The sequence below is a fragment of the Erigeron canadensis genome, chromosome 7 (genome assembly GCF_010389155.1).
Source record: "Erigeron canadensis isolate Cc75 chromosome 7, C_canadensis_v1, whole genome shotgun sequence".
Classification (NCBI taxonomy): domain Eukaryota; kingdom Viridiplantae; phylum Streptophyta; class Magnoliopsida; order Asterales; family Asteraceae; genus Erigeron; species Erigeron canadensis.
In genome coordinates, this window is record NC_057767.1 from 22,546,718 (window position 1) to 22,611,523 (window position 64,806).

The 64,806-nt window shown below is 32.3% G+C and overlaps 4 protein-coding genes and 1 long non-coding RNA gene across 5 annotated transcripts; 3 read left to right on the forward strand and 2 right to left on the reverse strand.

Moving 5' to 3' along the window:
* Positions 1-3,959: 3,959 nt before the first annotated feature.
* On the forward strand, positions 3,960-14,159 carry LOC122607354 (golgin subfamily B member 1-like). Its single transcript, XM_043780310.1, has 10 exons — positions 3,960-4,118; positions 4,686-4,736; positions 5,429-5,563; positions 5,970-6,170; positions 6,499-6,621; positions 6,878-6,915; positions 8,527-8,647; positions 9,281-12,616; positions 12,713-12,855; positions 13,606-14,159. The coding sequence occupies exons 3-10, from the start codon at positions 5,486-5,488 to the stop codon at positions 13,886-13,888; spliced, it is 4,323 nt and encodes a 1,440-aa protein (XP_043636245.1). The 5' UTR covers positions 3,960-4,118; positions 4,686-4,736; positions 5,429-5,485; the 3' UTR covers positions 13,889-14,159.
* A 4,781-nt stretch (positions 14,160-18,940) lies between these two features.
* LOC122606525 lies at positions 18,941-19,608 on the forward strand. Its single transcript, XR_006324930.1, has 2 exons — positions 18,941-19,095; positions 19,286-19,608. It is a non-coding gene; the product is annotated as an uncharacterized LOC122606525 (long non-coding RNA).
* An 11,613-nt stretch (positions 19,609-31,221) lies between these two features.
* On the forward strand, positions 31,222-32,533 carry LOC122609102. The gene is made up of 3 exons (XM_043782163.1): positions 31,222-31,396; positions 31,523-32,240; positions 32,323-32,533. Exons 1-3 carry the CDS (start codon positions 31,222-31,224, stop codon positions 32,531-32,533), a joined length of 1,104 nt encoding a protein of 367 aa, XP_043638098.1.
* A 2,805-nt stretch (positions 32,534-35,338) lies between these two features.
* LOC122608215 (membrane-anchored ubiquitin-fold protein 3-like) lies at positions 35,339-38,178 on the reverse strand. Its single transcript, XM_043781302.1, has 3 exons — positions 37,718-38,178; positions 36,356-36,526; positions 35,339-35,658 (listed from the first exon to the last, which is right to left on the reverse strand). The coding sequence occupies exons 1-3, from the start codon at positions 37,845-37,847 to the stop codon at positions 35,603-35,605; spliced, it is 357 nt and encodes a 118-aa protein (XP_043637237.1). The 5' UTR covers positions 37,848-38,178; the 3' UTR covers positions 35,339-35,602.
* A 3,278-nt stretch (positions 38,179-41,456) lies between these two features.
* Positions 41,457-47,660, reverse strand: LOC122608657 (histidine-containing phosphotransfer protein 1-like). The gene is made up of 7 exons (XM_043781748.1): positions 47,559-47,660; positions 45,862-45,974; positions 45,637-45,767; positions 45,466-45,534; positions 45,224-45,295; positions 41,990-42,062; positions 41,457-41,846 (listed from the first exon to the last, which is right to left on the reverse strand). Exons 2-7 carry the CDS (start codon positions 45,922-45,924, stop codon positions 41,796-41,798), a joined length of 459 nt encoding a protein of 152 aa, XP_043637683.1. The 5' UTR covers positions 45,925-45,974; positions 47,559-47,660; the 3' UTR covers positions 41,457-41,795.
* Between the last annotated feature and the right edge of the window lie 17,146 nt (positions 47,661-64,806).

The following is a 64,806-nucleotide window of genomic DNA, read 5'->3' on the forward strand; positions in this document are numbered from 1 at the left end:
CTTAACCTTCATTGTTGTGTACAAATGGTTATTTACTAATTTACATTTGAAAACAAAGATCTTACACATGTGTAGGTACACAAGTACAAGGGGAAAAAATCAAAAATTAAAAAGTCGTCAAAAGTATATCGAATTGCATCTCTAATGAAAGAGGACAAAATTTTAAGACTACCCATACTTTTTTTTCATCCAACGATTTACGGTTTGTGAGATAAAGCATTCTGAATAATTTGGATAAATTTTTTTATTTAATTGAAAAGAGAGAAAGGTAGGGAAAATATATGGTCCAGATTTGTTCTCGCATTTTTTTCTTTGTGAGTTCTTAAATAACCCTTCCTCTTGCACGAAATACTGATCACAAGGTGAAGCTTTATAGACCTTGCTGAGCCATGCGAATGTACAAGTTACCCATTTTAAATGTAACTAGACTTTAACTCGGGCATTGTCCCGGAAGGTGTAAGATTACGTAAAACCTGTAACATGTAAAAGCTCGACGATACAGATGAACGTACATTACTAAAGCGTATGTGGTATTCGGTTAAATACAATAGTGGTGTTTGATTAACCACGATGGTCGAAACATTTTGTCATATCTAAATTTTGTTAACAAATAATTTAACAGTTGTTTAAAATACATTTTATCTGGACAAAAAAAATTAATAGTTAAAATTAGAGAAATTATCACAAATTGTCCCTGTGATTTGCTCGATTCGCATTTTCGTCCCTCGACTTTTTTTATCATTAATTATACCTGCGCTTTTCCATTTCATTACTAGACGTCCCTGACACTAACAGTCATCAAAAAAACTCCGTTAAATCCCTCACGTGCCATGCACGTGAGGGTATAATCGTCTAACCACTTTAAAACAAAACCACAGGGACAAATCTCATCTTATTTATCCTTCCAAAAAATTGTTTTATCCCATAACACTTTATTCCAAAAACCTAACTAAATTAAATCTTCATCTTCTTTCTTTTTAACTAATGTCTTTCTTTCTTTCTAACTCAAACAACCATCAATGGTTTATTGTTCTTGTGGTAAGCCATCAATGGTTTATGATTTGTGATAATTTCAATAATGAACTAGATCTGGCGATTTCGGAGATCATGGCGATCTGAGATTCCCCAGATCAGCCAATTCCAAAAATTATAATAATAATGAACATCTTTGTGATAAATCTGTTAATGATTTCATCACACACTCACATAATATTATCAACCGTCATAGCTTCTCCCCACCTCTAATCGTATTATATTTATATATATTTCAGTTTGTTTTTGTTTTTCAACAACCTGATTCATTTTGCTTACATATACCTCCACAAATTATAAACTATTCATATGTGGTTTCAATTCCCGATCGCTTAGATTCACTCATATTTTATAATAATAATAATATTAGTTGATGTTGTCAAAGAAAATTGAATGAAAAAGGTTCTACCTTTTTCTTCCTATTAGTTGTCATAGTCAACAACAAAAGTGAAACTCCTTTTTTGGTTTCTTGGGTCGACTTCATTAAAGAGTAAACAAAAAGGGTTTTGAGTTCGTAATCGGGTATTTGATGATGTGTATGAAAAGTTGGATTAGGGTTAAATTGTATTTGATGATGTGTATCGATTTGGTAATGATGTTTTATGATGATGATGTTTGATGTATATAGTAACAGGTGTGTATCGATTTGATGATGATGTTTTATGATTATTGAGGAAGATATTTGATTTGAAACTTTTATAGACATGAAAAGATGAAAAGAAAAAAAAATCATGTTTGGTGAATATATGTTGATGATGGATTCTGAAAAAAAGAATGAAGAACAAAGAGGAGGAGCAGGTGCAAGAGAAGAGATTTTTGTCTAAGTATGATTTTTTTTACATATAGCCTTGTGTTTACGAAATAGATGATTATACCCTCGTGTGGTATGCACATGAGGGGTTTAACGGAGTAAAAATGACGACTGTTAGTGTCAAGGACGTCTGGTAATAAAATGGAAAAGTCTAGGGACAATTAGTAATAAAAAAAACGTCGAGGGACGAAAATGCGAATCGAGCAAACCACAGGGAGGATTTGTGACAATTTCTCTTAAAATTACTTCTTTTATTGGAAAAGTGTGTATCATTTGCTCAGAATGGGGATTTAGCTTACGTTGTCTTAATCGGGTCCGCGCTAGAGAGTACACTTAAAGGTTGTTGCATCGGTGATGGTTGTTCGACATAACGGTGTTATCAGATTTGGCGCCGTCGTTAAGTGGGGTGGTTGCTCGCGATGGTTTTCGAAGAATTGTTAATGTCCTTGTGTGTATACTTTGTGCGTTAGAAATAGTATGTAGGTAGGGCGTATGTCTAAATGCTTTAGAAATTGTACTTTGTGCGTCAAAAATTGTACACGTAGCCAATCGAGCCGGTTATTGTACAAATCAAGTCGGTCACTGTACAAACTGACCCGCAACTGTAGCTATGTTGTTTTGGATTAATTATGAAAGTGTCATATTATGTAAGACAAATTAGACACAACTTTCTTTGAGGGTCCCACATAAATACATTAAAATAAAAATGAATGTGAGAAAACACAAAAACCGAGCAACGTTTATCCAAATAGAAAAATGATTAGTGTGCCTAAAATATAAGCCTAAAAGTATGCCTAATGAGGAGGGATTAACATATGATTTCTTTCATTTTATCCATCCTCCCAATCCGAAGTTAAAATCTCAAGTTTCCATTGTAAATGTGCATTTTCATAAGGTGCTAACGGATTGCAGATATTACGAGAAAACTCGAAAAAACTCTATTAAATGGAATTTTTAAGAGTTTTATTTTAATATTGAGGTAAATTTTTATAAATGATGAAGTGGGAATACTTGAAAGAGGTAAGGAGAATTTTAAAATTAGAAAATGCTTTGAAATTGGTTCTTCACAATAAATAAACAGTTTTATATGACAATTTGATAAAAAAAAATTCCTTATTTAATAATATTTATTTATGCACGTTAAGCAAAAATGTGTGAGGCTGTAAGCAATACTAGATGGATAACCGTGCAATTCAACAAAGATAATAGTAACGACGATGGTGGCGTCAGTGGTGGTGGTGGCGACAGAAAGTTGTGTATGTTATTAATGTTTAAATTATCCTAAATGTTTAGAGTAAAACTTAAAATTGTTTGATACATCAACCTAATAATCAACTTAATACCTTTATTACATGACTAGTGTAATTCACTAATTGTCTCTCAATCTCTTCTTTTAATTATACCAAGTGTCATCACCATGTACTTAGGTTGATTATTAGGTTGTTTTTTTAGGTTGATCAATCATTTTTCTTTTTTAAATGTAGGATGAAGATTCTCTCAAATTACTATTTTAACTTGAATCAAGTTAGGTCGTTGGGGAAATCTTGTCCCAACGAATGAATTAAGATACCACAAGATGTTTAGTTTAAAAAGTTTGATAAAATTTAAAAGAAAAGTTTGAAATTTCTTGATGTTAATTTAATATAATAAGAGAGATGGAAATATAAAGTTATCTAACTTAAATATAAAATTTTTTCAATTTTAACATTTAAATCAATAAAAATATAAATTTCAATTATTTATGCATTATAATAGATTAAAAGATTAATATGCGAGAGTAGCTATACCACACATTCACTTTTGTCGTATAACAAATATAGGAATTCAATGTTTTTTATTAATTTTTTTTAACGTTAATTGAATTTGAATCAAACGGCCTATGTAATTCTATACATACACTACCTCCATTGACCGACGAGTGTACAATAATCACAGAACATTCAATCTTTTATGACCACATTCATTCGGTGCATAAATAATCAAGGCTTTTTTGGCACTATCCCATACCCTTTTCCTTATTTCTTTTCACTTTCCAAACTTAAAAAAAAATAAAATAAAAAATACAACTCATTTTATCACTTACTCACACTACTAGTAGCTCTTGCCCATTTTGCCTTTCCAGTAGCAAATGACTAAAAAACAACAGACATAAAAAAAAAACCCAGTTTTTGTAGCCTTACTGTAGTTTCACTCAATCTCTGTCAGATTCCCATTTTCTAATATTGCTTCTGTTACAAGCTCCCCCAACTCATATAGATCTTGCATTCTTCTACAGGTTATAATTTCATTTATATTATATATATATATATATGAATATCAATGTCATGTTTTATACTACTTGAACAAAAAAGTACACATTATTGAGTCTGTCAATCATTTCTCAACTGCTTTAAAAAAAAAATCATTTCTCAACTGAAGTGTCTTCAAGTTTTATATATCAAGTGTTTATAGTATATTATTTGTAAAATTTTCAATTTTTTTTTGTGACATCTTTTGTATTTTTTTATACAGTATTGTCAATACATCCCAAGATGGGTTTCTTCAGTTTTTATAGAAGTGGTGCTTTTTTAAGTAATTTTTAGAACAGGGGTTTCTTCAATTTTGTTAAATTTGTTTGTAAAAAAAAAAAAGTTTAATTAATTTTTCAAGTGGGATAATTTTTTTCTTTTTAGAGTATTTGATCAAGTTTGACATTAAATGGCTAAATAGTTTTACATTATCTTTTTTTTCTACTTTCAGTGTAATTTGCACATTTTGGGTTTCTTTCTTTTTGGGTGTTTTAAGATTATTATTTTTCAATATTTTAACATAAATTTTATTTACCTGTTTACTATGTGGTCAGTTTTTAGGATTTTGGACTAGTGTGGACTTCATCACTAAAGTTGTAGAATTGGTAAGAATTCACTTTGGTCCAAGCTCAAGTTGAACTATATTTAAATTAAATTTGTCATATTATAAATGACAATATTATTCATAGATTTTTGTGGGATTATTTTGTTTTGTATAGGTTGATTACTAAATTTTAGTATTTATGTGATTAGTTATGTTGGCTTTTTACTTTTTGTCTAATGCTGTCAAACAATTGTGTTATGCATGTTAAGGTTCTGTGGTTTAATGATTAGGTGGAACATATGAGCATGAGGCATGATTAATTAAAAAAAAAATAGATAAGATTTTTCTCTATTATTGATGGCACATGAAAGTTGAAATCATTTTTTGTTTTTAGCATAATTTAAATTTAAATTTACCAAATGGCATCTCTTCATGAATACAAAGTATCAACATTAGCGAGTTTTATTCAACAAATTGTCAAATTCCCCCTTTTTTTGTCAACTTTAAAAGGGTATTTTAGATATTTGCGTAACTGTTAAACACTTCTTATTCTATATTGTGATGTTTTTTCTTTTGCAATGGGTTATGATTTTCCTTTTGAATAGGCATGGGGCCATGGACGAAGAAAAGAATCACAGTATGTGTTGTGTTTTAAAAGTGGTGTTTGATTAGAAATGGATTTCATGTTCTTTTCATTAATTGGAACTGTTTTTGAAATATTTCTGTTGATGATGCTGTATTTTGTTTCTGCAGGATTCTTAATTAAAATCTTGTAGAACTCAGCATTTTGTGGTTCATGGTTGGATAGTAATGTTGAGGAATACCAAATGGAAGGTTGACAGGCCTAAAGTAAAAGTTGTATTTCGCCTGCAATTTCATGCCACAAATGTAAGCTTTTTTCCTTTTTCCTTTCTTTTCAATCATTAACCATGCCCCTACTAACACAGTAGCTTATAAATGAGATTTTATGTTTCCAACTAAGAAACTAACATGTTCCTAGAGATCATTGGTGTCCCCTTCACAAAAAGAATATTAAAAGAAATAAAACTTTTTGAGCTTCTCATTTGGTGTTTATTATCTGGTTCGTAGTATGAACATATGTTACTAAATATAATGTCTTGAAAAATTAGTGACAAACGAACTTCATGTTCCTTTACTATACGATGTATATCGATCATACAATCATCTAAAACTTTCATTCACTTGCATTATATCTCCATTCTCCATCATAGTTGAAACGACTTATGCACCCCTTATTTATTTTCTTTTCTCTTAAATGGTTGCAATTTATCAGATTCCATCGAGTGGATGGGAAAAGTTATTTGTCTGTTTCATACCTGTTGAATCTGGAAAGATCATTGCAAAGACTAGCAAAGCAAATGTCAGAAACGGGACATGTAAATGGGCAGATCCGATCTACGAAACTACAAGACTGTTTATAGATTCTAGAAACAAGCGATATGATGATAAACTATACAACCTCATTGTGGGGATGGTATGTTTCCATTTTTCAATTCCAATTAGCCATTCTGCAAAATGCATATCTTGATCCATAGTTATTGTTTGACCATCTCACTTGTTTAGTGAAATTCAGTAATTTTGTCTTTTATTAGAAAGACAACCATTATACATCCGCCGTTCTGAAAAAATGAAAATAGTTACGCATCCACACGAATTCCACACAATATAGTCCACCTTGGGAGTGTGGGACTAGAACCAACAACCCATTAGTTGATAGAGCAACTCAAATACCACTACAACCAAAGCCCTGGGTTTCTATTGTCTTTCAAGTTATATTTATCATCATTTGTTTGATTTATCAGGGCACTTCACATGCTAGTATCCTCGGCGAGACTACCATTAATCTTGCAGAGTATGCGGACGCATCGGAACCTTATGTTGTTGCTTTGCCTCTTCATGGATCAGACAATGGAACCATATTACATGTGAGCAACTCTTGATTTCTTTGAATAAGTATTCTTGGGGGACCGAGTCTAATTGTTTTGGGGTATTGAGAGTATTTTTTAAATGTAAATTACCAAAAATCCAGACAAAAATAATTTCATGAAAAACACAAATTTCATAGTATTATTATCAAATATGTTTTCCTGACTGTTTCAATTAATTTATTTTTCCTGTCACTACAACACTTAATTTACCTTACTTTTACCAGGGTGATTGACTTGATCCTTTTTGTGCCAGGTTACAGTTCAGTTGTTGACGGCTAAAACTGGATTCAGGTATAGTATTTTGAAATATTAATACTATTAATTTTGATCAACAAGCTTCCTTTATTTATTTCTTTATTGAAGGGCATTTTAGGATAGCCCTGCATTTTCATTGGATGAAACGGTCTGCAGAGAGTATAAAACTTTTAGAGTAATTTCATTTACATTATTGAACTATAAATCCCCAATAAAAGCCTCTCAACACAATCAGAATATTGTATACCAAGAAAATGTATATGCATGCTTTAAGCCTTTGGTTATGGACTTAGAATATAAATTTTAAGAACACCGAAAGTACTCATATATCCCCTGAACAATTATCAATATGGTGAGTTGATTAGTATGTAACAAAATAAACATTCACTAATTTCATCACAATAAACACACAATAGTCAAGCAAATGTTGCTAGTCTACTGATTGATGCATCCCTGGTATTACCCATACCCACAGGTCATGGGTTTGATTTCTTGCAGTGATAAGTCTGTGGGGTTTTCCCCCTGAAATGCCTGCCCTACTTTTGAACCCTATGGGAAGGAGTGGAATTGGTAGGGCCTACCCTTGTATGGTGAGATGTTTTCTGATGTCCTTGGTTTTAAAAGGCGATAGGCGCACAAAAGCGATAGGGTACATTTCAGAAGCGCAAAAGCGGCGAGCTTTTCGTACGCAAGGCGCACACTTATGAAGAAATTTTATAAATTATTTATAGAGTATTTGTAACACATAAATTACAAAAACAACATCAGTAAGATACTCGTTTAAGTCCGGCTTCGATTAAATTTGGTATTTATAAAAAAATTCTCAAAAGATTGTTGTTCTCGTTGAGGAAAAAGAAAGAAGAGATCAATCTTGTTGTGACAGAAGAAGTAAGAAAAAAAAATTACTTACTTTTATAAAAAAATCCTCTTGTGTACAAAAAGCTCACGCTTTTTAGTGCTTTTTAGCGCCTAGGCTCACAAAAAAAGCCCAAAAGCGCGCGCTTTCTGTTTACCCTACGCCTTGAGTACCAAAAAGCTCTAAGGCTTGCGCCTAGCGCTTAGGCGCGCTTTTTAAAACCAAGCTGATGTCCCTACTCGACTAACCGTTCAAAAAAAATCTCTTCAATAATCAAATTTAACACTTAAGACTCCTTTTAAATCACCACTGACTACCAACCCGACAGACACCCTTATCATGTTTCTACACTGAAACTACCCGCCTCCGCATTGGGTGGGTAGTGGGTACAGTCTTAGTCATCATTACTCGCATACAGTCTGCTCATATGGTGCAATGAAAAAGTAAATTGACCATTGTACCCTTTTAATTTAATCTTGAGGTTTAAAATAAATTAAAAGAAAGTTCTTTATTAATTTGTTTTGATTTTTTTATTTGTGCTTTGGAAGGTTATATTATACAACCCAATGCATTATTAACTTGGATTTTACATGTTGACAACTCGTAACCTGCCACTGCATTACCACACCCATCCGTCCCCACTGGTCATCTAACTAGCAGTTGGTATCAGTAACCTGCCATGTTTGTATTATTATCTTCTAGGATTATGCTCAGTGGCTCACAGTAGCTTTGTGGAATCAAATTATTGGAATAGATTACTTCACTCTTATTGACCTTTAACTCTGGTGCAGAGAGTTTGAACAACAGTTTGATAGGGGCTTGCAAAGCAGCAGCAATCTAAACCGAGAAGGGGAACCTACCATTGCCACATCGTCTTCCGAATTACAGATCTCTGATGATCACGGAGATAAGGTTTGATTATCTATTGAGCTATCTTTGAATATTCAAAAAACCTGTGAGTGGTAACAAAACTGAGAATCATGTGACCAAATGGATACCGCCAATGATTTGTGAATATTGCAACTTTTATGTGGGGAGTATAAGTACTATAAATACGATTCCTCTCGCTAGAGATACTTAAAGGGTTCTTTGGCCTTTGGGGGGGGGGGGGGGGGGGGGGGGTTCAATTTGAAAGCAATTATCTACTTGGTCGAAGTAATTAGTTTCTGATGTTAGGATGGATTACCAATTCTTTATTTTCTCAGTTTTCCAATTATCTACTTGGTCGAAGTAATTAGTTTCTGATGTTAGGATGGATTACCAATTCTTTATTTTCTCAGTTTTCCAAACAATCTAAACCATCAAAAGTGCTTATAACAAGTTCAAGCTACCAAATCACATCCAAACGCCATTTCATGCAGTATATTTGTTCGAACTTATTATTTCATTATGTTTATCCAGTATCACCTAATCATTTATATAACCCACATGCAAACACTCCCTTAATTACTAGTCAGATGCATTATAATTTTGGCCTTAGGATCACTAACATGAAAAAGATAAAATTCGAGATTATCACGTGCCCTTTTGTCTTATTTTAAATAGGTTAATAATAGAATACATTTTGGATCGGAAGCTGAAAAGTTAATATCAGCTGTGGAAGAAACGGGCATCCATCAAGATTTTTCATATCCGGCACTTGAATATAGTGGTTCGTGCAACGCCGCTGAAAGTTACTATGCTGATAAGCATGATTTATCTGGCATCCATGAATCCCGGGATTCAAACGGGACAGTGCATAGTCAAAAACTGCCAGCTGAGGAGGCAGAGAGGCGTGATCAACAAAGGTGGATTTCAGATCACTCAGTAAATAATGACTTAGCAATTGCTCATGAAGAGAATCATAAACTCAAAGGAAGCTTGGAAATTGCTGAAGCTTTCATTTCCGAGCTTAAGCAAGAACTAAACGTACTGTATAGCCGTGCTAATGAGATGGGTATGGAAACACATAGGATTGCAGATCATCTAACAAATGAGATTTCCTCAGGCCTTAAACTCGAAAGAGAGATTAGGATGCTTAGATCAGAATGTTTGAAGTTCAAAGATGAGCTAGAACAGTTGAAAGAAATAAAAGTAAGGTCACAATTTATAGATACAGCACATGATCAGCGTGTAAATGGACATTTCCTTGTGAGGGATCGAATAAAGAAGCTGCAAGAAAAATGTTATATTGGTATCCGTGAATCTGATTTGGGCTTTGTACACTCGGAATTAGAAGTGCTTCTTGGCATTTTGCAGAATCTTGAAGTGGGAACTGGATTTACAAGAGGTTATGATTTGGGAGAAAATCAAAGTGTGGAACTTTTAAGTCAACTAAATGAAGCAAGATCTGAAAAAGGAAGTCTTATAAAAAAGATGAATGAAATGGAGTGTTACTATGAAACATTAGTGCAGGAGCTCGAGGAGAACCGGGACCGGATTCTTGGAGAGTTTCAGAAGCTCAGATATGAGCATTCATCTTGTGTTTACAGTATTTCAACCTGCAAAGCCGAGACTGAATCAATTCGACATTGTATGAAAGATCAAATCCTGAAATTTGACAAAGAAAGATATGATTTGGGCTCTGTTATTGAGGATCTCAATAACAGGGTAATGGTTGCTGAAGCACTGGTGCAAGAACTTGATGAAAGCCGAGAACAAATTCTGGGAGAGTTTAAGAGCCTAAAACAGGAGCATTCGACATGTGCTGGCACTATTTCAGCCTGCACATCCAAGATGGAAGCAATACACCATGATATGAACAATCAAAGCTTAAAGTTTGCTAAAGAAAGACATGATTTGGGACAGGTTAATGAGGAACTCCAGAAAAGGGTTACGGCTGCTGAATCGCTTGTGCAAGAGCTCAAAGAAAACCAGGAAAAGGTTACAGGAGCATTTCAGCGTTTTAAAGATGAACATTCAACCTGTGCTGATATAATTTCGACTTGCCAAACCAAGACTGAGTTGATTAGCCGTGATATGAGCGTTCAAAGTTTAAAGTTCGCTAAAGAAAAACATGATCTGAGTTGTGCTAAAGAAGAGCTTGAGAAAAGGGTTTCAGACCTCGAGAAAAACCGAAAACAGATTCTAGGAGAGTTTCAGATCCTAAAAACCGAGCATTTAACATGTGCTGACATTGTTTCAGCCTACAAAACAGAGATTGAATCGATACGCTATGAAATGAACAATCAAAGCTTAAAATTTGCAACTGAAAGACATGATTTGGGCTGTATTATTGAGGAGCTCGAAAGAAACCAGAAACAGCTTGTCGAAGACTTGCAGAGCCTTAAACACGAGCATTCGGCTTGTGTCGATACTATTTCAACGTGTGAAACCGAGACTGAATCACTACAACAAGATATGAAAGATCAAATCTTGAAAGTTACTGCAGAAAGGGATGATTTCAGGTGTGTGAATGAGGAACTCAAGAAAAGAATTTTGGAGCTGGAGGAAAGCCGGGAACAGATCGTGAGAGAGTTTCAGAGCCTTAAAAACGAGCATTCGGAATGTGTCGATACGATTTTGACCTGCAAAACCGAAACTGAATCAATGCACCATGATATGAAAGATCAAATCATGCAAATAATTAAAGAAAGAGATGTTCTGAGTTGTCAGAATGAGGAACTCAAGAAAAGAATTTTGAATCTGGAGGAAAGCCGGGAACAGATTGTGGGAGAGTTTCAGATCCTACGAGATGAGCATTTTTCTTGTCACGACAAAATTTTGGCCTGCAAAACTGAGACTGAATTGATAGGTCATGACATGAAAGAACAAATTGTAACATTTACTAAAGAAAATCATGCTATAAGTTGTGTTAATGAGGAACTCGAGAAAAAGGTTACAGAGCTTAAGAATAACAGTGAACATATTTTGGCCGAGTTGGAGAGCCTTAAATGTGAGCATGCGACATGTGGGGACACTATTTTGATCTGCAAATCCGAAACGGAATTAATATGCCAGGATTTGAATGATCAAATGTTAAAGTTGGCAAAAGAAAGAGATGATTTGGGTTGTGTTAACAAGGAGCTCGAGAAAAAGGTTATGACTCTAGAAACAGCACTGGAAAGGGCTCGTTTGAATTACTCTGTTGCAGTGATGCAATTGCAAAAGAATCTTGACATGCTATCGTCTCAAGTTTCTTCCATGTTTGAGACCAATCAGAACCTTATTAGAGATACCTTTTCCGAATCTTCGATACCTTTATCTCAAAAGTGCCTAAATAGAACCGTAAACTGTGGTCAAAAACAGCTCTTTGACGGTGATGATCTTTCAGATGAAGATTTTTATATAATATGTTGTGCAAACTTGTACTTGGATGTGTACACAGTGACTCTCAAGGAGAAATTATTCGAAGTGAGTATCGATGTCAACAAAATGAAGGAACAACTAAACAACTATAAAAAGAAGTTAGAACTTTCACATGACAAGAACGAGACTGAAGGGCGGTCAGAATCTTTACGGATAGCTTTCATGAAAGAACAATGTGAAACCACGGTACAAGATTTGAAGCAACAGCTTTTTGTTTCTAAAAGGAATGGTGATGACATATTGATTAAATTGCAAGATGCCCTTGATGAAATCGATAGCAGGAAGAAATCCGAAGCTTCTTACTTGAAAAGGATTGAAGAATTGTCGTTAAAGATTGTGGGGTTGGAAGGTGAGTTAGAGTCGGTACATGCTGAACTTGATTGTGCTCTCTTGAACCTTGAATGTTGCAAGGAAGAGAAAGAAAAGAGTGTTACTTTGCTGCAACAATGTGAGGAGGAGAAGTTGAAAATCATGTTTGAACTTTCTCTGTTGCAAGAGCAATTAGCCCAGAGAGAAGATAAATCACTTCTTTCAATCATGAGTTCTGGCTCATGTTTTCAAGATTTACAGAGAGAACTTGTGCAACTACACAAGGTAATTTGAGCTGTAATCTTTAAACATGCATAATGCTCTATATTTCTATATGTATATCATGTAACAAAAATTTTGATCATTTGTTTCCTACCACAGGCCAACGAAGAGCTCGGGAGAATATACCCAGATTTTAAAAATTTTCCGGGTGATGGAAATGCTTTAAAAAGAGTGCTTGCCTTGGAAATCGAGCTTGCCGAAGCATTGACTGCGAAGAAGAACTCAAATAACCAATTTCAAAGGTAGTCATAATTCATAACATTTATCAAATAATCATATCATATCGGTATTACAACATTCAGAGTGTTAAAATAGCCAGCTTATAAAATGTTCACTTTTTTATTCACCCTCTTAATTCTGAATTATTAATGAGTACATCATAATGTTTTATATAAAAGCCTTAAGGGTGTACTGTACTCCTGCCGAGTCTGCTGTTTAAGTATTAATAAACTTGACAGGGTTTGTTTTGCGTTACCGAGCCTTTAGAAAGCAGTGCTTTGGCTCTTGTAGTGAGAAGCTAGCTCACTGATTTAGCTTTTATGACCTTGGTTCCTATAGATTTGAATTAGAAGTCTTTGAGGCGATAGATTATGTTTAAGAAATATAAGTCAGCCAAGTAGCTCTTATAGTTAGAGGTGGCCTTATACAATCCATGTACTTCAAAATAGGTTAGCTTTTTTTCAAATCCTTTCATTCTCGGTCACTCTGCTCAGAAACTTGGTTCGTAGAACACTATTTAATACATAAGTTTTTTTAAAGATATTAAAGAAAGTGGATAAGCGGTGGTTACATGGTAATCCGATCTTATTTGAAGCGGTTTGAGTCATCTTGGCTTGTCAGATTGCCAAGTATGATCCATGCATATTGCGGCTCAGCTTGGACACATCTATACATCAGTTTATATTGCTTAAACGTGTGAATGGATAGTCAATCTCAAAAAGGTCAAACACAGTGCAGTAGAGCTTACATGATATTCTTCTGTATGTTTTCAGTTCTTTCCTTAAACAGCACGGCGATGAAGCAGCAGTCTTTAAAAGCTTCAAAGACATCAACGAGCTGATTAGAGACACATTGGAAATCAAAGGTAGTTACGTAAATGTGGAAACTCAACTAAACGAGATGCATGAGCGTTACTCAGAGTTAAGCCTGAAATTTGCAGAGGTTGAAGGAGAGCGACAAAAACTTATGATGATCGTCAAGAACATTAGATCGCCTAGAAATCAGCATCACATTAAACGCTCCTCATCAGAAACACTGGATAAGAATCTTTTGTAGAGTCAAAGTTAGTCAACCATAGTGTTTAAAAGTCGACAGAATCTGTGAATAGTTTTGGGATTAACTGCAGGATGCTCGAATAGAATATGCTAGTGTTTTCGGGTGGTGTAAATGGGTTTAGTGACAAAGGGTAGAACCGTTATGCAAATGTTTTAACAAAGCTTTCGGTCATCTAACTTTTCTTCGACTTTTGGCTTTGCTATTCCATGTAATGATTCACATTTGTACAGATATTCATTCTTTCATCAGGTTTTCTTGTGTTTCTATTCAACAGTTCTCTTAAGTTGTTATGTACTCGGGTTACGGGTACCACATTCACCTTAAATTATGGGTTAAAGTTCAGGCATAAAGATTGAAAATAAAATTACAAAATTCAAACTGCTAATAACTAGATAATGAATGTTAAAACTGTCATTTAAGTGAATAGTAAGTTGTCACGCTCAATGGTTGAAAGACCATCCCTTGCATGAGGTCTTCTATTTAAGGCTTGGGGAGGACATAGAAATTAAGTCCTTTTATGAGATCTTGACTTGGGTATATCCAGGTTCAAGTTTGAGGTGGCAGGGTTTACCCTTATTAATCGTCGTGCATTCAGACAGATTAGTAGGGGGTCTACCCCCCCCCCCCCCATCGGGTATTTGAAATTGACATTTCTACTTCAAGGGAGCTCTCTAGCGTGGACCCGGTTAAGACAACGTATATTAGACCTTCCGCTGTCTAATCGTGACACAAAGTTTCCAGCAAAATTCAACTTTAAAAAAAAGTGAATAGTAAGTTGTAATCATTACACTTTACCTAAACGACACGATTTTGTGAAGTATAGAAAATACTTTGGGACAGAGAGTAGCTTATGTTACAGTTACAATGAAAAATTGGTGTTTTATCATCACAGAACTAAGTAACGATCAATGTGACTAATTTGTTAGGCTTGCCTAAAAATTTAGTGCTGATATGGATTTCATTCATTTCTCTCATCTTAATCGTTATCTGAAAGTCTTTAGTTAATCATAGTAAGCAACAATTAATGTTCAACTTGAGAGGCTCTGGTAATGTCCAAGACCATTGGGTCCAAAATTATTCTTCAATTTTTCTTTTTCATTTTTTCATCTTTTTATGCTACGTTCAAAAAAACAAAGACCTCTATTGGATGGTTTTTAACTATTGGATCCTTGCTAGGATGTGTTTATGAGACACGGCAAAAAGATTATATTTGCTGATTTTCAAGTTACAGTAGAATATTTATAAATCAATACTCGATAAATTAATAATCTTGATAAAACTAATAATTTGTTTTGTCCCAACTTGGGACCAGTTTAAAATTAGACATCAATAAAATAATAAGATAATAATTTTTTTTGAAACCCCAAGGTAAATATACAGGTCCCATCAAAACTATAAATTAATAATTTCTTAAATATTCTAAAATTTTTAATATTGTTTAGTAAAAAATGAATCTATAGTCACTTGTTTTTTTTTAAAAAAAAAAACTTTAAATCTATGTTGAAATTATCCTTAAATTTCTACATTGCACTTAAGAGTTAAGACATTGTCGCAACAAAAAGTTGTGAAAATTTGTTAGCCGCTTATTTCCGAGTGATTGATTTCAAAATTACTGTATCATCCTCAACTTTATTATCAACTAGATTTTGAACAGTATCCATCACAAATTCTTCCATGCTTTGAACTTCATAACATTCATTATTTTCACCAGGATAATCCGGCAACTCATTCACATCCATTTTGTGCTAATAATGCATACCCGTAATCAAGCTCTCAAACTCACGAATGTCTTCTTCATAGTTTACATCGTTTAAATTACTTGAGCCGATTGAATTTATGAAACGAATTTTATCGTTAGCAATTTGCTTTGGACTCTTGTGTCATTTGATGTGTGAATGTACATTGGATATGAAAATTAAAAGTGATACATAAACTTCTTTAAATTAATAATTTATTAATTTATCGATATAATAACATCTCGATAATTTTATAAAATATCAAAGTCCCAAGATTATTAATTTATAGAGGTTTTACTATATACATTCAAGATGTATCTTTGTAGTAAAAACAGTGATGGTTTCATGCAAAAATTTAAACCGACTCCATTTTAGCGGTCTTGCTTGCCTCTAGGAGTCGGTCCCTGATACACCATGGACGGCCATGGTATTAGATTTGATACCGGATATCTCAAATGAATCTGCACTTCATATGGATTCCATGTCATGTTGGGAAAATTACTTTCGAATTGTACGTATATTTCCTCTACAATAAAAAGAGATATCGCTTGATACAACATTCTCCGGTTTTGAAATATTCTCTTACGGAAAAAAAAAGTTAAAAAGCATTTTTCTCTAAAGTAAGAAATAAATTTGTTACTTTGTAAATCAGTGAGCTATTGATTTAGTGGTTGATGGACAAGTAAAAGCTTTGCTACTTTTTGAGGTCTTAGATTTAAACATCATAAATAATTTGATGTGTCATCTTGCGTTTGCTAAGTCGGGTTTAACGAAGTATTAGTATTCCGTTAAAAAGTTAACCTTATTTTACGTACAATCTTTTTATACAAATTAAAATCTTTAAGTGGTTCATTTCTAAACAAGATTGTTTCTTTCAAACATTGGCTATATTTCTAAACATATTTGTCAAAGTTTAGCAGCATATTTGATATTGTCAAGAAAACATTTACGCCATAGTGCCATACACATGTGCAAGAATGAATGGCTGCTGAAAAAATGTTATCAAATTAAGGAAGATTTATATATATATATATATATATATATATAAAAGAGATCAAATAAGAAGGTGTTTTAAGGAGAGAAGGGAGAGAAGGTTATATTAACTAATCAGAGTGTGACACGTCGTTTTTAAAAAAAAATTGCGCGGTGACATTTTTGTAAATAAATCAAACTTTTTGTCAGCCTGGGTTCTGGGTCAGCTTGGGTGGTCAGCTTGGATGATCAGCTTGGTCAGCTCAGGTTCTGGGTCAGCTTGGTTGGTCAGCTTGGTCAACCCCAAGCTAACCCAACCCAACCCCAAGTTGACCCAACCCAACCCCAACCTGACCCAGAACCCAAGCTGATTCAACCTGACACAGACCCGAAGCTGACCCAATGTGACCCAAGCAAACCCAAAACCCATAATCTACATTTGTGTAGATTATGTGTAAATTGTGTCAAGCTAACCCAACCCCAAGCTGACCCAACCTGACCAGACCCAACCTGACCCAACCTAACCCAGAACCCAAGCTGATGCAACCTGACACAGACCCGAAGCTGACCCAACGTGACCCAAACTGACCCAAAACCCATAATCTACATTTGTGTAGATTATGTGTAAATTGTGCCAAGTTAACCCAACCCCAAGCTGACCCAACCTGACCCAAGCTGACCAAACCCAGAACCTAAGCTGACCCAAAACTTATAATCTACATTTGTGTAGATTATGTGTAAATTGTATCAAGCTAACTCAACCCCAAGCTGACCTAACCTGACCAGACCCCAAGCTAACCCAACCTGACCCAAGCTGATCCAACCCAGAACCCAAGCTGACCCAACCAGAACCTAAGCTGACCTAAAACCCATAATCTACATTTGTGTAGATTGTGTGTCAAGCTGACCCAACCCTGACCCAGACCCTAAACTGACCCAACCCCAAGCTGACCTAACCTGACCTGACCCTAAGCTGACCCAAAACTCATAATCTACATTTGTGTAGATTATGTGTAAATTGTATCAAGCTGACCCAACCCTAAGCTGACCCAACCTGACCAGACCCCAAACTGACCCGACCCAGGCCCCAAGTTGACCCAACCATGACCAAAGATGACCCAGATCCAAAACTGACCCAACCCCAAGCTGACCCAAGCTGGCCTAAACCTGACATGACCCCAAGCTGACCCAGACAAACTGACCCAGACTGACTGATCAAACTAAACCAAACAAAACTGATCCAACTCAAGCTGACCCAACCCAAGCTTGACCCAACCCACTGAGATCCCAAGCTGACCAAGCTTCACAAAACTTTCATTTATTTACAAAATTGCCACGGTGCTTTTTTTTTTAATTTTGCCACATGTCACGTTCTGATTAGCTAATAAGACCTTCTCTCCCTTCTCTCTTTAAGACACCTTCTTCCAAGACCCTCATTAGCTATATTTCTAAACATATTTGTCAAAGTTTAGCAGCATATTTTATATTGTCAAGAAAACATTTATGAATGAATGGCTGCTGAAAAAATGTTATCGAATTAATGAAGATTTATATATATATATATATATATATAGGGGTGAGATATTTTGAGACCATCTCTTATTTTAGAACCAACTAGGACCATTGATTTTTGTACACCATCATCATCTACTACAATATACAAGAATTTTTTACAAAAACACTAAGACTTTCCAGCGACGGGCCCACAAAAAAATCATGTGTAAGTTAACTTACACATGTGTAAGTAACTTACACAACTTACACATGTGTAAGTTAATTTACACATGATTTTCTGGTGGGCCCGTCGCCGGAAAGTCTTAGTGTTTTTACAAAAAAGTCTTGTATATCATAGTAGATGATGATGGTGGTGTGTAAGTTACGAAAATCAATGGTCCTTTTTTGGACTTTTTTTAGTTGGTCTCAAATTATCTTTCTCATATATATATATATATATCTTATATTAATAAAACAAAATTGTTTTCAAAAACTATTTTTAGAAAAAGAATGACATGGCAAACCCTCATATTTTGCTATCAAATTAAGGAAGATTTACATATATATATATATATATATATATTGAAAAGTTATTTTAAGAACTCTTAGAAAGGTAGGAACCTTTGAGAACCTTTTCAAATTAATCATAACCCTTCAACTTTTTGATCTATGAACTAAAATTAATATGGCATTTTGGTAATTAATGAGAGATGTAACTAATAATTATTTATAAAAAAGGGTAATTTAGTCATATAATCAAAAAAACTGTCGTAAAGAGAGATTATTTTGGAAATTAAAAACGGTTTCATCAACAAAATAAATAGAATACAAATTATATGGGTGTGATTCATTTGCCGTACTCAAAAGATAAGAATGAAAAACTAACTCCCATTTCGATTAGAAAGAAACTAAATCTCACACTGTATTGGTACAACTATATGGCAATATGGCATGTAACTATGTAAGTGATTGCATAAGTTTGACTTTGAGTATTGGCTATTGCAGGTACATCAAACTATTAAACTATTGTATCTTTTGATTGTTTTTAAAAACATGTAGTTTTCCATTTAAATAATAGCTTTAATCTCACTGTACTATTATTTTTTGTTTCTCATTTTAGTCTTCTCGATTTTAATTAAATTTATTTTTCAAAATCTAAAATATATATTTTAATTCTTATATGAGTTTTTTCTAGATGACGAAGACATGGATCTCCCTCCATTGTACGGTGATGGTGATGATGATGATGATGATGATGATGATAACGATGAGGATGAAATAAAAAAATTGTCTATGAACATATGTGCATCAATAGTGTCATGAGCATATCTATATATATATATATATGCAAGTCGATCATATTTATGCAAAGTGATTACATGTGCGTAGATAAGCATATGAACATATGTATGCAATTATATTGTAAATGATGTTTTATAAGATTTGTTGATGCATATGTATGCAAAATGGATAATGTAAATATGTTTTTCATGATTAATTTATTTTGTTTTATGAGCATATGTGCATATAAAAAATTATTGAGCATATATATAAAGTATTAGTTGGTGATCACATGTATACAAACAATTTTATGATCATATGTATGAAAGTATATATGCAAGTATTTTACAAATAAATATACTATGAGATTAGTTGGTGATCCGGAGCACATGTATGTTAGTATTTTGTAAACAATGTTTTTAAAATTAGTTGGTGATCACATATGCATAAACAGTCATATTAGTAGTCACATGTGTATGAACAACCATATTTTAATTAATCAATTATAAAAGTACATTATTACCCTTATAATTATTGATGGAAAAAGGTCCCTGCTTTTTTAAGGGTTTTTAAAATAACCTTTCCCATATATATATATATATCTTATATTAATAAAACAACATTGTTTTCAAAAATTATTTTTAGAAAAAGAATGACATGGCAAACCCTCATATTTTCCTAACACAATATTTAAATAGATATAACATTATAATCTTTGTATTTTTATATTCTTATTGCTTTTTTTTTACCTTAAACATGTTTAATTTCTTTAGCTATTTTAAACTTTCATCCATTTTTCTATCCTTATATAAATAATTTTTAAAACATATATACAATGATAAATAAATAGTCATCAACATTAACATTAAACCTTTTACTGTTTTTTTTCAAAAAGTTTTGAACTTTTCAAATTTTTTCTTCTAATATTGATCTGAACGGAAAATGTCTGGGTCGGAATCGATTTAACTTCAAAAACCCGGGTTTAATTAGCTAGTATATATATATAGAGAGAAAGTTAGAATATTGTGAGAACTAATTTTTGTACAGAACTATGAGAACCATTTAAAACTATTAGATTAGATTAATTATTGGTTATCAAATAATGATGGCATATTTGTAATTATTATTATACAAATTAACTTGCAAATAAATAAGGACTAGTTTTTCAACCCGTTGCTGTGGAATACGTTTTAAACACAACAAAAATTTGAATACATAATGCATAAATAAGGTCAGTAACAAACATAGATTTGGATATGTCGCAAAAATCTGATGTTTCATTTAGCTACATGGCTAAAATCATACATAGAAAAATAAACCATTGAACCATTTTTTACGCATAGACAAAGCTCGAACATAAAGGTTATATCTATTACTAACATAATCGATCCATATATTAACACATAAAATAGCCCCCAATCCGAATATGATCAGATTCTAATGGAAGGAAGGAACGGATGATACATAAATCACATACATGGTTAAGTTGCTTGATACCCTTGCAGGCTTGCACCTATGAAACATGAGGTCTTGGAGCTCATTTCTCAGCCATTCCAACGCTAATTTTGCGGCGTATCAGCTCATAGGCAAAAATAAACCATAAATCACATCTACGTAATCTCGTCAACCAAAATCAACATGAAACTCATTAGAAAAAAAACACATAAGAATCGTAATACAAAGGTTAGACAGTGACTACGGAATTATTCGGACTTTCAAAAACACAATTCATCTTATATAATTTGAAAGCAAATTTCTTACACATTAGTATACATACACAATTGGTCTTTCTAATCATTTACATTACTAAAATGCACATAATCATGTAATCTACATCCTGAATTACCAAAACATCGTAATCTATCATAGTGATTTTGCATCCACTACATTCTAAAACATTTTGTGCTTTCCTTTCTACACCTTAACCTTGTCGACCAATACAAACTAAAAACAAATGCAGGCAGCAACTGAATTTATTGTGTTCATTGCTAATCTTCAAAATTCTCGTAGTAGCAAAGCTCAATCAAACAACGGCATTTATATCATGTGCTAATCCAACCGGACATATATACTCTTGAGTTCAAGTGATCAGATAAAGGCCAATTGCAATACTAATCCAACTATACATATAATAAAAAAGGTAGCATTACAACAATATTATCAAATTTCACTAAGACATTAATACAAACACTTGGTGTGCAAAAAACAAACTTCAGTTAGTAAAGGGAAAAATAAAACTCTAGAAATCACCATTGTTCATGAGCAAATTGTTGAAGAAAGTAAAAACAATAAAAATAAAGCGGAAACAGAAGATGATGAAGATTAAATAAAATAAAAACTTGAAAGATATTAACAATAATAGTATAAAACAACAACAACAATAATAAGAGGAATGCCTGATCAGCTTGATTCCACTATCTGAATTTAGCACACAAAAGCTTCGGATAAAAAGAATCTGAGCTCCGGCACTGACTGAGGTGCGCGTAGCATCGGGGGCTTTTTTTTGTCGGCAATGATCATAATCGGATTCGGAATCATGTAAGTCATCGATGGGCTTCTTTGGCGACCGTGAAGTCACCGGATCCCTCGTGACAACACATACACAGATTATTTTTTATTGAATATTAAGAGAAGAATAAGAAATCTGGAAGTTTCTTTTAGCAAGATATATTATTTTTTTTTTGTAAGTTTTTGCAAGAGAAATAAAGAGGGGAAGAAAGCTGCTTAAGAGAAGTAGATTATGCATCAATTGTTGTAAAATTATGGAGCGTGTTACTTTTTGTTTTACATTTCAACTTTCTTCCTATTATTTTAAAACTAGATTATTGTCCCGCGTAATATGCGGGTAAATATATTTTTATACTTATATATATCTAAAATACTATTTTCTTAATTAATAGTTAACAAATTAAAATATTCAGTTTCACTTTATTAACATTTGTTTTTTTGACCTTGATAATTTCACAACACTTGTTGTGTTGCTCATTAAGTCTTACTGATTAAATAAATTATTCAATGCTAAAAGTTATTGCTTATCCATGTCGTCACAAATATCTCGATGTCATTCGGATTTTCATGTCATATCATAAAAAATATTAATCATGACACATTCTTTAGATGGTGCCAAGGCATACAACCTTCTAAACTGAGTTACGAGATTGCCACCATCAAGCCAATGATTATTCCAAAATCTTGTCTTATTTTCACTCTTAACTATTCTTTAATAATATGTTAAGGAGGCTAGCAATTGAGTGTGTCTCAAAGAATGAGAAACATATATTTTCCTATATATTATTACCATTTGCTTTACACAGGAACACAGACTCAGAACCACGAATCACATTGATGATTTTAAACCTAATGTAATTCAGATTTTGAACCACATGTCATATTCATTTGTACATACCAATGCTAAATTAAGAATATCCAGACCACCAAAACCTAAATTACCCACTTTTTTACTTGACAATTGCCTTCTAGTAGATTCATTACATTTCATTTTCCGAGTTCGACCCCCCCCCCCCCTCCTTCTCTTCCCTTACCCCTTCCACCAAAAAAATGAAGTTGTGATCTTTATCAATCGATCGAAATATAGAAAATTAATATATCCTAAATACTTTGAATTGCCGAGTTAAAATCCATCATAAACAACGCATTAGTATTGAGATTAGATTTTATTCTACAATAACTTTACAAAATTTATGAAATATAACCATGGATGGAGTCCCCACTCCAATTTGGTGAATCTTGTCTTATTTTCACTCCCAACCTATGATGCACCGAAACTCCAAACAGGTAGTCGTACCCATTTTCGAAACTCCATGGAAACGTTTTCACGTACGAAACACATATGAAACGTTCTCTTGAATTTTCTATAGATACCGAAACGTTTCTTTGAAGTTTCCGTAAGGTTTCCAATTAATATCAAGGTTTTAATGGACTTTTTTATTCCCCAAACTCAAACAGGTTATATTATATACAATTTGATCAACATTGAAAAAAATTTATTCCAAAACCAACTATTAAACACTAAACATACAATGAGTGATCACTGATCAAGCATGTATTATACAATTATACATATACCATTACACATAATCTCTCAAGTCAAGTCTCTCTCTTTAAAAAAAATGATATAATATATATTTGTATATTTTTTATTGTCGTACCCGTATCCTGGATTTTATAGTTTTGTCGTTCCCCGTTCCCGTATCGTTCCCGTACCCTTTTGCCGTACCCGTTTTGGTGCTACATAGCTCCCAACTGGTCTTTAATAACATCTTAAGGGGGCTAGCAATCGAGTGTGTCTCAGAGAATGAGGTTCCATATATTATTACCATTTGTTTACACAGGAACACAGACTCAGAACCATGAATCACATCGATGATTTTAAACCTAACATAATTCAGATTTTGAACCACATGTCATATCCATTTGTACATATTAATGCTAAATTAAGAGTATCTAAAATACCAAAACCTACACCCACTTTTTTACCTGACAATCGTCTTCCAATAGATCTATTACATTTCTTTTTCCGAGTTCGACCCCCCTCCTCCCTTACCCCTTCTACAAAAAAAAAAAATTGAAGTTGTGATCTTTATTAATCGAAATAGAGAAAAATAATATATCCTAAATACTTTGAATTGCCGAGTTAGAATTCATCATAGACAATGCATTAGTATTGAGTTTAGATTTTATTTTATAATAACTTTGCAAAATTTATAAAATATAACTATGGATGGAGTCCCCACTCCAATTTTGGTACAATGTAAACTTTTTTAAGGGTATTTTTGTAATTTGTTCCTACAAAATATTAATAAATAAAGAATACATACAATCATTGACTTTGTTGTCATAGGCCTCTGATGTGACTAATTTATACCTATTACCTACATCATTATTGGCCATTTTATTATATGTTTTGAGTCGATTTTATGTGCATTTGGCGCGTTTATGGTGTTTGTTAGTGTTTTCAGGCGCCTGACAGGTTACGTGTTCATTTGGCACATTTTCGGTTGATTTATTGGCTTAGAAGATGTTTTGAAGGATCAAGAGTTGTTAAAGTAAAGGAAGTTAGAAGAAGTTGGCAAGATCTCATGATTGAATGAGGGTTCTCTGATCAGAAAATTAGCATTGCGACGCAGTGAAGACCAAGGCAAGCCACTGCGCCGCAGTGGTCTTAAAAAAAGAGAATTGCTCAGTTAAAAGTGACTGCGTCGCAGTCAAGGAGGGACAAAGTGACTGCGCCGCAGTCAGTTGAATGAAGTCGTGTGCCCAGGTCAGAAGAATAGCACTGCGCCGCAGTGGGGGGAATGATTGCCCACTGCGCCGTAGTCTCACATGGAAAAGAGCACCGAAGACAGTGTAAAAGCACTGCGACGCAGTGGGAGGCAACGTAGCCACTGCGCCGCAGTGGCTTGACGAATCTGAAGAGGATTTTAGCCGACTTAAACATCAGATTGGAGGGGGTATAAATATAAACCAAAACCTAATTTTTCCAGTTATCAAAAATCTTTCTAGGAGCTGTTCTACAAGGGTTCTTCAATCGCCAATCAAGATAATTTCTTAGGCAGATTCGTTGAAGATTCACGGGCACCCATCTAGATCGTATCTACTTACTGTCTTGCAATTTATTTTCTTCAAACGATTGGTCATCATGTTTCTCTTTTATTTTAATTATTATTGTGGATTGATCATGAGTGGCTAAACGTTTAATCATCCACCTTGATGAAACGAGACAGATGATGTGATTGCAATATTTTAATTCAAAGGATTGATGTTTATTTACCGTTGTTCTGAGATCTTGGTGATTTAATTCTTTTAAATAATTATTATAATATTGGTTATGTATTAATTCTTCGTTAGTGGTACTAGTTGAATTGATATATGATTTGAAAAGAATTGTTTGTCTATAAGCAATTGTCACTAATTCATGGTATGATAATGAATATTATTTTAATGAAAGAATTAATTTTGTCAACGTAATTTGTAACTGTTAGTGGTACCACGTTATTTTTACGTAGGTTCAATTGGTAATTTGATAGTCAGTCAAACTAGTTATTGGAAAAAGTTCTCTTGGAACTGGTGGTACCGGTTTGGGGTAATTTATCTAGTTATCTAGGTGATTTGGTGATGTGTTCATGGTTGGTGGTACCACATGAGTATTTAACTAGTCACGATTATCTTGTCAGTTCTTGTGAATTTGGTCTTAATTAAATGCAATCACATTTGAAGTCGAGGGAAGTCAAGGAGGCTGACTTTTAATTATATTGTCTGAAGTTCTCTTCATTTTATGTTCTTGTTCAAAACAAATTTTATTTTCTGTCAAAAGGGAGATTTGAGTAACACCCGGTTTTCCAAACTACTTTACTAAACAATTGATTCAAACCAATCCACGCGAACGAACATGGTCTTACCTCTTAACTATATTACAAACGATCGGGTCCACTGCCCGTGAGTGCGTAGTAGTCAGTTTTTAGGTGAAACTAGTTTTATTAATTTAAGACTCGATTTTGCACATCAGGCTCTTATTTAAAAGTACATCACTTGGTTGGAAACATTATTTTTGAGATAAACCCCTCTATTGGTAGAGTAAATATTTTAAGTTGTTTTTATTTTTAATAGAATAAAAAAAAAGGGTTGAAAAAAGGGTTTTTTTTTTGTTTGGGTAAATGTACACTACATTGATAATATAAATGTATGTAAAAACGTTATATTGTTTTCAAATTCCTTTATAATAGTAATCACAATAGTCATGCATATTTAGAAGCTAAATTATATATCATTAATTTCGATAACTTATTTTATGTTGTTTAATAGAGCGCAACTTTTCCGTCACCACATGCTCCAAAAATTGCAGATCAATGTTAAAGGTTGACGTTCCCAAAGTTGTCACTCACCTAAGCTAAACTCGGCCTTTTCAACACTGTCGTTGATAATTTCTAAACCCAACATTATATATATATATATATATATATATTGTAGATATAGATTGTTACAACATTATTAATATTTGATTTTATTTTATTATTGTTTAAAATATAGCTTATTATTTTTATTAATAAAGAATTGATCTATATATTTTATATGAAACATATATTAAATATTTCAAATTAAAATATGTCTTATTTTTTTCATATGATATTAACTATTATTCTATTGGATAAGATCTAAGATAGATAGTATTATTCTATTATTAAGATATATATTGTTGGAAACATTATTTTTGAGATAAACCCCTCTATTGGTAGAGTAAATATTTTAAGTTGTTTTTATTTTTAATAGAATAAAAAAAAGGGTTGGAAAAAGGGTTTTTTTTTTGTTTGGGTAAATGTACACTACATTGATAATATAACTGTATGTAAAAATGTTATATTGTTTTCAAATTCCTTTATAATAGTAATCACAATAGTCATGCATATTTAGAAGCTAAATTATATATCATTAATTTCGATAATTTATTTTATGTTGTTTAATAGAGCGCAACTTTTCCGTCACCACATGCTCCAAAAATTGCAGATCAATGTTAAAGGTTGACGTTCCCAAAGTTGTCACTCACCTAAGCTAAACTCGGCCTTCTCAACAATGTCGTTGATAATTTCTAAACCCGACATTATATATATATATATAGATTGTAGATATAGATTGTTACAACATTATTAATATTCAATTTTATTTTATTATTGTTTAAAATATAGTTTATTATTTTTATTAATAACGAATTGATCTATATATTTTATATGAAACATATATTAAATATTTCAAATTAAAATATGTTTTATTTTTTTTATATGATATTAACTATTATTCTGTTGGATAAGATCTAAGATAGATAGTATTATTCTATTATTAAGTTATATATATTGTTGAAAACATTATTTTTGAGATAAACTCCTCTATTAGTAGAGTAAATATTTTAAGTTGTTTTTATTTTTAATAGAAATAAAAAAAAGGGTTGGAAAAAGGGTTTTTTTTTTTTTTGGGTAAATGTACACTACATTGATAATATAATTGTATGTAAAAACGTTATATTGTTTTCAAATTCCTTTATAATAGTAATCACAATAGTCATGCATATTTAGAAGCCAAATTATATATCATTAATTTCGATAATTTATTTTATGTTGTTCAATAGAGCGCAACTTTTCTGTCACCACATGCTCCAAAAATTGCAGATCAATGTTAAAGGTTGACGTTCTCAAAGTTGTTACTCACCTAAGCTAAACTCGGCCTTCTCAACATTGTCGTTGATAATTTCTAAACCTGACATTATATATATATATATATATATATATATAGATTGTAGATATAGATTGTTACAACATTATTAATATTCAATTTTTTTTATTATTGTTTAAAATATAGCTTATTATTTTTATTAATAAAGAATTGATCTATATATTCTATATGAAACATATATTAAATATTTCAAATTAAAATATGTTTTTATTTTTTCATATGATATTAACTATTATTCTATTGGATAAGATCTAAGATAGATAGTATTATTCTATTATTAAGATATATATTAGCTATTAATCTATTGAATATTTTATATTAAAATTATTGGGTAAAAAGTGTAAATTTGTGATGGAAAATCAAAAAGTGTAAATTAAATATAAAGAGGAATTTTTTTTATAAAGTTATAAAAAGTATAAGTATTAATATTGTCATTTAATAAAAATAAAATAATTAAATTTGATCTAATGATTTTAAATCAAAGATGGAATCCATCCAAGGTTGTTGTTTGTTTATGAATGAATTTAGCACCTTGTTATATATTGGTAGATTATTATTATTATTATTATTATTATTATTATTATTATTATTATTATTATTATTATTATTATTAATTAATAATTGATACAAAATTTTAATTCATCCAATACGTTTTTGCACAATTTAGAGCATGTACATGTAAATTTTTTTGAAGGCATACATGTGAATTACTTTGTTCACATGTGTATATTTTTTTAAAAAAAAAAAAAACTAAATGCGCTAATTATATATAAAAACAATCATAATTTTCTGAATGGTACACATGTTTATAGATATATTTTTTAAAAACAAAATATACAAGTGTATATGAAGTTCACATGTGTATTATTTTATTTTACTTTTTTTATAAAAGAAATAAAACGATCATACATGTGTGTATCCTTTTGGATGGTACACATATAAATTCATATTCACATGTGTGTATATATATTTTTTAAAACAAAGTTCATATATGTATACTTTATTAAAACTCATTAACACATGCATATGACTAAACCACATGTATACACCGCTTAAATTAAATAAAAAAAACACTAACTAATTAGTAAGAACAGTTACATAAGGCACATCGATTATAGAGAAAATTACATTTTTCGTCCCTCAACTTGTCAATTTTCACAGTTTTGCCCCTAAAGTGAATTAATTACAATAAAAGTCCTAACATTTGTCATTTTTTTCAATTTAGACACCGCAACCAAACGGAGTTGGATTTGAGTTGTTAACCCTTACAAGTGCGTTTCACGTTAGGGCAATTCTGTCATTTCCTCTTTCGCGCGTCTCTCTCTTTTATTTATTTCGAGCCCACCCCATTTCCCCCTTTATTTCCCAAAATCATCCCTGAAGTTAGTCAAAAACCCTATCCGATCAAAAAAATGGGTACAAAAAATCAAGGCTCAATAGGAGTTACTCGAGATAAAGATTTCGATATTGCTTTGCACAAGAAACTATATGGTATGTTTTAGGGTTTATTATTATTAATATTATCAGTAATATGTAACATTATTTAGGGTTTATTATTATATATATTTTATTTTTTGAAAAGTAACAAAAATCGTTTTCCTTCATCAGATGATTACCCAGAAATGTTCTCAATGGCAATACATTATGCTGGTTCTTTTACACCTTTCCCTGAAAGAAAGTATGTCGGTGGTCAGAAGGTCATGATAGACTGGCTTAATTTTGAAACTTTGGAGTTTCAGGTAAATGACTTCAAAACTATGGTTGTAGAATTTGCAAAGGTTGATCCTAATACGCAACTGTTTTTACACTATAAGAAACCTGGTGGAGATTTGGATTTGGATCTTTTTCCTATATGTAATCATCAAGATTTAAGAAATATGATAATGCATGCTAGGAGAACTAGGTTTGTTGAGATGTATGTAGAACATGGTACAACATCAATAGGAAATAATTCTGAACTTGGTGAAACTAGTAGACCTTGTAGGAAATTGTTTGAAGATGAGAATGCAGTTGGTTTAGATGACAATGCAGTTGGTTTAGATGGCAATGCATGTGAAAAAAAATTGCAGATGACAATGCAGATGCTTTAGAAGGTTCTGATGGTCCTACTGAGCCACCTGGCTTTGAAGGGTGTAATTTTGCTAAGGCAAAACAACATATTGAAGTTGATAAGGCAGAACAACATATTGAAGTTGAAAATGAGGAAGATTTCCCAGTGGATGAGAGTGACAAGGTTCATGATGTACATGTAGACATGTCTAAGTTTGATAGAACATTTAGCAGGCTTCATGTTAACTGGCTAGGAAAAGGAGTAGAATCAAGTGTAGGAGAGTTGAAAGTGGGTGAAGAAGTGATTGGGATTGACTTTGATGCTTATGACAGTGGTGTAGGTTCTGATTGTGATGATCCAGTTTCCAAAAGAAAAATGCAGATTAAGGAGTTTCAAAATGAGTAGAAAAACAAAGTTGGCAATGTCATTAAACCACCATTCTATATTTCACAATCATTTACTGACAGAGAACAAGTGACGGTTTTGGTAAAACATCATGCGGTTGAAACAAATAGGAATAAGTTTTTTAAGAATGATTCACTAAGGGTTAGAGCTAGATGATATGGCCATGTTCCATGTGCAAAAAAGCAGGAGGGTAGACAAAGGCCTGTTATAAAGAAGAAGGTTCAAACTGAAGGTTCAAAAGGTGAAGGTTCAAAAACTGAAGGTTCAAAAGGTGAAGGGGGGTCAAGTAAAGGCAAAAAGGTGATTTCAGATAAACCCACTTGTCCCTGGACCCTACACATGTCAAAACCAGAAGGAAAGGATCGTTGGACTGTGAAGACTTTTAATAGTGAGCACACATGCATAAGATCCAGAAATTTAAGTGCAGCCAACTCCACTTTTTTAAGTGAACATGTGAGTAATATTGTGAGAACCAATCCAAACATCTCTGGTGAAGCAGTTGAAGATCATTTGTCAAAACAGTTTGGAATTAACATCTCCAGGATGACTGCTTATAGAGCCAAGGATAAAGAAGTTAAGAAGTTGAGGGGAGACTTCCATGAGCAGTTTTCATTGCTAAGGGAGTATATAATTGAGTTGAAACATAGGAATCCAGGCACCACTGTTAAGTTGGATTTTCATCCAACCACGACAGAACAGTTTCAGACTAGGGTTTTTAGGAGAATATTTGTGTGCCTTGGTTCATTAAAGAAGGGCTTTCAAGAGTTAGGTAGGGAGCTATTGGGGTTAGATGGGGCTTTTATGAAAGGTCCCTACCCTAGTCAATTGCTAACTGCAGTTAGTGTGGATGGGAACAATGGGATCTATCCTGTTGCATATGCACTGGTTGAAGCTGAATGCAAGGCATCCTAGGAATGGTTCTTAGAGTGCCTTGGGGATGATTTGGGACTGCCCAACAATGTTAATTTCACATTCATATCTGACAAGCAGAAGGTAAGTATAATTATTGTTTAATTATTGTTAAATATAATTTAATTATTGTTTAATATAATTTAATTATTGTTTATCATTTTCTGCAAGGTATCCTTCCAGCCATCAATAAAGTCTTTCCTAGTGCAGAGCACAGGTTTTGTTTTAGGCACATAAATGAAAACATGATTGCAAAATTTAGAGATGGTGGATTGAAAGAAAACCTTTGGTTTGCAGCCATAAGAACAACACATGCTGAGTTTGAGAATGCAATGTCAGAAATCCAAAGAATCCATCTTGAAGCTTATGATTATTTGAGAAAAATTCCAGCCCAATCTAGGTCTAGAGCTCACTTTTCAGGTACATGTTAATTGTGTAATTATAATATGTTAGCATTTTATGTAATTGTGTAATTATAATTGACCATATATTTCTAGTATATGTGTTAGCATTTTAAGTAATTGTGTAATTATAATATGTATTCAGGGAGAGCAAAATGTGACATCCTTTTGAACAATATTTGTGAATCATTCAATAGTAAACTAGTTAAGGGAAGAGACAAACCAATCATCACTTCTTTAGAGTTCATTAGGGAGTATCTAATGAAGATGATTGTTAAAGTGCAAGAAGTTATTGACACATGTAAGGGTCCACTCACTCCAACAGCCACAGAAATTCTTGAAACAAATAAGAAGGATGCAGAAAAGTTTAATGTTATATGGAATGGGGAAAACAGATTCCAGGTTAATGGGCCATGGAATGAACAAGTTGTGGTTGATATGCAAAATAGAGAATGTTCTTGCAGGAAGTGGCAGTTAACAGGAATACCTTGCAAACATGTTGTTGTTGTTCTTTGGAAGATGGATAAGTTTGGTTATGATGTAGGTGAGGTTGAAGACTGGGTGCATACTGCATATACTTTGCAAACATGGCAGCAAGTGTATTCAAACAAGGTTGAACCAATTGTTGGTGCAACTTACTGGGAAAAAAGTAATAATCCAATGAAGATTCTACCTCCTAAACACCACACACAAGTTGGGATGCCAAAAAAGAAAAGAAAGAGAAGCCAATATGAGAATGAACCAATTGTGAGAGGTAACAAACTGTCAAAGAAAGGGGGAACTATTACTTGTGGAAATTGCAAGAACAAGGGTCACAACTCCAAGACATGCAACGGACAATCAAGCCAGCCAACTGAAAACAGGTATGCAATCCTTCCAAGTAGGTTTATTTACATAACTTGAATATTAAATTTTTCCTAAAATTGTAATATGTGTTTGTTGTAGGCCAAGAAAGAAGCCAGCCAAGTCCAAGTCAGCCACTCAACCTTCTGCAAGCCAAGCAAGTCAATCTGCTGCTCAAACACCTACTGCCAGCCATCCAGGTCAATCAAGCCAAACAAGTCAAGCTACAACTGTACTGAAGCCTGTTTCCAGTCCACGTGGAGTTCAATGGGTTGCACCAAAGGGATTTGCAGGGCCAAGGTCTAGAACATGAAGCCTGAAGCCTGCTTAAGTATTTATCTATGTTTTATGAATTTCAAAACAATATTAGGTGTTGTGTTTGTTTTATTTTGTTTTCTGGATACAAACTTTGGTAATGTGTTGTGTTTGTCATGCTTAAGTATTTATCTAGTTAAGTATTTATCTACTTTATTTAGGTCAAAACTGGTAATGTGATTTGTATTGCTTTCAAGCATGATTTTGGTAATTATAAGTCACAAGTTATGGTACTATATGTTGTTGCAAATGCAGAAAATTTCGATTTCATTACTTCACAAAACTGCAGAAAATTTCCATTAGATTTCATTACTTCATTACATCAGATTACATTACATTGTGGATTTCCAAAAACTGCAGAAAATTTACATTCTACATTACCATACATTACAAGATTACATGACTAAATTATGTCCAAAAACTGCATTACATTTCCTGCAAATGCATAAAAGCATTGACTTTAGAGAGTCAAACTATAAAAGAGTAAAAACCATGGATTTCCCTTTTTTTTTCATTTAGTGGATACACATGAAATCCACATAACCAGACAAAAGAAAACCCAACTTCCAATCAGTCCTAACTTCATCTTTCTTGCTTGTTGTTCCTTGAATTTCAATCGATCTTTCACTTTGTTTTTGGCTCTTAACAATCCATGAATTATTTGCACGGATCTTGGACACATAGGTCGGTCAAACCATGCGAAAAACCCACATCTTGGTACCTGAAAATTATGGTTTAATAATCCTAAAAATCCAGAAATTAAAAAATTAGGGCTTTTTTACACTTACCTGAGAACAACAAAAGAACCTTCTCCCGGGGTTGGTGTCGGTCCATGAACACATTACATTGGCAACAAGACCACAATAACATCGAACCACCATGGTGTGTTTTGAGGTTATGGAGTTTTAGGGTTTTTGTTAAGAAGCAGATAAAGAAGAAAAGGGAAAGAAAAGTGGTGGTTAACGTTTGTATATATATATATATATATATATATTATTTTATCTTTATTAAACTAAAACGAACGTTATATGGAGGAAAGGACAGAATTGCCCTCACGTGAAACGCACATGTAAGGGTTAACGGCTCAAATCCAACTCCGTTTGGTCGCGGTGTCTAAATTGAAAAAAATGACAAACGTTAGGGGTTTTATTGTAATTAATTCACTTTAAGGGCAAAACTGTGAAGATTGACAAGTTGAAGGACGAAAAATGTAATATTCTCTCAATTATATTATATCCATGTTCCATTGGTGCACGTTTATACGAAAAAGAAAAATATATAGTTAGGAACATGGCCCCAAATATTCATTGTTCAAATCATGAAACACTTATGCAAGCAAAAGACTAGAACAAAATTTTTTCATCAATAAACAAAAATATAGAATAAAGAGTATGCTAAATTAACAACAAAAAAAAACCATGGAAAAAAAACATAATAATTAATAGTGATTGTTGATTACATATAATGCAACATGGTTGGACCAATGATACACTCTTGCCTATGGAGACAGAGATGATGAGTTCAATCATCATCCCATGCAAAGGTTAGAGGGCTTTTTCTACCATTTAGGTAGAAACTGGAAGCAGCCTATCTACTTAGGTAGAGGTAAGGTCTGCCTACATTTTAACCTCCCCCATACACCATCGAGGTATTGGGGCTCAAAACTCGCAGAAGACGGCACTGGGCAGTTACATACTTATTTTTTCTGTTGATTGCATATGCAATACAAATACGTTCAAAAAATATCCGATTTATAGTCCACATTCAAAATCCAAAATGGGTGGTTACAAAATCCAGGAGATATTCATGGGACATTATGACATTTCAAATGGGATCTTAGGATCTCGATTCGATCTTACAATAGTAAACACATAAACGATTCTTCTTTGTTTGTTAGCAAAAATCAACTACGGAGTATATATGATCAAATTTTCTTGGTCAACAATTCTTATTTGGACTAAGACTATCTCTAATGGGTATGTTTTTAGGCGCCCCCTTACTTATATCTTTTTTGTTTTTAGTGGAGTTAAATGATATGTAAAGATGTTTGTATGGTTGGAGATAAAATTATAGAATTTTAAGAATTTATAAAGATATGTAATGATTTATAAGGATATGATATGACATCTCAAGAACGCATAAAGACGTCCTTAGCATTGGAGTTAAAACTTAAAAGTCATCGGCGATTATTATGTTTTTGTCAGTTTGCATGCACGTGAACACGATTTCACCTTGTTCCATCGAAAAAGTGATTTAACCTTTTTGTATTTTATAGTCAATGAACCTTTAAACTTTTCGTAACTTAATGAAATATATACGCAAAGTGTTTATGTGTACCTACAAAACTAATTAAATGTTCATTATATTTAATAAACTTTTAGATCTTAATTATTGGATATACCCGATATATGTGACAATCATATAAGGATATACCCGATATATGTAACAATCATATAAGACGTCTAGAGCCACATTATTAATTTGTTAATTTTATATTAATCACATACTAGAGCCACATTTAATATCCGGGATTTGAAAATTAATCACATACAATGAATACCATAGTAGTATATTATACAGCATAAGTATACGTGCATTGCAAAACCGAATGGTTTCGAAGTTGTAAAAGATTTGGGTGGATTGCAGTCTACATCTGTAATAATTGTGTAGGACTAAATTATAGTGGTATTATGATACAAATTTGATTTTTTATTTAAAATTTATTTACTTTTATTGTTAAGTTTTTTGACAGAAATATTATCATGTTTTTTTGTTCAAGCCAACAAAATTTAAACTTAAGATATTTAAGAAACGAAGATGATGAAATTAGAATTCTTGACATGTGTTTTTGTTTGGACTGCAAAGGTTCTATGACACTTTTGTAACATAAATATATCACCATAAATCAAAGTTCCTTTTCTATTTACCATTTTAGATCAAAGTTGCAAATAATGAAAAAGGTCCAAGTATCACAGGCCCTCCTCAGAGCTTCTTTTATCAGCAACACAAGAAACATTCGAAATTTGCTCTGGAATCGAAACGCGGGCTTAAAGAAGCTCAGCGACACTCAAAGAATGGCACATGGACAGTTGCTTTGTTTCAAGGAGTCATCTTGCAACCTCTCTGTCACAAATTACAGGAAAAAAGAGCACTGATATGTTAGTCTTTGACTTCTTCAAATACACAGACCAATTTATTGTAACAAACACATAAGAGAAGAATATGGCAATGGTGATTATGAAGTCACACCCTTTCTATATATGGGGAGGGTCCATAAATCTACTTAGTACTTGGTGATTAGTACCACTTTCTATGATTAGGAAGAAACCCATTTGTTAATAAGTCACCACAATAGGCTTTTTTTTAACGGCTAAACTCCTACTCCTGCTCTTAAACTACCCTGGTAAATTCTTAAATGCACCAATGCGCCTGAACCTTAGACTTCTCTCCAAAAGACACGAGCACGGGCTAACTCCACATTGGCACCACAAGAGCCTTTTACTATGTCATTTAGAACAATACCTTGTAGGTATAATTGTATATCCTATCTATCAATTAAGCAACTACACAAGTATGAGAGCAAAAATTGGTCATATACTCTTGCCGATTTAAATCTAAAACAACCGCTATACCATCTTCTCTTTAAAATGAATGTGACATTGCGTTTAATACTGTATGAGTTCTCTGTAAGTGGTACATATAGGATTTGTTACAACACCTAACCTTAATAGGGGTGTTTGAATATGCAATTTGATTTTTGAAAGTGAGTATGTTTTCAAAGTAATGAGAAACAAATAATCCAATATAACAAAATACTTACCGTTGTTTCTGTCTGACATAGGAGGGCGCACAACAAGAAGCATGGTGATAATACATCCGGGAACTTCACTTACTCGAGACCTAGACTCTGCAAGTGTTTTATCATTATCCAATATCTTTCCGGCATTAATAAGTTTCACATCATTTATGGTTTTTGGCCCATTTTCTTCATCTGATAACGGTTACAATAATCAACATAAGAAATAACTTAAGATTAATTAGATACCACAGAAAGCATAGAATAGAAATATCACATAACTGAGAAATGGATTTGTATTCCTAATAACCGTAAGATTTGCCCTTTTTAGCTTAGAATCATTAAGTTTCAACGGGTTAGACTGAAAGTCATTCTCTTGTATCTTACAAACACTCTATTCAATTACTTGAATACATGACCTTTTAATTAGCATTTACAATGTCTATTAGATGAAATTTAGGAAACTGTTATGCCTATTTTCAGGATACGGTGGTCAATTCTTAAAACGTAGTATTGATCACACACTATTGAACGCGTCAACAAGACCAACTTTCCTCGAGCATAATTAATCACCGATAAAGATGACTATAAGAGTTATCGGTACTTTACGTTTCAACCATCAACATGTTACATTCAATAAGCGAAGTAGTGAGTATAATTACAAGTTCTAACACGTGGATGGAGTGATATATATATATGAGAGAGAAAACAATATAAATGTTGAATTTAGGCCTCACTCAATGCCTTAATGGTACCCTAATCACTTCCTCCCTCAAAAGTGAAACGGGGGGGCGAAATGACATGCCAATGACAGATCGCTTTAATTAAGATTCATATATACCCTCATCACCAAAAATATTTAAATGATGAAATCGGATTCACATCCTTATCACAAGCTCGCCACTCAACCAAACACACAGAACCGACGAGGTTGTGATAACGACATCGGTCTGGATGCTTCAACCGATGACCAACTAAAGAGCCCCTATTGGCACGGATCTTAGAAAACTTCTATTCACCTATATCATTTTCTTTAAAATAACTTTCTATTATTTAGCTAATGGATCAAACAGCTTTAGCATTGATAAAAATAAAGCTTGAGGACAAACATGCAGTTATACCAAGAACAGAAACATTAATGTATAATATATAACACAAATACACAATACATTCAACAAAAAAATATTCCCACAAATAATAATATACCAATTACAAATAAATAAATAAAACATTGAACACCTCATAATAATCACATTTAAGTTCATATCAGTGTTAGTCTGTTAGAGGCAAGTTAAATAACATAAAGATTAAAAAAAAAAAAGAGAGAGAGAGAGAAAAAAAAAAGCCAATCTCATAAATTCAATAAAGATTGGAAGTAGAGTTAACCTTGGGGCAATTGTGAAAGTATCATCTCTTTCAAAGATCCAACAGTGGTGGTAAGACTGTATTTGCATGGTCCAATATCACTGCCATCAGCTAACCTGAATTTCACTTCAATAACTTCTTCTAAAGCCATTTTAATTAACCAAACTCAAATATTGTTCATGGCCCACATTACAAAATTGTCAACTTTTTCTTGGTGAAACAAAGATCATATACCACCAAAGTCCAAAACCAATGTAAAAAAGTTGATTTATTTTTTATGGTTTCAAATGAATTGTGGTTAAATTAGAGTGAAACAAAGAGAGCAAATGATGATGAAATAATCTTACAAGAATTAATGAATATGAAGTGAGTGGTGGATGAATGTAATGTAAAGAGGTTGAAGGAATAAAAAAGGTTTCTTGACATAGAAAGAAAGGAAATGAACAAAGAAAACAATGGAACCTTGTCTTTCCTTTGTTCTCTTCCTCAAAATATTTAAACAAAATTAGAATCTCTTTTATGTCTTTTATTTATAACAAATATACTATTATTAGTCTAGAATTTAGTGTGTACAATGATAGTAGGGTATGGTGTATGAACCCTCCCCAATAATTAGTACCAATAATTTTTTTTTTTATTTTTATTCTTTTTACTTTTATTATTTTTTTTAAAAAAGCGATTAGTACCGATAGTTATAGTAGAAAATGATTAATTAACCTAACTTATATGTTTAAAAGTTAACTTAAAACCTTGTAAATTTGACACGTGGATTTCACTAATTCTCTTTCTTAATCTTGCCCCCTGATTTTTTCACATGTAATCATCCAATAATTAGGTTGATTATTAAATATACAAATTAGGTTGATTTATCATTATTCACAATTATAATTATAAGAAGGCATTGTACTTAAATATATAAAACCTTAATTATGCGATTTCAAAGGAGGAAAACAATATATATGAGTCATTTTCCTTAGCTTTAGCTTGAGGGAAATGTACATGCACCTACAAGTGGGTCAATGGACCCTTCTTAGAGTGTCTTTTATTGTGTTCATATTAATATTAACGTGGAACTTTATCAAAATTTATAACTAAACAATCTTGTAGTTCATATATAATCTCACCAAAAACGGATCAGTTTGGAAGGGTGTTGAAGTTTCAAGAATTGGGAGGTCTAAACTTAATTTTCATTGACTAATATATTGTACTTATATTATGTCGAAAGTTCAAGATGATTTAGATATAAACTTATAATTTAAGATTTTCTCTATAAATTTTGAAGAGTAAATAATCAGATAAAGAGAAGTGCTCCGTATGTCACTCTTTATAGTCATATACTCATATATCATCAAACTAGATTAAGTCCTAGATTAAGTCCGGACGTTGTTCGCGTCGGACCGATAACATAAATAAAAATATCTAGATAGTTACAATATTATTCATAGTTTGATAACATAAATAAAAATAAGAATATCAGATTACGACTAATGCAAATAATAATATTATGGGAAGTGATATTAATAACACTCACTTTGATACATTTACCACAACTGTTCATTACTGGTTTGTACAGTCAGCTGTAAAACTTGTACGTTGTGGTACATACATAAAAAATCGTGGTACGAATATCATTTCCCTAATATTATGATTTATGAATATATAATATATATGTCAAATATGTTAAACTATGGCCCTGTTTACTTTTTTCTTTAATAAACTTAATAGTTATGAACTTACTAATTAAGTCAAATTTCATGTTTTTTTTACTTAATAAACAAAAATCATCGTCAATTACATATTTTTTACTTAATACATACAGACATTACCTATATATTTAGTCACTTAATACACTCAGTACTTAATAACTAAAAGAAGAAACAGACCTTATGATTAATTAAATGTGCATTACTGGTTTGTAGAGTCAGCTGTAAAACTTGTACGTTGTGGTACATACATCAAAAATTGTGGTACGAATATCAGTTCCCTAATACTATGATTTATGAATATATAATATATATGTAAAATATGTTAAACTATGGTTGCTTAATATGCCCAATATGGTTGCTTCCGTATTTGTATTTGTATTGTCAAACATGTTTCTTAGATATCGGTAGGACGCATGATTGATAAACGTTCGACCCGTATAGTAGTCGGACCCAGCAGAAAGGTATTTCTTCTTTTTAGATTCTCGGCAGACAGGTATGATTTTCTAAACATTTCTCATTTTCCGCGTTGCACTCATTTGTGGCCGGAGGTCCCTATGGAAGCAGTCTCTCTACCTTTGTGTAGAGGTAAGATTGTCTACAGCTTACCTCCCCCATACCCCGTGCAGGGTTTGGGTCCTGTTGTTGTTGTTGTTGTTGTTGTTGTTGTGTATGTCAAACTATGGTCCCATTTACTTTTTAGTTAATAAACTTAATAGTTACGAACTTAATAATTAAGTCAAATTTCATTTTTTTACTTAATAAACAAAAGTAACTATCAATTACATTTTTTTTACAGACATTACTTATATATTCAGTCACTTAATACACTCAGCACTTAATTACTAGAAGAAGAAATGGACCTTATGATTAACTAAATGTAATATTAAATTATAACAAATTTATTTCTTTGAGTAATAATAACAATAAGTCAATAATAATAATAATAATAAATATAAATAGTATAATATAAATGCATAAAGAAAACACAAATAGAAGAGATATATATATATATATATATATATTTATTCAAAAATTTAATGAATTTAAAAGTTATAAAACAAATCTAATCTTATGATCATATTTTTTCCCATGGCTTATGTATAATCATTTGACTATTGGAACTTCAAAATACATATGAGCATATTGTTACCTAAATTTTAGGTTAAGAGTTCAAATTGTGATTTTATGGTAGCTAATTTTTAAGATTTTTTAAATACAAAAGAGAAAATTAACAATAAAATGACAAATAGAAAAAGAGCTTACTTGTCAAAAGAAAAAGAATGTTACATAAGCCCTAATAATATTAAGTTAAAAAAAAGAGCGATGTATATAGATCATCAATTTTATATAAACATCTTATAATTATTTACATTTTAATAGAGTGGGTCGATATAATTCAATTGAGTTATCAAGATGAATGAGAAAGACAATAAGAAAAATTCGAGATAATTAGCGTATCGCTGGCAAGCAATACAGAGAATGTTGTTGGCTATTCAATATAAAATAAATTCGTCATCGTGAACCACTACTAATAAAATGATTACAGTAAATTATTGAACTCTATACCATTCTATTACATTGATTATTAACTTCTTGTCCCACTTTTGAGGACCAGGTACATTACATAACTCAAAAATATGCTAGCATTAACAACAAACAGGGTTGGTTGGAAAACCTTCCACCTCTAGAGAGCTAGACCGGAAACATCATCTCCACCTTCGGATATGGGTAAAAAAGTCCACATCTTGTCAAATATAGTCGTTTATGACAGATCCAAGGTTGAAAGCTACATTCTATTCAATTGAAGAAATAAACAAAAAAAAAACTGGAATCTAATCGGTGTCGATAAAAAGAGAGAATTCTTCCCGTGTATCTATGTATTGTGTAGTCAATGCCTAATCTCATCAAAGTCGCTTCTTTAAACCCTCAATAAGCGGTTTAACCACTGACCATGCAAAATCCGAACTCAATAAGTGGTAACTAATTTGGCAACTTGCAAGCGATGTACCTATACAGTCATGGCCTCATGGGAGTGATCCATAGAGTTTCAAGGATGTTAACAACAATCAAATCAAAATTGTTTATTAAAGGTACCATACGGTATTAGCCTACAAAGAACAGAGAACACCACAAACCGTCATCATTGACCCCTCCTCATGATAACAATCATACCACCGCCATTCACACACAATAAAACAACGTTATAATAATGGGTTACAGACCATTGTGTAGATAATAACGAGATACCCATGCTGCTAATCAGACATGGCAAGTTAATACCAAAATCATAAGTACAAAGCAGAATCTTCAGACGAAAAACAATAGTAATGTTATTCACATAATCTCTACTCACTAGATTGCCATACGAAACCATTAGACATCAAGAAAATGCACTATTCCATGATAGGGATTGATCCACCTGCTTGCAAGATTTGTCGCTCCAACTGCATCATATGCAATGATGAAACAGTAAATTACTAGGTTCTAAAGTGGCAAGGAAGAATATATGAACATCTTTCGAAGCATGCACAGACCTGCGTTGCCCGAGAGAAAAAATAAAAATACTATGCATTGGTAGTAGACTTACATTGAACAATCCTTCGAGTTTGTTCCTAACCAGAATGTATTCATGTTTTACTTGCTGCAGACACCGCACACACCTGCACAAGTCAAGAAAATCAGAAATCAATTATTAATTGAGATACTTTTAGTTTTTACAAAGGGCTAATACTATAAAAATTCCATCCCAATTGGGGGCGCAAGAAAACTTCAATTATTTGGTTAATACGTATCTCAAACGAATACTTGGTCAAATATATACAAATATATACAAACTCTAAATTTCCGGTTATATGTATTGAACTTTCTATGACTATCCACTTATCCAGTTACCTCAATATCAAAGTAAATTGGTATTTTGCTAGCGTGGATGCCATATGATAGTTTACATGTCTTAGTCACATCAACAAAACCAGTACATCACCAGATTGCAAGTAATAACAAGTATAAAAAGAATAATAATAATAGCAATTGGAGGTTCAATACATATATTAAGAAATAGGAAGTACGGTAAAAACATAACGAACCGAGACAAATTGCATAAACTTTTTTACCCTTAACCCTGAAAAATCTACATTATGCGTTAGAACATATTACTCAAAAACAACGAAATGAGAATTCTGAACACCAGATAATCACCAACATACAAGAATCATATTCTTCCAGTTGAAATTTGCCTAATAGTCAAATAATTTCAAAAGCAATGCAACTAAACTCTCTGTACTAACTTCAACAGCCATTAAAAGCCATTATGTCCTAAAAATAACCATGTAGTTCATTAAAGGAGCAACGGAGAATCAGATGCCAACAACATCCTCAATAATGATATAATTGAATCTTATAGGCCTAATTAATTAATTATTTAAGTCACAGATATAACTTCATCAAAACTTATCTAAAAATAACCATTGCAAATATGACAAATAGTCAAATGCTATTGTAAACCTGGAAGCAAATCTACATGTCCTTTATAGCCCATAGGAGCTACTCCATGCTAGAAAATAAATGCCACATGGTTCAATAAAAGAGGTTGATTGGTAATTGATGTAAGGAAAACGCTGATAAATTAATTTCATATAAATAACAATATGCCCCACCGAGACTAATGGTCAAAGATGTAATTTCACCTAAAATTTGACAACAAATGAAAACATTCAGATTTTCACAGGGATGTTGTTTCGCTTCCAAATTTAACTGAAACAAAACATTGAGCTTTTCACAGATCATTCCAGAAATGGAAACTTTTAGCTACAAATGAATATACTAGTCATACACCAGAACCGTTTTGAGGGTGTGCAAGTAATATAACCACACATATACTACTATACTAGTATACTTAAGCTTATAAAAAAGATGAACATCACAGAGTCAATCAAGGCTATATCAACGGTTCAAATATGAAAGAGCACATGAAGCGGATTTTGTTCACTTTATGTGACATGGAAAGAACATAGGTGAAATGGCTAAGAATTTTCAGTACATACAATCATTTATAAAATGATTCTTCAAGGAAAATCAAATTTTCTAATACTTTATAGATAATGTCAAAGTTAGAGGCAAAACAATGATTTTGATATACTGTTTCCTTAAATGTATCAACTTAGACAAAATTCATTTTACGAATAATCAATTGATATCGAACTACAATATGCGAATCACTTATTAGAAATTCATTCATCTACAATAATCAACTGATATTGATCTACAGTATTCAAATTGCTTAGTGGTCTACATATAGATATAGATGAACATTTATATACCAGATACCAAATGGTTGACAAGATCTCTTTACTTAAAAGTAATGATAAAAAAATGATGTGACGTTCACCTTCTTTCGGTTATACCAGTCATTAAATATAAACTAATTTTTTTATCCACTGTTATCTATGAGGCCCATTAAAGAAACTAAATAACTATTGCACAATAACTTAAGGATTACCCTGTCATACAGATCAAAACCTTCACAGTTTAAATGCGTTAACATCTTAGCATAATTCATGGATTCAGATAGCATAGACATTTTGCACTTACACTTCCTTGCACATATAATAATAATAACAAATAAAACATAATGAGATTTGCCTTTAGGTATTAAGACCAAATCGAGAAAAATGAGTTCTTTTATTCTATTGAGATAATCAACCAAGTAGATCCTAACTTGATCCTAAATTATGGATCCGTTCAGTATACACAGACATTGAACAAGATTTGTTTTAGCAGAAAACAGGAATTGGAAGAAAGGGTTTATAAAGGTGATTTGAAGGTCATAACTTTTCAAAAGTTTAAAGAAAAATTCAAGGGACAAAGATCTTAATTGAAGTGCTGAATACTGATCTCAAATTTGTACTTTAAAAGACAGCAGGTACAGCTTAATATTTATATTTAATTAAAGTGACTTTATTAGTAGCAAAAGCACCATAGGCTTTGATTTTATTCAAAGTTTAGAAGTGGTTTTTAACATGATTTTCCTTTTAGTTAAATGTGATGCAGCAAAGGTGTCCCATCATTAATTGATGTGACCATCGAATGTTGTGTTTAATCGACATGGTACGCTTAAGCTCTCCATCAGCATTTGGTAGTCTATCATGTAAACTTTAGACAGCATTAACTCCATTAAGTTACTTAGGTTCCTCAAGTGAGCATTTATTAAATATGTATTTTGCCAAGTTGAAAAGAATTATGTGATTATGTGTCGATATTTTAGATCAGAGTGTTGTTCTAGCCAACTTTCACAAAATAGTTTCATAAGTTTTATGATGTTTTCGTATATATGTTGCAGGAAAGGCATTAGAGTTCTCACATGTTTGAAGATTTGAGATCAAGGGGAAGAGTTTTTCCTCTTTCAATTTTGGTTAAAATTTTAGATTATAAAAACACTTATGAACAATCAAACTGTTACGATCCCACATCGGTCAAGTATGGGATTGGTTGGTGGTTTATAAGCCTAGGTGTCTCCTCTGAGCTAGCTTTTGGGAGTGATACTACACCTAGCTTATGGCATGATGTTAGCCAATTATGGGATGGGTTTGTATCACAAACCTCCGATCAAACACTACTTGGTCCATATACAAGTCAAAGCACATCACTAGTATTTGTTAAAATGATTACAGATAAATTGGTAAATGGAATTACTGCTATTAGGACAGGATAATGATGGGACAAGTGAAGTCAAACTGATTCGAATTTTTAAATTAAAGACATAGTTAAAACTATCACAAAAGATTACACATAGATGATAAATACATTTGACATAGTTACTCACCCTTCAAGATTTTTCTCCTCACAGAAGTTTCTGAAGTGAACGCACATATTCGTGACTCGCTGCGCCCCTATGCTGTTACGAAAAAGTTACCCATATTTTAATAATGTATATAATTATCCTTGTATATGTCTCAATCTTTATGGTAACAAACAAAAATACAGGCTTTCTATTGTTACAATTATGTGCATAATTCAAAAAAACAATGTTCAGAAAAAGAAAGATTTGATCACTCGGTGTAATACCTGGAACTGCTACCCTTAAATTGGTGAACATGAGAATCAACCTGTTTATAATCCACAATCTTCTGTTGACTTTTTAGTCAGAAGTCAAAAAACAAATCCCAATAAGGAACAGATCGTGAACACTTAAATCAACTAAAGAATATAAACCCAAGTGAGTAAAGATGAGCTTACAGAGCAGTTGCCAAATTGTTGAGCAGCTTTTCTGAATCTTCAAAGAAAAGAGTCACCACTTCAGCCACAAAGTCTGGGTTGGTCTCATCTTGCAGTTTCTGAAGTTGTGTGAATTGATCATCCAGATATCCCTAGTAATACCCAGGATTAATCGATAAAGCAAAAAATTTTATATAGGCGCTCATAATACTTCTCACTTTTTTTAAGTTACTCAAAAATACTAACCTCATTATACAGAGATGTTGCGTACTCAATAAACTGCCTTTGCAATTGAGTAACCGCAGCCATGGTTTGAAAAACAATGTTTACTCTTTATCTTTCTTGATATGAAAGCTTACCTGCAAATTTAGCAATCTCATCAATACATTTCACGGATTAAACATACATTGCATATGCATGCATACATACATATGTCAAAACACAAAGTAGTGAAAGTACTAGATAAACCTACTATCCGGTTACCAAAATGAGAAAACAAACAACTCGTTATCCGTTTCTTTCTAAATGCATAGTCATACTTTTATGTACTCCATATTATACATATATACAACAAAAAAAGGTCCAAACTTAAAGGTCATATAAGCAATAAGACAGAATAACAGCTCATTTATTGGTTTCTTTTAGTAGAAATTTCCAAATTAAGATTCTTTCGCTACCTAAAGTGATACAGGAACTTGGCTTTTCCACAAGATCACATTCTGCAAGTTCCTTATATCTTATTCCCACCACCAATTTCATAGTGGGACACGAATACCACATTTAATCGCTTTTATCATTTTGAATTATTTTATAATTCCAAACATTGTTTACATTATCATAGTTATGAAAATCACCGTATCTTTTCGTGATAATCTAAATTAATCAGACCAAGGTTATTCTTTGAAGTAACAAAAACTCATGGGATTCGCTTATGAAAAGAACAAAGATAATACAATGTCATCAATATCTTTTCTTGATCTTACAATTAGTAATAAAACAAATCTTGTACTTTCCACCTACGAAGAATCAAAATTTACAATTATTAAACCAAACGTATGATTTTGGGCCCCTACTCGTATCATAATAACAACTAAGTAATTAATCGAAAGTACAACTAAACTCATTTCGCTTTCATTTCTCCTTTTAGTTCTTTTACGATACATCCGTCCTATAGAATTCCATTCTAGTTCTAGAATAAGATAAACATTTTTCAACATTCAAAATTCAACACGATTGCCTTCCAATAACAAAAGTATAAGAATTCGGTTAAAAACCCAAAGCAACATTTTCAAAATTTAACAAGTTTCAAGAATCAAACCGAAAAGAAACTTATAAAGATGTTTTCGCAGCCAAAAACACAATGTTAAAAGGTGCGTAAACCGACATTTAAGAGCTTACCAGGCGACAGACGTAATTATCATAATATTTGGAGCTTAAAACATTTAATAAAAGGACATCAAAAGTTAATCTAATACATGGTTTTACACTAAAAATTTACACAATTCTGATACACAATCTTGATTTCTAGATTTCACCAAAAATGACTACTAAAACATCAAAGCAAAATTGAAAATAACTACACATGTACATATACATATACACATAAAAATATGTATATAAGAGATCTGACATAGTTCTTTCGCTTAATTAGATATTCTTAAAAAAAGTAACAGTGGCGCCTTCCGCGGGTTTTGAGCCCCAATACCTCGATGGTGTATAGGGGAGGTTAAGTTGTAGGCAGACCTTACCTCTACCTAAACTTAATTAGATATTCTTGCAAACTAAATTACAAAAACACTTCTTCAACAAAAAAGCAACTAAATTTCAGTGAAAGCAAATACACCCAGAAAAATTAGCAGCCAAATTCAAATAATAAAGATGGAAATAGATCGAAACAATTAAAAAAAAAGGACAAAAAAAGAAAGTTACAGTGAGAAAGTTACCGGGTGGGGTGGATGGAGAAGATGGGTGGTTTTAGAGTGATATTTATATTTATATTTTTTATTATATTTAAGTGTGTTGAGATATGTTTTGATTCCCAAAAAATATTTGATTTGATTTTAATAGATTATCGCACGTTGAGAGACAGGAGGGATCTTTGTACGGTGTGGATTCATTGAATTCGGAAAGGTGTGTTTTGTGTTTGTGTCGCACCAATTATTCATTCATAAGTCATAACAAACAAATAAATGTTTTGTATTTTTGGTAGGAAGGAAAAAAATTTTTAGCTTGTGGATTGTGTTGAAGCTAGAATAGAATGAATGATTATTAACTTGTTCGAGTGTAAAAAAATAGAAAAGTATGTGTATTTGTGTTATATCAGTTTTTTTTAACGTAAGGTAAAATTACTTAATAGATAAAAAAAACACATCATACGCATACGCCCATAGATGTAATCTAAGCCCCACCAAAGTCATCGGTTCGAGTAGATACATGCCTCCCAGATGTTCATTTAGTAAAAAAAGCGGTGTAGATCATATTCAAGCTTGAGACCTCTGTTCTTAAATACTTGTTTTCATTCCTCCATGCCAATTGTGCTAAAGCTCGGTGTAGATCATATTCAAACATGTTTTACATGTATGATATTTTTATTTATTTTTTTTGAAATTTGGCTAAATTGTTATCCCAAACGTTTTCATTGGGATTTCATTGGTGTGTGTTACATTGCGTTTTGGTGGTTTGCGAGATTGGTATTGAAAAATATCATAAAAATCAGAAAATACTGGTACAAATCATGTTCATATAAAATCGGGATCAGTACTATTTTTGGTGATTTCCTGGACCGTTCTCATTGATACTAGGATCAATACTGTACGGTACATTATCAGTCTGACGTCAATCCCTAGATTCGATTCAATTTTAGATATTATTTCATAATAGGTTGTGTCATGTTATATGCACATATCATCTTCATTCCCCGCCTTATGGGCAACTCTTTATCGATAACTTAATTAGCTTTACAAAATAAAGCATTCACCCAAACCTTTGTTTTTATTTATAGTTGTTCTATGTGATCTATGTCGTGCTATGTTTTTTTAGCCCCATGTTTTTGCCTTATTAAGGTGTTACATGTATGAAACTGTTTAAATTAGTAAATTATTAATTGATCGATATAATAATATCTCATTACTCATATTATTGATTTATAAAGTTTTACAGTATAATGGAGTTTCATTTCTCCAAAAACGATATATGGAAAGAGAATCTGTAATACTTTGTAACAATTAAACAAACAGATGATGTCATTTAGATAAGGTACCTTAACTATGAAATTTGTTATCAATAATTATGCAGCGATGATCAATAATAGAATATTATCAAGTGATGGCACTGGTCATGATCTAACTAAACTAGCATCGGCTTACAGCACACGATGGTGCCATAATACATATTTCCACAACTACTTTCTCGTTTCATTAAAAGTGTTCAGTTTTAAATTTTCAAAGTTTAATTTTACGACTTTGACCTTAAATATATTTGTTTACATTTAGAATTGATTGAGTTTTACATGTGTTTTCATTATTATAACTATCAACGAATATTATACAGCACAATTGAAAGTTATTTAAGATCAAACTTATAAAACAAAGTCTTTAAAAATTCAAATTATAACACATATGATGGGACGAGGGAGTAGTTCTTATGAGATTGCAAACACTATTGGAATATGATCACGTAAAATGAACGTATGTCCGAAAAGTATTTAAGCCTACGGGGTCACACCTCAACGTGAATGTAACTATAAATTAATTAATATATTAAATGTAATTTATTGATTAATTTGATCACGAAAATCTAACGGAGTTTCGTTAAAAGAGTTAAAAGTTAACGGTACTTAATTAACGGAGTTAACGGAGAAGAGTTGGAATTAGGAAACAATTAGGAAACTCCTCTAGAATGTTCTGGGGGGGCCGGTCGAACTAGGGCCTCAAAACCCTCAAGACTTGGTCATTAAGTTTCCTAACCCTATAAATACAAACCTATGTTTATTTGTTTTTCACACAATTAAAAATCCAAAGGGTTTTCTCTCCTCTCTTCTCTCTCTCCCTCTCGGCCGAAACTCAACCCCAAAAGGGTTTTGATTTTCGGTTCACATAGCTAGGAAAAAGGTTTTCGGGTTAGCTAGGTTTTCGGGTTTAAACAAAGGGTTGTTCGTGATCAAGTACTAGCATACATACGTTCCACCGTTGAGTGTGCAATCGTAGAGAGGTTAAGTTAAACCTTGTTCTTGTCTTCAATCTCTCCACAATAAGGTACAAATTTTATTCCTTGGTTAATTAGTTAAACTACATAGATCTTGTCTTCCGTTGCGTGCTTTGTAATTTGTTGTGATAATTAGTTATAAAACCCAACAGTGGTATCACGAGCCTACTATGTGTGTTTTTTGATTACCAAAAGATCAAAACTTGAAGGGGGGTTAGGGTTCTTGATCTCAAAATTTTCGAATATATATATAGTTAAATTGTTTTTGTAATTTAATTACATTATTTAATTAGAAAAAGGTTTTATTTAATATATATATATATATGGTTCGAAAATTTTTCCAGAAAATAAAAAAAAAAAAAAAAATTTTTAGGGTTCCTAATCCAAGTTTTGATTTAATTACATGTTTATGTGATAAATTGTATGTAATTATATGTTGTACCTTTAATTTTAATTGTTAAAAAGAAGTAAAAAATCATGAATTTTTCATGCAAATTATTCATGATTCTTACTTAGATATATTGATATGAAATCTTGATCATTAGGGTTAATTATGCTAGATAATTGTATAATTTAATTGTGTGACAATGTGAATTTTTCGTATAAACTTTCTGTTTTGCGACAGTTTACTAAAAACTTCATATCTTTTAATCCGTAATGAGTTAGAAGCTGTTCTTTGAACTGTAGATTCTTAACACACAGGGCTAAAACTTTGTAGTTCTGGTCGAAATCTGAATCGGAGCAAAAACAGGTCTAAACAGGTCGTGAAGCTACTGGAAATTCCAGAAAGTTAACTATGTGATTATATGATAATTGTTTGTGTTGTACATGTTTAAGGCTTACGCAATCAAGGCAACTTGATGTATGTGGTCCTCTTCTTTGAAGGGGGAGCCGGATTAGACATTAATAAACCATAGTGACATGTTTAGGTGGCCTACCATAACTTGTTGCATGCTTAAATAGTTATAGTTTATAATTTTGCATATTTATTGAGATATAAATTGTGATGTAAAATTGTTTTGAGAAAAGATAAACATGACTAAGCAATATCGAAATAAGATATTTTTTAATAAAATTGGAGTCCTACAACCTTGAGATACACCGGCTCACCCATTTGAACAAACTCTAAGAGAGGTATAAGCCGGAGTGCGCTAGCCTTCTAAAAGGGCGGGTTTTTAAATCGCGTTCATCGTATACCTTTGCCCTTGCGCTTCTTTGTGCGTTCAAATGAAGCTACCGAGCTCTCTTGTGTTGCTAAGACTATACAAATGATTTTATTAAATATTATGTTTAGAAAATATGCATGAATCTTCTAAACATAACTTTTTGATCACATATCAAATTGAATGACCCAATAAACTTAAGTCATTTGCCATCCAATTTGTCAACGACACATGGGGTCGTTGTTTTACTCACTGGTACACAGTGGTGAAATGACGATTGCATGGCAAAACCCATTCACTGGTACACAGTGGTGGTCAATTTTGCACGTTCTTAGTTGGACGACTTAAAGCGAGTTAAGCGGTGAGACCTTGACCCGTGGCAAAAGATGGGACAAAACATGACTACAAAAGATCGCTTGATGAATCGAGCGTCTTACGTAGGTCCCATACTTCCTAGGAATTGCACTTGTAATGCAATTACTGATCGTCACTTACCTTTTGAGTGCAATCATTTCTAGCAGATCAACTGATGAAATGGTTGCATGTCAATTGGATCCTAGCCTTGATGAGATTAATTGTTTATTCCATAAACATTTGGGTAATTAATTTCTTAAAGATTTATTATCGAAAATACTGATTTTTGAACTTAATAAATGGCAACAAATCCTTCACAAAACATACACCAATCGGCTTTCAGGTCGATGCTAGAAAGAGAAAACATTCTGAAACCAATTTCAATGACTGTTTTTGTCAATAGAGAATTGTTCTAAGAGTTGAAAAGAAAACCGATGTCATTGAAACTCAGATACCGCTATTACTAATGCGAATGCCACTGCTTTGCAGTTGGAAGCATAAACTACTCGGTACAATAGAAATATTGAGGTTGCTTATTTGATGCTGGAAGCATGTCTCCTAAGCTTCAAAAGGCAATTCGGATTGCAAAATCCGTGTGATATGATCAAATAACTCAAGTCTATGTACGGAAAACAAGTTGGAGTTGAATTACTTTAGCTAATTGAGTCACTCCATAACTTGAACACAAGTATGGGAAACCGGTAAATGCTCATGTACTCAAGATAAAGAGTCACTTTGAGCATTACGGAAAGGTTTAAACTATGCGTATCTTTTGCCGATTCTTATTGGCATAAGAGATAATTGCATTTTTGCATAGCATAGTTGGACTTCATATCAAGTTGATTGAGTATGAAGAAAACCTTCAAAGAAATCTGAGATACCCCAAGTTCTTATGATCAAAGGGGGAATGGTTTAGAAAGCAAAACAACCGTAAAGCTAAAGGCAAGAACTTAGGTAAGAGAAAACAAAGTGTTTAGTCTCAAAACCTTAAAAGACCCTTTGGAAAAAGGAGCATACGACTAAAGACCAGTCTTGTCATCACTATACTAAGGTGAGACACTGGAAGAGGAATTGTCCTAAGTATCTAGCTGAGTTGAACAAGAAGAAGAAGCAAGTTGGTTTAACCAGTTCTTCAAGGATCTTCTTAACTGAATTATAAATGTTGATGAGATTCAAATGATAAATCAATAGCAAAAGAGTCAAGTTAACTTGGACTCTATCTTTGACATGGTCATCTTGTTTAATTTTTGTCAAGAAACGCATTTAAAGACTTCAATGTGAAGATATCTTACAAATCAAATGATGAATCATTTGATAAATGCATGTCTTCGGCATTATCATAAGAAAGAAACGCATTAACAGTCTTCAATGTGAAGAGATCTTACAAATCAAATGATGAATCGTTTGATAAATGCGTGTCTTTTGAAGTACCGTTAGCAAGAAAAGCATTGAAAAACTTCAACGTTAAGGGATCTTACAATCAAATGATGAATCATTTGACAAATGCATATCTTGTATTTTCGGAAAGACGACAAGTATATCTTTTCCGCGTAAAACCGGAGAGGATTAAGGAACTACTTCGACTAATACATTCCGATGTATGTGGCCCTTTTAGATATATGTCAAGGAAAAATGCTAGCTACTTCATCATTCTATGAATGATTTCAGTCGTTATGGTTATGTTTACTTGCTTAAACATAAACATGAAGTCTTTGAAACATTCAAAGAGTTTAAAAATGAAGTTGAAAATCAACTCGGTAAATCCATCAAGATTTTTCGTTCGGATCGAGGTGATGAATACTTAAGCCAAGAGTTTAAGGATTATTTTAAAGCATGTGGCATTGTCCAACAGCTTACTCCTCCATACACTCCTCAGCATAATGGAGTGTCTGAAAGGAGAAATCGAACCTTGCTAGAAATGGTAAGATCGATAATGACCCGTACAACTCTCCCATTTTCGTTTTGGGATTATGCTCTAGAGACTGTTGTACGCATTCTCAATATGGTTCCAACCAAGAAGGTTGACAAGACACTGTACGAATTATGGCATGGAGATGTCCCTAATTTGTCTTACTTAAGAGTCTGGGGCTGTGAGGCACTTGTGAAGCGTGATACGCCTGACAAACTTGAACCCAGAACTACTAAGTGCATCTTTGTCGGATACCCTAAGGAAATGATGGGTTACGACTTCGCCAAAAACACTGTTCGTGTTGCTCGTTATGCTGAGTTCTTTGAAAAGAAGTTAGTTCAAGAGAACAGTGGGAGGATTGTAGAACTTGATGAGACTCAAGAGGAAGATGTGTCACCTTCTGAAGATACTAGCAATCATCAACTTGGGGGGGGGGAATGTTCAAAGTGATGAACCTCAAGTCGATGATAATGAAGCGATTCCACTTCGTAGGTCCAAAAGGACAAGACGTCCTACCGAAAGACTATGTCTGATGGTAGAAGAAGACGTTGTCGGAGATCTCGATGAGCCTCCGAATTTCGAAGCTGCATTATCAGATCCGGAATCTGACAAATGGCTTGAAGCTGTGAAGGTGGAAATGAAATCCATGAAAGACAATCAAGTCTGGAGCTTGGTTGATCTTCCACAAAATGCTCAGACTGTTGGGTGTAAGTGGATCTCTAAGAAGAAGACTGACATGGATGGAAATGTACACACCTATAAAGCTCGTCTCATGGCGAAAGGTTATACTCAACGTTTCGACGTTGATTATGAAGAAACCTTTTCTACAGTCGCGGACATTAGAGCTATTAGGATTCTCTTCGCCATAGCTGCGTACTATGACTTTAAGATATGGCAAATGGATGTTAAGACTGCCTTCTTAAATGGTTACTTGGATGAAGAAGTCTATATGGATCAACTGGAAGGTTTTATTGATCCAAAACATCCCAACAAAGTATGCAAGCTTCAAAGATCCATTTATGGACTAAAGCAAACATCAAGAAGTTGGAATAAACGGTTTGATGAAGAAATCAAAAAGTTTGGTTTTGTTCAAAATCCCGATGAGCCATGTATATATCACAAAGCTAGTGGGAGTAATGTTACTTTCCTTGTCTTGTATGTCGATGACATATTAATCATAGGAAAACACGTTCCAAGGTTGCAAGATGTTAAATCCCATCTTGGAAAGTGTTTTGCCATGAAAGATTTAGGAGAAGTGGCATTTATTCTTGGAATCAAGATCTACCGAGATAGATTAAAGCGGTTGTTTAGATTAAGTCAAAGTACTTATATTGATAAGAATCTTGAAGCATTCTAAGTGTGGGTTTACACTCATGCTAGAAAGACTTAATTTATCTAGCAAGAACAGTGCTTCTACACATAATGAGGTGGAGCGTATGCGAAAAATCCCTTATGTTTCGGCTGTGGGATCTGTTATGTATGCGATAAGATTCACTAGACCTGATATTGCGTTCGGGCAAAATATAGTTAGCCACTATCAGCAAAATCCTGTAAAGGATCATTAAATTGCTGTAAAGAATATTCTTAAGTACATGTGTGCTACTAAAGAGTTATTCTTGGTGTATGGAAGAAATCCTGATCCAGAATTCAAAGTGAATAGATACTATGATGTTAGATTTTAGACTGATAAATGTGATTCAAAATATCAGTCGGGATACGTCTTGATTGTTTAAATGAAGGCACGGTGGAATGCTATAAGCTAAAAACCACAGTTGCCATATCTGCAACAGAGTCTGAGTACATTGCCGCCTCAGAAGCCGCAATGGAAGCAGTCTGGATAAGGAAGTTCATTAGCGGGCTTGACGTGATCCCCTCAAATGAATTACCCACTGATTTGTACTGTGATAATTCCGGTGCATTAGTCATTGCCAACGAACCCGGAGTTCAGAAAGGTGCCAGACATTATGCTAGACGATATCACTATGTTCGAGAGCAAATCGAACTAGGAGAGATCAATTTACTCAAAGTTCACATAGATTTTAACTTAGCTGATCCTTTCACGAAAGCTTTGTCTAGGCCCAAGCTTGAAAGGCATGCCGATGGCATAGGACTTAAATTAGTTAGTTATTTCATGTAAATCTGTTGTTTCGGTATTTGGATAAGGGATGTTAAACAATTTATATTTTCCATAATGAAATAAAGTATTTGATATGTTTGATTTCATTCAATATTAAATTGTGTCCTATATTTGCATGTTTAATCCTTAAATATTTCATTTAATATTTTATATATTATTGAATATTCTAAATTGTCCATTGTCGATTAATTATATGGGAATATAATTAAACGAAGACAAATGTGAGTGATTGGTTATATTCTTGGAATATGTAATGGATGGATCCCACCAAACTCACATGATATCCATAGCGGATGCATATCGGACTACCCCACTAACGAATTATCGCTTTATGGATCATCGTCATTAAGTGAAATTCGTAAATGGTTACTTTTATTGATCCTTTGACTTGAGACACAAGTAGGTCAGCATATATGAATCACACTTACTAGATATAGTTCTAACTCACCTGTATAAGGGGGTACATAAAGAACTATTTTCAGAAAGCGTCGTGAAATATGATGACTGACACGTGTAGTCAACATAGGATTTGTTCCTTCAATTTGAAAATTGAAGTATGATACCGTTTGGCGCCCTCATTAGGACTAATTAAGATGTTTGCATGGCCGTGCCCAAATAAATCCAGATTGTTCTCGATTATATTTGGTAATCATTAATTAGTTATGAAATGAGAAACATAATCGTTAAATGATGAAATGATCTCGATCCATATTCATATTTAACAAAGGGATCTGAACAAAGGGATAATAAATGCCTTGACCATTTAAACAAGTACTTAAATGTTTTCGGGAGCATTGGGGTGTTGCTAGACGCTTACCAATGTTATTACCTTCATTCGTTACGAGCTCAAGTGGGAGCTGTTGGAATATGATCACGTAAAATGAACGTATGTCCGAAAAGTATTTAAGCCTACGGGGTCACACCTCAACGTGAATGTAACTATAAATTAATTAATATATTAAATGTAATTTATTGATTAATTTGATCACGAAAATCTAACGGAGTTTCGTTAAAAGAGTTAAAAGTTAACGGTACTTAATTAACGGAGTTAACGGAGAAGAGTTGGAATTAGGAAACAATTAGGAAACTCCTCTAGAATGTTCTGGGGGGCCGGTCGAACTAGGGCCTCAAAACCCTCAAGACTTGGTCATTAAGTTTCCTAACCCTATAAATACAAACCTATGTTTATTTGTTTTTCACACAATTAAAAATCCAAAGGGTTTTCTCTCCTCTCTTCTCTCTCTCCCTCTCGGCCGAAACTCAACCCCAAAAGGGTTTTGATTTTCGGTTCACATAGCTAGGAAAAAGGTTTTCGGGTTAGCTAGGTTTTCGGGTTTAAACAAAGGGTTGTTCGTGATCAAGTACTAGCATACATACGTTCCACCGTTGAGTGTGCAATCGTAGAGAGGTTAAGTTAAACCTTGTTCTTGTCTTCAATCTCTCCACAATAAGGTACAAATTTTATTCCTTGGTTAATTAGTTAAACTACATAGATCTTGTCTTCCGTTGCGTGCTTTGTGATTTGTTGTGATAATTAGTTATAAAACCCAACAAACACAACCGATGTCAAAATGTTATCTAAAACGTTTAAACAGTCATAAATGGTTTCAAAATACATACATGAAGCTTTTGCATCAATCCATGGATGTTGAGTGTTTGTGTATTTCCTTTTTTTTTTTTAAGTGTATATGGTCATCTAGACATGAATAAAGATATGATATTTGTAAATTGCAAGTTGATATAGAAACCAACTTTGAGTATACTTCATGAAAAACATTTCTAATTTCGGTTTTACCGCAAACATATTGGTATCCAAAACCGAAAATGACCAAACTATAAACTGGTACTGAAACCGAATCTCCATCTACCGGTACGAGTTTGGTTTCTATAATCTTGTTCATCCTTAAAGTTAGGTTAAATTATTAGTAGTTCCTTTATGTAACAACCTTCACTTTATTATTGTAATAATAAGTATATATATCTATACTTCTATACTATATTATAAAGCAAATTCACTTTTCAACTTTCAACATTCAATTCAACAATATATACATATTAATGCATAATGTATCATACATCAATGCATACAACTTTCTCTCTCCTCCATAAATCATTTTATTCCTCTAATTCTTTCAAAATCTTTTATCTCAAAACCGTACATCGATAAATTATAAAAATTATATGGGTGTTCTTAAAATTTCATGCTTTTTCATTAGAGATGTTATTCGATATACTTTCGACGAATTTTTAAATCCGAGTGTGGATCCCGTACGACTAAGGCATTTGACTATGACACTTTATGCATATAACCTCTTATGACCTATCACACTTTATGACCTATCACCCTCATCATTTTACCGCCGCAACGCGCGGGTACTTGCTCTCGTGTAACTAAAGTAAATACAAGTTTTGAATAATGAATTATGTGAAATTGAGTACAAAAAGTACATACATACACACCTATTTACGGTTATATACATGGGATAAGTATCTTGTCAACTTTGGACGAATGTCTATAATGTGGGATGGCTAAAGATGTGTTCATTGTACGTAACCATCTTTAAATTATGTCTATTGTATGTAAGAAAATGTAACTGGCCAATAAAAAATTAACAAGTGACAACTATATATGGTTGTCACGTATGCCTTTTTACATACAATAGACATAATTTAAAGATGATTACGTACAATGATCACAACTTTAGTTATTTCACACTATAAACATTCGTCCAAAGTTTGTTACATTCCAGGATAGTTATCCCTATATATATAAATAGATATATATATATATACACTAAATTTTAGACCCGTATCATCTACACGAGTTTTACAACATTATTAATATAAGTAGTATATGAAACAAAAAAAATACTTATACATTAAATGTAAAAATATACGTAAAAAGAAATTGGGATATTTAAATGTAAATACTGAATGATAAATCATATAAAGGTTGGATGGTGTAGTAGAGTTTCTTTTATACAAACTCATCCAGAGAAGCAATATCTTAACTTTGATTACATATTTGACCGAGTTCTCATTGATGTCGTGCAAAAAGTAATTTTATTTTCGTTAGCCATGATTGTTAAAAATAATAAAAGTAACAGCTAGTTAATGAGGTTTTCAATAATTTTGTCTGTTTTGATTTTATTTGTAGGTTTCAGTTTATATAAGAAGACTCTTTATCCTAAATATAATTTAATTTTAATTACTAATAACAACAATGATTATCCTAATTATAGTCTGATTACAATTACCAATAATAACAATATTACAATTAATTTGATTAGAGTTAATAATATAAAACCAAATTTTATATAAATATATAACGTCCCTAACTTTTACCTATATTTTGTTATTAGATAGACATTGTGTAATAAAATATTAATTATTTTAAATTGGGTTAAAAATGTAAATTGGTGATGTAAAACCAAAAAGTGTAAATTAATTTAGACATGTGTATTTTCAGACTTTTTTATTCCATTAATAATGTTAGGCTATGGCTGGATACTTGTTTGGAATCGATGTGATCATGTAGACGTTACTGTTTTATTGTGTTTGTTAGTTTACTGTTGGAGTGTGATTTTTACTGTTCATCGTAGATCCATGTTTATTAGTAGGTCATGTTATTATTGGTTTTATATCTGAATATGTTAGTTTAATTCTGATGATTGTCTATGATCATACACTAGGACTAACATGCTAGGACAGAAAACGACTAGTCGGTCTTTAACTAGAAGTAAAAAGTGATTCACTTGTAACCGAGGGATCCAGAACCATAATAACTAGATTGAATTAAACATGATCCTTTGACTTGGAAACGAGCAGTGTGGTCACCGGAGGGAATTATATCTGGTCATGGCTTAAGAGCCGGGTAACTAAAAGATGAACTAGTAACACAAACTTTAGGTCGTTTAATGCTTAGACAATGAATCTAACAAGAATTTGTCTATAGAGTAGTGTGAGTCTAGCGACAGCACTAGTAACTTAGGTAAGGTGAATCTAACGAGAATCCGAGCCCTGACGAAGTTTCCAACAGTCTAACAAACCAGTAGAACTAGTATTTGGTCGTACCATGAGATCTGAGATGTCCAAACAAGTATTTTAATTTAATTACTGTTATTTGCTTTTTCAATTCTATTTTCAGGTTAAGCCACACACTATAGTAGTGTGTGGCTTAGAGTTAATTTTCTGCAATTAATTAGTTAAAATAGGAAATCGTGACAAACCCCCAACCTTTAGGATTACACTTAGGTATAGATTAAACAGTGCAACGTGTCCCTGCGAACGATCCTGTAGCTTACCACTAGCCTATACTACATCAATCGGGTTCTTTGCCCGTAAGTGTGGTTTTGTTTAGTTTAGTTACTTGTACAACATATAAATTTAAAGACCCGTAAAACAAACGCACATCAGGCAACAACAGGGATGACCACCAAAAAAACTTCAATGATAACCGATTTTAAAGAAGAAATATATACATTTATTTATTTTTCTTATCATCTTAAGAGAAAAACAAGAAAGTGCTACATTTGGAATAGATATATACAAACAAAATTACAAATTTACGTGTCACTAATAATAATAAGGGTTGTAAACGAATTGAACATTTCACGAACAGTTCATGAACCGCTCGTGTTCGTTCGTTTAGTTAAGTGAACGAACATGAAGAAAGCTCTCGTTCGTTCATTTACGTTCATGAACGTTCGATAATCTGTTCGTGAACGTTCGTTCGTTTATGTTCATGAATGGTCGTTCGTGAACAACAGTTCATGAACCGTCGTTCGTGAACAATAGTTCGTTTATGTTTGTGAACAATAATCCGTTATGTTCGTTTACATAAATATACACATAATAACCTATACTATAAAAAATAGCTTCGTTTGTTTATGTTCATGAATGGTCGTTCATGAACAATAGTTCATGAACGGTGGTTCGTGAACAATAGTTCGTTTATATTTATGAAGAATAATCCGTTATGTTCGTATACATATATATACACATAATAACCTATACCATAAAAATAGCTTAAATATAAATATTTCTTTTATATATTATATATTAATGCTTAATTATTTGAGAAATGTTTAGATAAAAATACTTAATTTGTAATTATTTCATTCGTTTGTGTTCGTTCATTAGTGTTCGTTTGTTTGTGTTCGCGAATATTCTTTCATGAACCCAAACGAACGAACATGAACAAGTCATCATGTTCGTTTATCATGTTCGTGAACCGTTTGTTAAATTAAACGAACGAACATGAACAAGGCTCTGATCGTGTTCATTCAGTTCGTTTACAGCCCTAATAATAATATAAGAAAGAGGAACGCCATAATCTCTTCATTGTTTTTACCATCACGTATAACTAAAATCTATAATACGGAGTATCAATTTAAACCAATAATTATGCCATGATTTAAGAAAAAAGGAAATGATAAGAACCTCTTAAAAAAAGTGCCTAAAAGTCCTCCTAACTATTAGATCGAGACATGTGACAAAACCAGATGATTATGAAAGAGAATTAGTGGACAACACTTGTATGTTTTAAAGTTTAGGAGGATTTTTGGCTAAATTTTAGGAGGATTAAACATTTTCCTTTAAAAAAATTGTATATACCCCGTGGCGGATGCACATGCAACCCTGGGTGTGCAGTTGCATACCCAGAAAAAAGTATTAGCAGTGTTAAATTACTAGTAAATAACCCGTGTGAAATGCGAGCGAACCATATAAAAAAATATATTTATGCATATAAAAATATTGACATAATGGAAAAAAACATTAAAAGTATAAGATACTATAAGAATAAAAAATAAAATAAAAACAATCACACAAACTAATGTTGAAAACATAAATACATTTCTACATCTTCATTTGTTTTGAAAAAACTACAAATTGGACATTTTATTTTTTCTTTGATTACTTTCAAGTATATATAACATAGTTATAAATTTTTTTTGTAAATATCTTGTATTTTAGTATTAAAAAGTAAATATATATTAGTCAATCATTGGAGCAAATTACACCAAGTAACATATGTACGAAATTTGTATATAACACGAGATCACGATTTTAATGACCACTTTCAAATCATCATACATAAAAATATATTATTTTAGAGGAGAGAGATCAAATGAGAAAGTGTGTTAAGAAGAGAAGGGAGAGAAAGTTTTATTGGTCAATCAGAGTGTGACACGTCGCCTCTAAAAAAAATGTGCGGTGACATTTTTGTAAATAATTTGACTTCAAACCTAAGCTGAATTAATCCACCTCAAGCTGACCCAACCCAAGATGACTTAGCCCAAGCTGACCCACCTAAACCTGAACCAGCCCAAGTTGATTCAGCCCAAGCTAACCCAACCCAAGCTGACCCATCCCAATCGAACCCAAAGCTGACCCAAACCCGTAATCTACATTTGTGTAGATTACGTGTAAATTGTTTCAAGCTAACCCAACCCCAAGCTGACCCAACCTGACCAGACCTCAAGCTGACCCAAACCTGACCCAAGTTGACCCAACTCAGAACCCAAGCTGACCCAAAACTCATAATCTACATTTGTGTAGATTGTGTGTAAATTGTGTCAAGCTAACCCAACCTGACCAGACCCCAAGCTGACCAAAACTGACCCAACCCAAAACCCAAGCTGACCCAAAACCCATAATCTACATTTGTGTAGATTATGTGTAAATTGTGTCAAGCTGACCCAACCCCAAGCTGACCTAACCTGACCAGACCCCAAGCTGACACAGACCAAACTGACTCAGACCCCAAGCTGACTGATCAAGCTGACCCAAACCAAGCTGATCCAACTCAAGCTGACCCAATCTAAACTCACTTTGCAAAAAAATTAAAAAATGAACGATATGCAAATCGACTGGGGTGGGGGCTCGGTTAAAACCACACAAAGCTACTCGGCCCAATAAGGAGTGCTTTAGTAGCCCAATGCTCATCGATACAACTTTTTTAAAAGCTATACGCATTTTATTGATCATCGTTTTAATTCGTCTTTTTCCTAATTTAATATATGAATTATATATATACTTAGAAACCTATGTAAATGTACAAGTATTTTATGCGTAAAATGTACAAGCTTTTAAAGCACATACTAATTTTAACTAAATTTCGGTTTAACCTCCTAAATTTTAACCAAATATCGTTTTAACCCCCTAAAATTTCTTTTTTTAACATTTATCCCACATCAAAGTTTTCACTTTCATTTTCGTGACACTAAACTTTTAGGTTCTCATGTTTTCATAAAACAACTTTCACACAGTTACAGTTTTACTTTTAAACATTTGGTCTTTGATTATTTTTATTTGTCTTTTTATACATATATCGTTTTCATTATACAATAACTTTTATCATTGTTACGTCTTACGTTCATTTTTTTTATACATCTTAATATTCTTTTACATTATTTTTATCATATTGTTACATGTTTAGTTGTTTTTTAATTAAAATTTTCATCTTTTAACTTGTATTCCACAAAAATTTTCGTTTTCATTTTTATTGACACTAAACTTTTGGGTTCTTAGGTTTTTATCATACAATTTGCATCATTAATATAGTTATTGTTTGTGTTTTTATAGAACTTATTATTCTTTTACAATATTTTTAATGTTATTGTTAGATGGTTAGTTATCATTTTTAAAGTTTGAGTTCGAGTATTTAACATAAATTTGCCAAAACTTTATTGTATAAAATACGTACCCCGCGGAAACGCGCAGGGTCAATAACTAGTTTAGTTCTAAAAGCATTCAAAAAATCAGAAAATAAACTTATGAAATGGCTATACAATTAATAAGAAATCAAAATATACATAAAACTACATAATTAAGACATCTATCAATAAGTTAAAACAGAATTGAGATGTTCTTCAGACGACACGTGACGTAATCTTTGATCGACATCAGGATTACGCCATGTGTCCTTTTAAATTATCAATTTTATTAAATTAGTTTTTTTAATTGTATATAAATTCAATTTCCCTGTTAGATTTCGAATTAAACTCTAACTCTTAGCTTATAGATACAAAATGCATTATAACCTTATTACTTATATTACTTATAATAATAAGTTAATAACATGAAGATTTCAAAAGATTGAGTTTACGATCCGAACTCACAAAGTTATTTGCCGTCATCATCTATGCTTACAATTTTCGATTTTGATGTGATTTTAATATTGAGGTATATCCAAAACTTTAACTAAACATATATTATATTTATTATTACTAATTATTATTACTTAGCTTCAAACATTGGTTTACTTTAACCATAATTTAATTCACACTCACAAATTATGTATAAAACATATTTAAATTTTTATATGATACAATATATATAATTGTCGTACATCGTACAGGTATTGGGACTAGTTAATATAAATATAAACAAAGTAAATGATATTAACTTAGAAATAATCATGCGAAAATATATACCCTTTCATTTTATTAAAATTGTCTAATTTTGAATTTTTAAAATTTTTTTATTGTATTTATATGATACTTGACAGAAATTATACTAAATGAAAACACATTTAAAGCTTAATCAACTTATATAAATTTCAATCAAATATTATACTATATAAACAAAAATATGTAACGTCAAAAATAAAAAACTTTATAATTTAAAACGGGGCACTCCTTATATTTATAATTTAAAACGGGGCACTCCTTATAAATTTAGTCAATATGATATACTCATAAGTAATAACTAGTGATATTTTAAATTAAAACATTCAATATGATATACTCATAAGTAATAACTAGTAATATTTTAAATTAAAACATTCAAATCAAACTACAAAGTATTGTGTTTTATGTAATGTAGAATTAACTCATTTGATAAAGACTTATATTTTTTTACGAGCTCAAATCCTAACATAAACGTAGTTTCAATAATTTAAGCTAGTTTAAAAGTGATATAACATTTAAACGTTAAAAAGAAAATTAAAAAAAAAACCCATTTAATAATCTCTTATACATTATTATTATTATTATTATTATTATTATAATATTATATTATTATTTATATATATAAATAAAACAAAATTGTTTTTAAAACTTTTTTTCTTATATGACATGCAAACATTTTTCTTAAGCTATTTTCTACAAGTTTATGATGTCATAATTATTTTTCTTTATTTTCAAAAACTCTTAAGCTCTTTATTTTCTATAAATTATTTTTCTTAAGCACTTTATATTTAATTCTATATCCACCATTGATTTATGTTAGTTACTTTTTACTTTCTCATTACCCTAATCGATTTTATATATTAATGTTCATCTTTATAAGTATGTTGATATCTCCATATTAAAATTATTATGTATTGACAACAAATTACATACAACAATAACCCCAAAATCCGGCAAAAGCCGAGTGTGGGGGATGTAGGATATAGACAACCTTACCCCTACATGAAGGTA

Excerpts from the sequence above, each read along its gene's own strand:
- LOC122607354 (XM_043780310.1), top strand. The coding sequence starts at position 5,486 with ATGTTGAGGAATACCAAATGGAAGGTTGACAGGCCTAAAGTAAAAGTT. Across the intron at positions 5,564-5,969 it reads TGCAATTTCATGCCACAAAT|ATTCCATCGAGTGGATGGGA; the intron begins GTAAGCTTTTTT and ends GCAATTTATCAG. Across the intron at positions 6,622-6,877 it reads ACAATGGAACCATATTACAT|GTTACAGTTCAGTTGTTGAC; the intron begins GTGAGCAACTCT and ends TTTTTGTGCCAG.
- LOC122609102 (XM_043782163.1), top strand. The coding sequence starts at position 31,222 with ATGATTGCAAAATTTAGAGATGGTGGATTGAAAGAAAACCTTTGGTTT. Across the intron at positions 31,397-31,522 it reads GTCTAGAGCTCACTTTTCAG|GGAGAGCAAAATGTGACATC; the intron begins GTACATGTTAAT and ends ATATGTATTCAG. Across the intron at positions 32,241-32,322 it reads AGCCAGCCAACTGAAAACAG|GCCAAGAAAGAAGCCAGCCA; the intron begins GTATGCAATCCT and ends TGTTTGTTGTAG.
- LOC122608657 (XM_043781748.1), bottom strand. The coding sequence starts at position 45,924 with ATGGCTGCGGTTACTCAATTGCAAAGGCAGTTTATTGAGTACGCAACA. Across the intron at positions 45,768-45,861 it reads CAACATCTCTGTATAATGAG|GGATATCTGGATGATCAATT; the intron begins GTTAGTATTTTT and ends GGGTATTACTAG. Across the intron at positions 42,063-45,223 it reads GAGGAGAAAAATCTTGAAGG|GTGTGTGCGGTGTCTGCAGC; the intron begins GTGAGTAACTAT and ends TGACTTGTGCAG.
- LOC122608215 (XM_043781302.1), bottom strand. The coding sequence starts at position 37,847 with ATGGCTTTAGAAGAAGTTATTGAAGTGAAATTCAGGTTAGCTGATGGC. Across the intron at positions 36,527-37,717 it reads ACTTTCACAATTGCCCCAAG|ATGAAGAAAATGGGCCAAAA; the intron begins GTTAACTCTACT and ends AACCGTTATCAG. Across the intron at positions 35,659-36,355 it reads TATGTCAGACAGAAACAACG|AGAGGTTGCAAGATGACTCC; the intron begins GTAAGTATTTTG and ends AATTTGTGACAG.